Source organism: Anas platyrhynchos, chromosome 28 (assembly GCF_047663525.1).
Source record: "Anas platyrhynchos isolate ZD024472 breed Pekin duck chromosome 28, IASCAAS_PekinDuck_T2T, whole genome shotgun sequence".
Lineage (NCBI taxonomy): Eukaryota > Metazoa > Chordata > Aves > Anseriformes > Anatidae > Anas > Anas platyrhynchos.
In genome coordinates, this window is record NC_092614.1 from 5,352,511 (window position 1) to 5,421,726 (window position 69,216).

The 69,216-nt window shown below is 49.2% G+C and overlaps 4 protein-coding genes, 1 long non-coding RNA gene and 1 pseudogene across 7 annotated transcripts; all 6 read left to right on the top strand.

Moving 5' to 3' along the window:
• The first annotated feature begins 5,067 nt into the window (after window positions 1-5,067).
• LOC119714122 (feather keratin Cos1-1/Cos1-3/Cos2-1-like) lies at window positions 5,068-17,738 on the top strand. Of its 3 annotated transcripts, none has more exons than XM_072028826.1 (2): window positions 5,068-5,181; window positions 16,950-17,738. In XM_072028826.1, exons 1-2 carry the CDS (start codon window positions 5,083-5,085, stop codon window positions 17,274-17,276), a joined length of 426 nt encoding a protein of 141 aa, XP_071884927.1. In that variant the 5' UTR covers window positions 5,068-5,082; the 3' UTR covers window positions 17,277-17,738. The 3 variants fall into 3 exon arrangements, with proteins under 3 accessions (XP_071884927.1, XP_038024821.2, XP_071884928.1); XM_038168893.2 differs by lacking the exon at window positions 5,068-5,181 and adding an exon at window positions 16,577-16,725; XM_072028827.1 differs by lacking the exon at window positions 5,068-5,181 and adding an exon at window positions 16,799-16,840.
• LOC119714105 (feather keratin Cos2-3-like) lies at window positions 9,326-10,341 on the top strand. Its single transcript, XM_038168866.2, has 2 exons — window positions 9,326-9,481; window positions 9,864-10,341. Exons 1-2 carry the CDS (start codon window positions 9,403-9,405, stop codon window positions 10,187-10,189), a joined length of 405 nt encoding a protein of 134 aa, XP_038024794.1. The 5' UTR covers window positions 9,326-9,402; the 3' UTR covers window positions 10,190-10,341.
• Window positions 17,739-26,501: 8,763 nt separating the features above from the next.
• LOC119714115 (feather keratin Cos2-3-like) lies at window positions 26,502-27,499 on the top strand. The gene is made up of 2 exons (XM_038168883.2): window positions 26,502-26,657; window positions 27,040-27,499. The coding sequence occupies exons 1-2, from the start codon at window positions 26,579-26,581 to the stop codon at window positions 27,363-27,365; spliced, it is 405 nt and encodes a 134-aa protein (XP_038024811.2). The 5' UTR covers window positions 26,502-26,578; the 3' UTR covers window positions 27,366-27,499.
• A 4,998-nt stretch (window positions 27,500-32,497) lies between these two features.
• Window positions 32,498-33,660, top strand: LOC119714120 (feather keratin Cos1-1/Cos1-3/Cos2-1-like). The gene is made up of 2 exons (XM_038168891.2): window positions 32,498-32,647; window positions 32,872-33,660. The coding sequence occupies exons 1-2, from the start codon at window positions 32,549-32,551 to the stop codon at window positions 33,196-33,198; spliced, it is 426 nt and encodes a 141-aa protein (XP_038024819.1). The 5' UTR covers window positions 32,498-32,548; the 3' UTR covers window positions 33,199-33,660.
• A 4,395-nt stretch (window positions 33,661-38,055) lies between these two features.
• LOC139999678 (uncharacterized) lies at window positions 38,056-41,550 on the top strand. The gene is made up of 2 exons (XR_011805174.1): window positions 38,056-40,446; window positions 40,764-41,550. It is a non-coding gene; the product is annotated as an uncharacterized lncRNA (long non-coding RNA).
• Window positions 41,551-57,884: 16,334 nt separating this feature from the next.
• LOC139999685 (feather keratin Cos1-1/Cos1-3/Cos2-1-like) lies at window positions 57,885-59,043 on the top strand (annotated as a pseudogene).
• The last annotated feature ends 10,173 nt before the right edge of the window (window positions 59,044-69,216 follow it).

The following is a 69,216-nucleotide window of genomic DNA, read 5'->3' on the forward strand; positions in this document are numbered from 1 at the left end:
TTGGATGTAGAGCTTAGGGATATGGTTTAGTGGAGGACTGTTAGTGTTAGGTCAGAGGTTGCACTCAATGATCTTGAGGTCTCTTGCAACCTAGAAATTCTGTGATTCTGTGATAATGGCTTTGCCCTCGGTGGGTATAAGATGGGTGTTTATGGAGCCCCTTCCCCACTCCCAGAAGAATGTGTGGTTGCAACACACTGCAGAAGGTCTGCAGTGTGTTGGGCACTGACCCTTGGAGGGGAAGAAAACATCCATGGCTATCGCAGATTGGGAGAGATAGAGCAAGGAAGGGGAAGGGACAGGGGAGAGGACAGGAGTGGAGATTGGGGGGGGGAGGAGAAGGAGAGAAGGAAGGGAATGGGATGGGATGGGATGGGATGGGATGGGATGGGATGGGATGGGATGGGATGGGATGGGATGGGATGGGATGGGATGGGATGGGATGGGATGGGAGGCATTACACCACTGGAGAAGATGTATGCCACTTTTTTGAGGGAGACATTAGCAATGTGATTGGTACAGAGGAAGATGGGATGGCCCCAGGCACAATATAATCACAGTCAAGTATGACGGGTAGCAGTGTGACGGGTAGCAGGCCCCAGAAGAAGCTGTCAGTGACTGTGTAGTGCCAGTGCAGGGCAATGAAAGGCAGAGTGCCACTTCTGCCAAGGAGGGGAGCCCACAGGCCTCCCACGAGACAGGCACAGACCTTCCTTTTCATGGCACTGGAGTACTTCATTGGGTGGCAAATGGACACATATTGGTCATAGGCCATGATTGTGAAGAGTAGATCCCAGCATTTAGGCCCACTAGTAGAGGAAAAGGAGCCAGACCACACAGCTAGAGAATAAAATTATTCTCTCTGCAGAGAAGGCATCTAAAAGCATGAGAGGCATCCTGACCAAGACATGGCACATGTCAGTAAAGGGGAAGTTGCCAAAGACAAATTACATGAGATTTCAAGTGCTGGTGGGGCATCACTATTAGAAGTGTATTCCCAGTCTGGATAAAGAGGTAGATGACTGAGAAGAGGATGATAGAATTATAGAACCATAGAATGGCTTGGGTTTGAAGGAACCTTAAAGATCATCGAGTTCCAACCCCCCTGCCATAGGCAGGGATGCCACCCTGTGGTGCCATTGCCTGAAGTAACTAGGAAAATAAAACTAACATTCACATTTTAAACTAAATGTACAGCATTGAAGAGGCTTTCAGGGTAGGGCATAGCTGCATTACCTGAGTGTTCCCTAGGCTTAGATGCTATCGTGCTGGGGGAACTTGGTGTGCTAGCTCTAATGAGCATTATGGAGTGTAGAGTGAAGTGGAGACATCATGGCTAGGCTCTGTGACCAGGTGGGGACTCGATTGTTCTTGTGCACACCGAGACCTATAAGCTGCACTTTTTGCTACCCTGATCTAAGGACTCATCATGTTTTGACAAATGTTGTACCCTAGTATACTTTTACTCATTATAATATTATTATAATACCAAAACACACCTCCATCCCAAAAGTTACCCGCCTCCAAGGTGCAACCACCCCTCACTGAGCAAGTGCTCTGAATTTCTAAGAGCCTGTTACTTTAAACAGAGATGGGAGAACTTTTCACCAATCATAACTAAGATATGCTTGACTAGAGTCACTCAAGCTCCACCTAAAAGATAGAAAATAATATAAATTGGCCTAAGAGAGAGGGGATTGTTAGGGAAGATACCACCATCAGGGGAGATACCATCCCGAGGGAATACAACATCCTGAGGACCTCCTGACTCCTGGGACCAGTCGACGGGCTAAGCTTCTCTTCTCCCCCCATTGGCTTTTGGGTGAGATTTGAACACTTGGTTATAAATCTCTCTAGAGTCATTGATCCTTTTAACACGTTAATTTCTAGGCTGCACACCTGTAACACCTGTAACGCCTGTGTCACCTGTGTATTTCATGCATGCTAGCTTGCTTTTGCAGACAGTCACTATCGCTGGCAATCCAAAGAACCTGTGTACCTGTTGCTGTAATAAATCACACTTGATTGCATTGTTCCTGGTCGTGATAGCTCTCATTAACTGTGACTGTAGTAAGAGTGGTTATACGTTATTGGTGAATACGTGGCCATGATAGTTCAGTGCTTTGAATCTAACCAGACCCCTAACAGTTAATGCATTATTGGTGAATCTGTGATTGTGCTGGTTCAGTACCCTGAATCCGACCCGGCCAATAACAGTTAATACACCCCTTAATGCGACACACCCACTAGATCAGGTTGTCCAGGGCAATCTGGTCTTGAACACCTCCAGGGATTGGGCATACACACATTCTCTGTGCATGCTGTTCTAGTGCCTCAACAACCTCTGTGTTGCCTCCTAACATTTAATTTAAATCTCTCTTCTTTTAATTTAAAACCATTCCCCCTAGTCCTATCATTACCTGACTAAGTAAAAAGTTGCTCCCCATCTTTTTTATAAGCCCCCTTTAAGTATTAAAAAGCTGCAATGAGGTTTCCCCAGAGCCTTCTGTTCTGCAGACTGAACAGCTCTCTCAGACTTCCTTTGTAGGAGAAGTGCTCCAGCCATCCAATCATTTTGTGACTGTCGTCAGGACCTACTCTAACAGGTCCACATTCTTCTCGTGCTGGGGACCCCACACCTGGCTGTGGCACTCCAAGTGGGACCACACAAGGTCATAGCAGAGGGGGACAATCACCTCCATCGACCTGCTGGCCACTCCTCTTGATACATCCCAGGATGCAGTTGCCCTTCTAGGTTACAAGTACCCACTGCTGGCTCATGTTGTGCTTCTTGTCCACCAGAACCCCCAAGTCCTCCTCCACAGAGCTGTTCTTAATAAGTGCTTCACTCTGTCTGTACCCATGCCAGGGATTGCCCTGATTCAGGTGCAGCACCTTTCAGTTGGACTTGAACCTCATGTGATTCACATGGGCCCACTTCTCAAGCTTCTCCAGGTCCCTTTGGATGGCATCCCTTCCTTCTGTTTTATCAACTGCACCACTCAGTTTGGTGTCATCTGCAAACTTGCTGCACTCAATCCCATGCTCGATGTCATTGATAAAGATTTGAAAGAGTACCAGTCCCAAGACAGAACCCTGAGGGGCACCACTTGTCACCAGCCTCCACCTAGGCATAGAGCCATTGACCACCAGTCTCTCAGTGTAGCCTTCAAGCCAGTTCCTTATCCACTGCATGTTCCACCCTTCAAATCCTTCTCTCTGCAATTTGGAGCTCAGAATGCCATGTGAGACTGTGTCAAAGGCATTAAAGAAGTCCAGGCAGAAGACATTTGTCAGTCTTTGCCTGTCAACTGATGCATTCAATCCACAGAAGTGACTCATAGAAGGCTACCAGATTGTTCAGGCATGACTTGTGCTTGTTGAAGCCATACTGGCTGTTATGGATCACCTCCTTACCCTGCACAGTCTTTGACATTGCTTCCAGAAGGATCTGTTCCATGATGTTCCCAGGTAGATAGATGAGGCTCATCAATTTGTATTTCTCCAGGACCCCCTTTCAACCCTTTCTAAAAATGGAAGTGACACTTTTTCCACTCACCAGGGAATTCACCTGACTGCCTTGGCTTTCAGATTGGATGGAGAAAGGCTTGACTTTCTAGGTTTCAAAAGCTCGACTTTCAAGGCTTGACTTGACATCAGCCAGTTCCCTGAGGACCCTGGGATGCATGGCATTGGGCAACATAGATTTGTACCTGATCAGTTTTGTCCAGTGATCTCAAGCCTGCTCTTCCCTTAAAGTGGGAGGGACATTGCTCCCCCAGCCCTCACCTCAAGGTTCTGGGGTTTGAGAGATGTGGGAAGCTGAGTGGCAGAGAAGAGTAAGGCAAATAAGTTGAGTACCTCAGCCTTCTCCTTGTCTGTCCTTCAGTTCTCCCTTCTCATTTATTGTTGGGATTGCACTCTCCTTTCCTTTATTTTCTGGCCAATGCATCTATAGAATCCCATCTTGTTATTATTTGCATCCCTTGCCAGGCTCAGTTCCAGCTGTGTCTTGGCTTTCCTGATCCTAACCTTGCACATCCAGACAGCATCCCTGTACTCTTCCCAGGCCACATGTCCCTGATTCCACTGCCTGTGCATTTTCTTATTGTGCCTCAGTCTGACCAGCAAGCCCTTGCTCATCCACGCTGGTTTTCTGACTTCCCTGCTCGCTTTCTTACAAAGGGGATGGAGAGCTTTTGTGCTCTCAGAAAAGTGTCCTTAAAGAGTTGCCAGGTCTGTACACCTCCGTTACCCTAAGGACAGTGTTACAGGGGATCTCATCCACTAGGTCATTAAACAGCTGTAAGTTTGCTCATAGGAGGTTCAGAGTCCTGAATTTGCTCTCCAGCAGGCCCATGTTCCTAGAGATCAACCTCAACCAGGGTGTGTTCACTGCAGCCCACACTGCCTCAGATCTTAATCACTTTAATGAGCTCTTCTGCATTGGAGAACACCAGGTACAGTAACGCTTCTGTGGTTGGCACCAATATATGGAAGTGAAGAAGGAATTCTCTATGAACAGGATCTGCACTGTGTTTCAGATATGCACAGGGTTCCTGCACATGAAAGATATACTTTCGGTCTACATTCTTATTACTACTCCTTCTAAATAAAAGAGAAAATTTCCTGTTGAGCCTTTCTTTTAACAGCCAGAAAAGGTCCTGCACAACTTCTTCCCCCATACAGACATCCCTGGGTCAGAGCAGGAGGAGGCAAAACATGTCAGAAGATTTTCCCTGAGGGCAGCGTTTGGTGGGATAGGGTCACAACCTGGGAGCTGGGCCACCTCCGGACACAAGGGTCCCAAAGAGCCCCTAAGGAGTCACCCAGGCTGACATCACTTGCCTTTACTGGACCCTTCCAGCACATGAGCTGAGTCTTCTGCCCACACTAAAATGTGTTGCATGGAAATACTTCGGCCTCTCTACCAGCCACTCAAAAGTTGCCTTAATTGAGGAAAGGGCATAAAGCAGGAAATGAAAAACATCATCACAGGAAGGAAACACACAGCCCATATCATTAGCTGGGATGTTTTGTATTCAAGAGGAGCTTGTCAGAAAATAATCACAGCTTCAAGGGATGCCTCTGGACATGGGGCAGCTAAGGTCCACTATAAAAGCCAGCCCAGCCCCGTGCTCCCTCATCCACTTCTCTGGCCTTCTCCTCCTTAGGAACCAGGTGAGTGTGAAGCCCCTTCTTGTCCCTCTCATTCTCCACAAAGGAGTCTCAGCTCTATGGACCTCTTAGCTGCAATCAGCTCTGTTCCATATCAAATCTTGGGGCTGCTGGTAGTGGGAAAGGGAAGTGGGGAGAAGGTTTGCCATGGAGGGAGTCTGGGTGTGTACTACAATGGCTTCTTGGCTAGAACCTCAGCTGTAGCGAGATAGGCCCTGGTAGCTCTTCTTAGGCCCTGTCGGGATTAGGCCAAGAATCCCTCGCACATCCCTGCACAGCCTCCAGCTTCCAGCATGGCCTGTGCCTTGGTTTTGTTAGGGTGTGGTGACAGGCTGCTCCTCATGCATCCCCATGTTCTGCTTCCTCCCTGCCTTCTCTCCCAGGTGAACCTTCTGCTCCCAGATATGTCCTGCTACGACCAGTGCCGGCCATGCCAGCCCTGTGGCCCAACCCCGCTGGCCAGCAGCTGCAACGAGCCCTGCGTCAGGCAGTGCCAGAACTCTACCATCGTCATTGAGCCCTCTCCCGTGGTGGTGACCCTGCCCGGCCCCATCCTCAGCTCCTTCCCTCAGAACACCGTTGTGGGATCCTCCACCTCCGCTGCCGTTGGCAGCATCCTCAGCTGTGACGGAGTCCCCATCAACTCCGGGTGCTGTGACCTCTCTTGTATTGCCAGCCGCTACTGTTGCCGCCCCTGCTAAAGATGCCAGACCCTTCCCTAGACCAGGACCCCAGGAACTCACAACATGCTGCTGGACAGAAGAACAAACTTTTTGCTGTTGTTTTAAGAGAAGCTGACTATCTTTGCCTTGTCCTGTAAAGACAGACTGGACGGGGCCAGCCTGCGTTCTCTGACAACACAGCCAATGCCTACCTTTCCTGTTTTCCAGTTACTCACTCTTTTTCTCTTTTTTCCTTGTTACCCTCTGCTTTCTCTGAGGCCCCCATAAACCAGCCTGGATTGACCTGTATGCCTCTCTCCATTTGTGGGCCAGGTAGATGAATGTCCTGTGGCAAGTCTGCTATTGCAAATGCTAAATAGATTTTTGTCTGCTCCTGCTGCTCTGCACTCTCAGGGCCTCTTCTTGTAGTCACCTCTTTTCCCTCCTGAGATTCAATAAACTTTTGCAGCATCCCCGAGTGTGTCCCTGTCTGGTCTTTCTGTCTGCAAAGAGATGGCCAAGGGAGAAAGCCATTGCTTTGGTGGGAATTTTGGTATCCTTCAGGTGTCTGCCTACAGACTGGTTCTGTTTCATGACTTTTTATAACACCAAGCTGAGGGGTGTATTTGCTACAGCAGAAGGAAAGGATGCCATCCAAAGGGACCTGCACAGGCTTGAGAAGTTGGCCCATGTGAACCTCATGAGGTTCAACAAGTCCAACTGCAAGGTGCTGCATCAGGTTTGGGGCAATCCCAGGCATGGGCACAGAATGGATGAAGAACTCATTGAGAGCAGCCCTGCTGAGATGGACTTGGGGGTTCTTGTGAATGACAGACTCAACATGAACCAGCAGTTCACACTTGCAGCCCAGAATGGCAACTGCATCCTGGGCTTTATCAGAAGAGGAGTGGCAAGCAGTTCGAGAGAAGTGATTGTCTCCCTCTACTCTGTCCTTGTGAGGCCCCACATGGGGTACTGCATCCAGGTCTTGGGCCCTGAGCACAAGAAGGATGAGGATCTGTAAGAGTGAGTCCAGAGGAGGGCTACAAAAATTACCAGAGGGGTGGAGCCTTTCTCCTACAAAGAAAGGCTGAGAGAGCTGGGGTATTCGTCCTGGAGAAGAGAAGGCTCAGGAAGACTTCATTGCAGCTTTTCAATACTAAAAGGGGTCTTATGCCCTTAGATGGGGAGGGACTCTTTACTCAGGGAAATAATGACAGGGCAAGGGGAAAAGGTCTCAAACTAAAAGAGGGGAGATTTAGATTAGACTTTTGGAGGAAATTCTTCACTGTAAGGTTAAAGAGGAACTGAAGCAGGTTGAAGAGAAGTTGTGAATGCCCCATCCCTGAAGGTGTTCAAGGCCAGGCTGGATGGGACATTGGCCAACCTGATCTAGAGGGTGGCATACTATAGGTATGTCAGTGATAAAAGTAAGACTAGTGAAATTGTGGGCCCTCTCCTGGAGGAAACTGGATACCTGGTTATCAAAGTTATGCTAAAGGCTGAGTTACTCTATGACTTTTTTGCTTCAGTCTTCACCAGCAAGAGCTCTAGCCATTTAGCCCACAAGTCCCAGAAGGCAAAGGCAGGGACCAGGAGAATGAAGAAGTGCCTGCTCTAGGAGATGATCAAATTCAAGAACAGCTAAGGAACCTGAAGGTCCACAAGTATATGGGACCTGATGAGATTCATCTGCACGTCCTGAGGGAAGTGGTTGATGAAGTATCTAAGCCACTATTTGTCATAATTGAGAAGCTGTGGCAGAATGGTGAAGTTCCCACTGACTGTAAGAGGGGAAAAATAACTCCCCATTTTTAAAAAGGAAAACCGAAAGACTCGGAGAAGTACAGGCCAGTCAGCCTCACCTCTGTACCCAGCAAGACTATGGAGAAGATCCTCCTGGAAACTATGCTGAAGCACATTAGGAGATGACTGGTGACAGCCTGTATGGCTTCACTAAGGGCAGATTGTGCCCAGCAAATCTGGATGGCCTTCTATGATGGGACTAAAGAACTGGTGGATACAGAAAGCGCAACAGACATCATTACCTGGATTTGTGCAAAGCATTTGACGCTATTTCCCATTATATCCTTGTCTCTAAACTGGGGAGACAAAGATTTGACAGATGGACCACTCGGTGGATAAGGAATTGGCTGGATGGTCACACTCAGAGAGTGTGGTCAATGTCTCAATGTCCAAAATGAGATCAGTGATGAGTGGTATCCCTCAAGGGTCTGTACTGGGACCAGTATTAGTTAGTATCTTTCTTGGTGACATAGAGCCGTGCATATGACACATTGAAGGGAAGGAATGCCATCCAGAAGGACCTAGACAAGCTTGAGAAGTTGGCCCATGTGAGTCTCCTGACGTCCAGCAAGGCCAATGTAAGGTCATTTGCATGGATAAGGGCAATCCCAACCACACAGGCTGGACTGAGAATGGCTTGAGAGAAGCCCTGAAGAGAAGGACTTGGTGGAGGTGTTTGATGAAAAAATCAACATGAGCAATCAAAGTGAACTTACAGCCCAGAAAGTTAACCATAATCTCAGCTGCATTGAAAGAGGTGTGACCAGCATGTGGAGGGAGGTGCTTGTCCCCTTCATTGCTTCTATGTGACCCATCTGGAGTGCTGCATTCAGCTCTGGGGCCCCCAGCATAATAAAGCCATAGACCTGTTAGAGTGGGTCCGGAGGAGTGCCATGAAGATGATCAGAGAACTGGAGTATGTTAAGGGCTAATGGTTATAAACTAAAAGAGTATATATTTATATTAGGCATTAGGAAGAAATTGTTTACTATGTGGATAGTGATACAGAGGAACAGGCTGTCCAGAGAACTTGCGGATGCCCCGTCCCTGGAAATATTCAAGTTCACATTGGATGGGAATCTGGGAAGCCTGTTCCAATGGAAAGTAACCATACCCATGGCAGAGGATTTGAACTTGAAGATCTCTAAGGTCTCTTCCAACCAAAGACATTATATTATACTGCCATTCTGTGATTCTATGGTATTGTTTGTGAACTCGCAGATGGCACAGAGAAGGTCATAGTCGAAAAGGGAAAGAATATAAATTCTGGAAGGCAATGTAAATGGGGATGGGATCAAAAGCCAGTAGAACAAATCGCATACATGGGGAGGCGACTACGGACCAAGAAAGAGTTAAATACGGCAGGAAAGGGAAGGACGTGACACACCCTCATGCACAGAAGTCCTTCAGAAACCAACTGAAGCCTGTGGGAGCTTCCTCCTGAGTATGACACTTCAAACAGCCCCAACAAAGTGACCCAGACAGACATCATCTCACTGCTCAAGACACATCTATCACTTGAGTTTTCTGCCATCGCTAATGCATTCCTGCCCTAGAAATCCTTGGGCCTTTCATCCCAACACTCCAAAGAATCCTTAAATGGGGCACGGGCAAGACCTAAATCTGGAAATGAAAAGGCAGCAGTGTAGGAAACCAACACAGACCATACATATTATTAGTTGGGATAGTTTGCATTCAAGATGAGCTTGATAAAAAAATTATTAGCTTTGTTAAGGGTGTCTCATGGCCTACGGCAATGAAGGACCAGTATAAAGAGCAGTCCAGCTCCCTGCTCTCCCATCCAGTTCTCTCGCCTTGTCCTCCTTGGGAACCAGGTGAGTCTGAAGCCCTCTCTCCTCCTCTTCCAAAGTGGAAGGGATCTTGCATCAATAGACATCTCATCTGGTCGTGCTTCAGTGCTATGCTGGGCCTCAGAGTTTCTTGCCATGGGAGAGGGGTGGATACAGAAAGTCTGTGTAGACAGTGACTGGGACATGGGTCTGAGGCGGCTTTTGGTTTATGTACTATGTGAGAGCGTTCCTGGGCCAGACTGCTCTTTGAAGGGCCCTGTCAGGACAAAGCGATGAACACCATGTGTTTCCTGGCACAGCCTCCACCTCCACCCTCAGCTGTTGCCTTGGCCCTTTTGCGATGGGGTAACTGAGCTGGTAAGTCACCTATCCATGTGCTCTACTTCTTCTCTGCCCTCTCTCCCAGGTGCATCTCCTGCCCAAAACATGTCCTGCTACAACCAGTGCCTGCCATGCCGGCCCTGTGGCCCGACCCCGCTGGCCAGCAGCTGCAACGAGCCCTGTGTCAGGCAGTGCCAGAACTCCACCATCGTCATTGAGCCCTCTCCCGTGGTGGTGACCCTGCCCGGCCCCATCCTCAGCTCCTTCCCGCAGAACACCGTTGTGGGATCCTCCACCTCTGCTGCCGTTGGCAGCATCCTCAGCTGTGATGGAGTCCCCATCACCTCCGGCTGCTGTGACCTCTCTGGCATTTCCAGCCGCTACTGTGGCAGAAGGTGCCTGCCCTGCTAAAGAAGTCAGTGGCCATGGCCCTGGGGTTCTTCTCCCAGGAACTTCATATACGGTGCTACACAAAGGAGGAATCTTCAGGCCATTGCTTTCAGAATGTCTGACCTTTTCAGCTCCTCTGGCAAATGCTGGCAGGAAGGGGCCAGCCTGCGCTTTCTGAAAACATGGCTCATGCCTCTCCTTCCATCCCTTCACCTACCTCCTTCTCTCCCTTTTCTTTGTGCTCTTCTCAGAAGAGGGGTCTCAGTGACCTGCTTTTGCTCTGTACACTCATTAAAGAATTCTGCATCCCAGCCTTGGCTGTAGATGTTTCATCCCTCCGTGTATGCCCTCCTGAGCTGTTCTGGGAGAATGCAGTGTGCTCAGGTGGCCAAGAAGGCCAACGGCAAGGTTAGGGAAGTGATTGTCCCCCTGTACTCGGCTCTGGTGAGGCTGCACCTTGAGTACTGTGTTCAGTTTTGGGCTCCTCGCTACAAGAAGGACATCGAGGTGCTTGAGCGAGTCCAGAGAAGGGCGACAAAGCTGTTGAGGCATCTGGAGAACAAGTCGTACCAGGAGCGGCTGAGGGAGCTGGGCTTGTTCAGCCTGGAGAAAAGGGGGCTCAGGGGCGACCTTATTGCTCTCTACAGGTACCTTAAAGGAGGCTGTAGCAAGGTGGAGGTTCTCCCACATGCCTGGTGACAGGACAAGGGGGAATGGGCTAAAGTTGCGCCAGGGGAGTTTTAGGTTGGATGTTAGGAAGAACTTCTTTACCTAAAGGGTTGTTAGACATTGGAACAGGCTGCCCAGGGAAGCGGTGGAGTCACCATATCCTGGAGGTCTTTAAAAGACGTTTGGATGTAGAGCTTAGGGATATGGTTTAGTGGAGGACTGTTAGTGTTAGGTCAGAGGTTGCACTCAATGATCTTGAGGTCTCTTGCAACCTAGAAATTCTGTGATTCTGTGATAATGGCTTTGCCCTCGGTGGGTATAAGATGGGTGTTTATGGAGCCCCTTCCCCACTCCCAGAAGAATGTGTGGTTGCAACACACTGCAGAAGGTCTGCAGTGTGTTGGGCACTGACCCTTGGAGGGGAAGAAAACATCCATGGCTATCGCAGATTGGGAGAGATAGAGCAAGGAAGGGGAAGGGACAGGGGAGAGGACAGGAGTGGAGATTGGGGGGGGGAGGAGAAGGAGAGAAGGAAGGGAATGGGATGGGATGGGATGGGATGGGATGGGATGGGATGGGATGGGATGGGATGGGATGGGATGGGATGGGATGGGATGGGATGGGATGGGATGGGATGGGAGGCATCACACCACTGGAGAAAATGGATGCCACTTTTTTGAGGGAGATGTTAGCAATGTGATTGGTACAGAGGAGGAAGGATGGCCCCAGGCACAACATAACCGCAGTCAAGTGAGAGTGAGTGGAGAGCATCTTCTGTCTCCTGACATGTCGGCTTCTAGAAGGCAACAAGTAACACCCTCAGGAGCTGAAGGAGGACAGGAAGTGCGCTGGAAAACTGATGGTGCTGTTGTAATCAAGGAGCACAGCTGTGCAGAAGCTCTCAGCAGAGACTAGCAGTGTGACGGGTAGCAGGTCCCAGAAGAAGCTGTTGGTGACTGTGTAGTGCCAGTGCAGGGCAATCAAAAGGGGAGTGCCACTTCTGCCAAGGAGGGGAGCCCAAAAGTGGTTGCAACACACTGCAGATGGACCTCTCTTGGGCACTGGCCATTGGAGCTGAAGAAGACTGGCCTCTGGCAAGTGAACATCCACCCTTGTCTTACAGCGTCTCTGCCCACAGCTACCCACACCGGTCCAGCAAACAGGGAGCACAACATATACACCATATGGCCCAACCGCCTCCAGAACAGCACTTGGCAGGGCCCAGGTGTTGGCATACATGCAGGACAAACTCCCTTCACAACTCAGCATTGGTATTAGGCACACTGGGCCACACACGGTAATATCCAGTTTCTGAGGACCCAAAAACCCCTTGGGCAGGGGCAGCCCAAGGACAGCAAGCAATGCCCATGCATCCATGCTGCTCTGGGGTGCCCACTTGCCTGCAAGAATGGAGAAGCTTTCCTCAGACCCAGGACCTCTGAGGCCCCTCCAGTGTCAGGACCACATCTGCTCCAGGGAAGCTCTGTGCAAGAGTTGATCACCCTCTCCCCCTAGGGACATGGCCATGACAGTGTGACACCTGCACTCACAGGAAACTCCTCACACTTATTTCTGCTTTCCCAGACCCTTTTATTTATTTATTTTTTTCCTCCTTCTCAGGCAAGAAGTTTATCCTGTGTTCCTCCTTTTGCCTTTGTTGAGGGTATCTTCAGGATGTCTGCAGCTCTCTGGTGCCCAGATGCACTTTAAGGATGCCCATGATTTCAAGGCTCAGTTCTCAGGCTGGCAGACATTTCTCCTGTCAGTGCTCAGCTGCCACCTGATGTTGGCACTTTCCCATTACAGGCAGGTTACCTCTGCAACAGCTTCCATCAACAGGGTGTCATGTCCTTGCTCAATTACAGCACTGTTTCCTTATGGATCCACGTATGGCCCTGCTTGGTACAGTTTTGTCGTGTCCAGAAGGAATCAACTATGCAGGCAAGAGGGAGTATCCAAAGGTGTTCTGGGGTAAACTCTTTGCCTTTCCTGGTGTCGGAAGAATGCAGTCAGTCACAGCTACAAGAGAAAGCAACCAGTTTAGCCCAGGTGAAGGTCTGGCCCTGCCAGGGCTGAGGTGTGAGGTAGACCGCAAGAAAGAGACCCAGGCAGAGCTCTGACAAACATTTCTGGTTTGTTGGGATGGCCCATTGCCCTGGAATGGCTGGCCTGTGTTGCAATACTCTAACTGCTTGGCAGTTCCTGGGGACATAGGTTTCTTAATTGCCCTACTTTTTATTGCCTACTCTGAAAGCTCCAGGAGACTGTTAGCAGTATATAAACCTTGGGTGAAGTTCTGCGCACATGTCCTTGGCAAGTGGAGAAAACTGTGGATGGGAGCTGCTTCTGTGTTTGCAGAAGGGAGCTGAGCTTGGATGAAGCACCCACTAGGCTGAGCATCCCTCTTGCGCAACTGGAAATCACTTTGCTGGTTGCACTCTGAAACCCCTTTGCTCAGAAATCTCTCAGGTGAAGGAGTGACAGATATCCCCTTTGCCTTCAGGAGAACCAGCCTGAAATGGGCTGGATGGGAATCTGTCCCCTCTGCGATGCATTTCTGAGACAATGCTGGCAGGAGTCTATAGACAGGTGTGAGGAGATCAGCCTGGATCCAGCACTGACTCCCAGGAGGACCTGACATTGTCCAGGGGTGGAAATCCATGACTGACAGGCACTATCAGGAGCATCGCAGCAGTGTGATTCTCCTGTACATCCCAAGGCACAAAACAGAGGAGGCATGCATGGGGACTGAAAGAGATCTTTGGCAGGCTTAAAAGATCATAGAATCATAGAATCATAGAATATCCTGAGTTGGAAGGGACCCTTAAGGATCATCAAGTCCAACTCTTGACACCGCACAGGTCTACCCAAGTTCAGACCATGTGACTAAGTGCACAGTCCAATCTCTTCTTAAATTCAGACAGGCTCGGTGCAGTGACCACTTCCCTGGGGAGCCTGTTCCAGTGTGCAACCACCCTCGCCGTGAAGAACCCCCTCCTGATGTCAAGCCTAAACTTCCCCTGCCTCAGCTTAACTCCGTTCCCGCGGGTCCTGTCACTGGTGTTAATGGAGAAAAGGTCTCCTGCCTCTCGACACCCCCTTACGAGGAAGTTGTAGACTGCGATGAGGTCTCCCCTCAGCCTCCTCTTCTCCAGGCTGAACAGGCCCAGTGCCCTCAGCCGTTCCTTGTACGTCTTCCCCTCCAGGCCTTTCACCATCTTCGTAGCCCTCCTCTGGACACTCTCCAACAGTTTCATGTCCTTTTTATACTGTGGTGCCCAGAACTGCACACAGTACTCGAGGTGAGGCCGCACCAGCGCAGAGTAGAGCGGGACAATCACCTCCCTTGACCTACTAGCGATGCCGTGCTTGATGCACCCCAGGACACGGTTGGCCCTCCTGGCTGCCAGGGCACACTGCCGGCTCATATTCAACTTGTTGTCTACCACGACCCCCAGATCCCTCTCTTCTAGGCTGCTCTCCAGCGTCTCGTCGCCCAGTCTGTACGTGCAGCCAGGGTTTCCCCGTCCCAGGTGCAGGACCCGGCACTTGCTCTTATTGAACTTCATGCGGTTGGCGATCGCCCAGCTCTCCAATCTGTCCAGATCCCTCTGCAAGGCCTTTCCACCCTCATTCGAGTCCACAACTCCTCCAAGTTTGGTGTCATCAGCAAACTTGCTCAAAATGCCTTCTATTCCTACATCCAGATCGTTTATAAAAATATTGAAAAGTACCAGCCCTAAAATGGAGCCTTGAGGGACCCCACTGGTGACCGCCCGCCAGCCTGACGCAGCCCCATTTACCATAACCCTTTGGGACCTGCCCGTTAGCCAATTGCTCACCCATCGTATGATGTTTTTATTTAGCTGTATGGTGGACATTTTGTCCAGTAGGATCCTATGGGAAACCGTGTCAAAAGCCTTGCTGAAGTCCAAAAAAATCACATCAGCTGGTTTCCCTTGGTCCACCATACGGGTGATCTTATCATAAAAGGAAATCAGGTTAGTTAGGCAGGACCTACCCTTCACAAACCCATGCTGGCTGGGACCAATGACTGCATTGTCCCCCAGGTGCGCCTCAATACGTCCTTGAGGTTTCCACTGTGTCCCCCCTTCAAGCACAGGACAAACAAACATCTGTTGGCCATGTCACAGGTGTGGTTGATCGTACCTTGAATATGGCATGGTTGATTGTTCACACAAGGCAAAATCAGCTCAACATCCTCATCAAGAGGAGGATCGAGGCTGAGAGGAAGAGGCATAGGACTTGGGAGACACCCTGTAGGGGGGGGGGGGGGAAGCGCTGGACAAGAAAGGGGCACGCATGGAGTGAAAAGAAATTTCCTGAGCAGTTGAAGAAGCTGATTTGGATTCTGAAAGAAGGAGAGCCATTTCATGGTGTTGGTGATACTTTGGTTTTTCCTCACAGTAGTTGAGCTTCTGTGGAAATGGCTTCTGGTATGTAAGATGAGCCCTCAGTGATTGTGACAAAGAAGCAAAACAATATGCCTCAAGGTCCCTGGCTCTTTGAGATGTATTTGGTCATCTGTTAGCAGAAACCTGACACAGCTTTGAAGGCTTGGCAGGAAGAGTGGCAGTCTGAAGGGCCTGCAGGTTGTTCCTTCAGGCGTTCCTGAGAGTCAGAGCCTTCAGACTTCCCAAGAGGATGTCTGAACAGCCCAAACATAGTGCTGGCAGGCAGGTGCAGGCAAGGCAGGCAAGGAAAAGGGGAGGCAGTAGAGAAGGCACAGGTATCAAGGAAAGAGACTCACAAGTGTATGGCTGGCAGATATCGTTGTCCAATAAAAACACTGGATTCATTATGTGGTATGCAGTGAGCCAATCCACACACTAAGTCAAGGGATTGTTTATTTCAGAGTTGCACAAGTCTGGGTATGCAGTGGTTTCCCTCAAAAGCTGGCAAGTATAAGGCCTTTCCATGCCACTCTTTATACAACCCCTTTACAGTATATTTACATGTTTGTACAATCCCATAGCCTCTGATAGGTTACATAATTAGCATAGTGCTAACATGTCAAAGTCATTCAGCTTATCCTCAGAGACTGGTTGTGATAAGAGAAACCGCTGGAGTGCCCCATGCCCACCTGTTCTGCTGAGTGTCGTGACAAAAATAAGCTTCTTTCACATTAGGATCCTCTTCTTTTTCTATCTTACAAAAACAGACACTAAATTACCCGTGCGTCCTTGTGTTTTTGTTTTTGTTTGTTTGTTCTTTTTTGTTTGGTTGGTTGGTTGGTTGGTTTTGTTTTGCTTATTGTTTTGTGTTTTTTTTTTTGTATGTTTGTTTTGTTTTTGTTGTTGTTGTTGTTTTTCTTTGTTTTTTTTTTTTTTTTCGAGATCAGTAAAGGGCCATGCACAAACTTTACCCAAAAATGGGTATTCCCATATGAGAACAGGAGGAGGCAAAACATGTCAGAAGGTTTACCCTGAGAGCAGCATTTAGTGGGATAGGGTCACAACCTGGGAGCTGGGCCACCTCCGGACACAAGGGTCCCAAAGAGCCCCTAAGGAGTCACCCAGGCTGACATCACTTGCCTTTACTGGACCCTTCCAGCACATGAGCTGAGTCTTCTGCCCACACTAAAATGTGTTGCATGGAAATACTTCGGCCTCCCTACCTGCCACTCAAATGTTGCTTTAATTGAGGAAAGGGCATAAAGCAGGAAATGAAAAACAGCAGCACAGGAAGGAAACACACAGCCCATATCATTAGCTGGGATGTTTTGCATTCAAGAGGAGCTTGTCAGAAAATAATCACAGCTTCAAGGGATGCCTCTGGACATGGGGCAGCTAAGGTCCACTATAAAAGCCAGCCCAGCCCCGTGCTCCCTCATCCACTTCTCTAGCCTTCTCCTCCTTAGGAACCAGGTGAGTGTGAAGCCCCTTCTTGTCCCTCTCATTCTCCACAAAGGAGTCTCAGCTCTATGGATCTCTTAGCTGCAATCAGCTCTGTTCCATGACAAATCTTGGAGTTGCTGGTATTGTGAGTGGGAAGTGGGGAGAAGATTTGCTATGTAACGAGAGACAGGTGTGCTGACAGGCTGCTCCTCATGCATCCCCATGTTCTGCTTCCTCCCTGCGTTCTCTCCCAGGTGAACCTCCTGCCCCAAGACATGTCCTGCTACAACCAGTGCCAGCCCTGCCTGCCATGCCAGCCCTGCGGCCCGACCCCGCTGGCCAGCAGCTGCAATGAGCCCTGTGTCAGGCAGTGCCAGAACTCCACCGTCGTCATTGAGCCCTCTCCCGTGGTGGTGACCCTGCCCGGCCCCATCCTCAGCTCCTTCCCTCAGAACACCGTTGTGGGATCCTCCACCTCCGCTGCCGTTGGCAGCATCCTCAGCTGTGACGGAGTCCCCATCAACTCCGGGTGCTGTGACCTCTCTTGTATTGCCAGCCGCTACTGTTGCCGCCCCTGCTAAAGATGCCAGACCCTTTCCCAGACCAGGACCCCAGGAACTCACAACATGCTGCTGGACAGAAGAACAAACTTTTTGCTGTTGTTTTAAGAGAAGCTGACCATCTTTGCCTTGTCCTGTAAAGACAGACTGGACGGGGCCAGCCTGCGTTCTCTGACAACACAGCCAATGCCTACCTTTCCTGTTTTCCAGTTACTCACTCTTTTTCTTTTTTTCCCTTGTTACCCTCTTCTGAGGGTAACCTCTTCTGTGAGGCCCTATAAACCAGCCTGGATTGACCTGCATGCCTCTCTCCATTTGTGGGCCAGGAAGATGGATACCCTGTGGCAACTGTGCTATAGGAAAAGCTGAAAAACTTTTGTATGTTCATTCTGCTCTCTGCTCTCAGGGCCTCCTCACCTGATTTCCCTTCTCAGTCTTCTCATTTCCCTCCTGAGACTCAATAAATGTTTGCAGCATCCCAAAGTGTGTCACGGTGTGGTCTTTCCTTCTGCATAGAGATGGCCAAGAGAGAAAGCCATTGCTTTATTGGGAATTAGCTGTTGGCACTGCCTTACTCCTCTGTGCATCGGAGGGCGGGGCACACTGCAGCAAGTCATCTTTCAGTCACTGTCTCTTGAAGCTGAGGAAGACATCCCTAGTTCCTCCACACCCAATTGCCACCAGTCCTTCAGTTGTGACATTTCTACCTAGGCATGTTCCCTTGACCTTGAAGGTGCCATCTCTTGGGGAAGAGTGTTCATCTTGCTTTGGGTGGAGCTGTGCTGGGGATGAAGGCTTGGACAAAGATGTTCTGAAAGGATGGCTGAAACTGGGAATGAGTGATTGTCTTGAGGATGGCCCTCTGTCTCTACTCCACTTTTCCCTCTCTTCCACCACCTGATCATGAACAGAATTCCTGGGCATGAATAGCAGATTCAACTTGCCTGTGCAGCCCTATCACCCTTCAGCACAGAATCTGGCATGGCCCAGCTGTTGCCAAGATGCATAGTGCTGAGGGGACTCACAAGTTCGTGGTACTACTATATACAGGGGTGCACTCAATTTCATCATCTATGTCATTGAAGAAGATATTGAAAAGCACTGGCCACAAGACAGAGCCCTGATGGACACCACTCATCACCATTCTCCATCTGAATATAGAACCATTGACTACTACCCTCTTGGTGTGACCACCAAGACAATTCTTTATCAATCAGATGGTCTACTCTTCAAATACATATTTTTCCAATTTAGAGATTAGGATGTCATGTAGCACTGTGTCAAAGTCCTTACAGAAATACAAGGAGGTGACATCAGTCTTCCCATGTTGACTGATGCAGTTATTTCATCATAGAAGGCCACCCAATTGGTCAGGCACAAATTTACCCTTGCTGAAGCCATGGTGGCTATCCTGGATCACCTCCTTGTCCTGCATATACCTTAACATTGCCTGCGGAAGGATTCCATTTTACCACCAGTCAGAAGACTGAGGCAAAGTTAAGTACCTCTGCCTTCTACACATCTGTCATTACCAGTCTTCATTTGTCAGAGGCACTACTTACCTTAGTCTTTCTTTTGTGTCCAATGTACCTGCAGAACCTCTTCTTGTTATTATTTGCATCCCTTGTGAAATTTATTTCTGTCTTGGCTTTCCTCATCCCATCCCTGCACATCTGGACAGTGCTTGTATACTCTTCCCCGGGGACACGGTTCTGTTTCCACCGTCTGTGCATTTTCTTCTTTTGCCTGTTTGACCAGCACATCCTTATTCAACCATACTGGTTTCCTAACTTCTTGCTTGATTTATTACACATGGAAATAAAGGGCTCTTGCGCTCCAAGGAAAATATCCTTAAAGAGTTGCCAGTTCTGATCAGATCGTCTGTCCCTAAGGACTGTGTCCCATGGGATATCATCCACTAGGTCTTTTAACAGATGGAAGTTTTTTCTTCAGAGGTTCAGGGTCCTGACTTTGCTCTTTGCCAGGCCCGTATCCCTCAACATCACAAACTCAAATTGTGTGTGGTCACTGCAACCTAGGCTTCCTCCAATCTTAATCTCTTTTATGAGCTTTTCTACACTGGTGAGCACCAGGTCCAGTAATGCTTCTCCTTTGATTCATTTCTCTAGTACCTGGATGAGGGAGTTTTCCGCAATAGATTCCATGTGTCTCCTGGGTTGCTTACTGCCTGCCACATGGCTTTCCCAGCAAACATTCATGTGGTTGAAATCCCCCAGGAGGATGAGAGCCTGTGAGCATGATGTTTCCTGTAGCTAGGGCAAGAAGGGCTCTTCAACAGACTCTTCTTGATAAGACAGCCTGTAGTAGACCCCAACCACAAGATGCCCTTAGTTGGTCCAGTCCTTAATTTTTACTCACAGGCTCTCAACCTGCTCTTGGCTTTTTCTTAGGAGGAACTCTTCACTATCTTAACATACTCTTCACATTTCCTAACATAGAGGGCAACACCCCCACCCTTCCTTACCTGACTGTCTCTCCTGTAAAGCTTGTAGCCCTCCATTCCAATGTTCCAGCTGTGTGATTCACAGAATCACAGAATGTTAAGGATTGGAAGGGACCTTGAAAGATCATTTAGTTCAATTCCCCTGCCAGAGCAAAAACACCTAGATCACATTACAAAGGAATGTGTCCAGGTGGGTTTTGAATGTCTCCAGAGAAAGAGACTCCACAACCCCCCTGGGCAGCCTGTTCCAGTGTTCAATCAACCTCACCATGAAGAAGTTTCTTCTCGTATTTAAGTGGACCCACCTATGTTCCAGCTTGCACCCATTGCCCCTTCTCCTATCATTGGATGTCACTGAGAAGAGCCTGGCTCCATCCTCTTGACACTCACCCTTTACATATTTATAAACATTAGTAATGTCACCCCTCAGTCTCCTCTCCTCCAAGCTAGAGACACAGCTCCCTTAGCCTTTCCTCATAAGGGAGATGCTCCACTCCCTTAATCATCCTCATGGCTCTGTGCTAGACTCTCTCAAGCAGTTCCCTGTCCTGAGGGGGCCAGAACTGGATGCAATATTCCATATGTGGTCTCACCAAGGCAGAATAGATGGGGAGGAGAACCTCTCTCAGCCTACTAACCACACCCCTTCTAATATGCCCCAGGATGCCATTGGCCTTCTTGGCCACAAAGGCACAGTGCTGGCTCATGGTCATCCCACTGTTCATCAGGACCCCTAGGTCCCTTTGCCTTATGCTGCTCTCCAGCAAGTCAGTTCCCAATTTATACTGGTGCCTGGAGTTGTTCTTGCCCAGATACAGAACTCTATACTTGCCTTTGTTATATTTCACTAGATTTCTCCACGCTCAACTCTCCAGCATGTCTAGGTCCCACTGAATGGCAGCATAGACTTCCAGTGTGTCAGCCACTCTTCCCAGTTTAGTGTCATCAGCAAACTTGCTGACACTGAACTCTATTCCCTCATCCAAGTTGTTGATGAATATATTGAATAATACTGGTCCCGGTACTGACCCCTGAGAGACTCCACTAGATATAGGCCTCCAACTAGACTCTGTCCTATAGACCACAACTCTCTGGTTTCTTCCCTTCAGCCTGTTCACAGCTAACCTCACTACCCGATCATCCAGATCACACTTCCTTAGTTTAGCCATGAAGATGCTGTGGGAGACTGTCAAATGCTTTACAATCAAGACAGACCATGTCCACTGCTTCACCATCATCTATCCACCTGGTTATATCTTCATAAAAGTTATCAGGTTGGTCCAGCATTCCCCTTGCTGAAGCCATGTTGACTGCCCTTAATGACCCTTTTGTCCTTGATATGCCTAGAGATAACATGAAAGATAAATTGTTTCACCACCTTTTCAGGGGTGGAGGTGAGGCTGGCCAGTCTATAGTTACCTGGGTCCTCCTTCTAGACCTTTTTGAGGACTGGAGTGACATTTGCTTTCCTCCAGTCCTCAGGCACCTCTCCCATTACCCACAACTTACCAAAGATGATGGAGAGTGGCCTAGCAATGATTTCTACCAGCTTCCTCAGCACCTGCAGGTGCATCCCATCAGGACCCATGGATTTATGGATGTCCAGCTTGCTTAAACAGTCCTTAACCCAGTCCTCATCACCAAGGCAAACTCCTCCTTCATTCCGACTCCGGAATGGGCCTCCAGGGTACCCAGAAGAACAAAATATTTGAAGAAGCCCTTTCTGTTGTCCTTGACTCCTCTTGCAAGGTTTAATTCTAAGGAAGCCTTAGCCTTCCTAGTTGCCTCCCTACATCCTCTGACAACAGCATTATATGCCTCCCAGGTGGCCAGCCCCTCCTTCCATGATCTGTTAATTCTCCTCTTCAACTTGAGTTTGCCCAGCAGTTCCCTGTTTAACCATGCAGGTCTCCTGGCTCTCTTTCTTGACTTCCAACCTGTTGAGATGCTCTGATCTTGAGCTTGGAAATAGCAGTCCTTGAATTCTAACCAACTATCTTGGGCCCCTTTAAATTCAAGCACCCTGTCCCATGGGATTCCCTCTAGCAATTGCTTGGAAAGGCCAAAGTTGGCTCTACTGAAGTCCAGGGTTGCAATTCTGTTGGGTATTCTGTTCCTGATATATGATATCTTGAACTCCGCCATCTCATGGTTGCTGCTACCAAGCCTGCCCTCAACCTTCACCACTTCAACCAGCCCCTTTTTGTTAGTGAGGACAAGATCCAGCAGCCCTCCTCTCCTAGTTGGCACATCCACCATTTGCATCAGGAAGTTATCATCAATGCACTGGAGGAACTGCGGATGGCTGGCTGAGTAGGCCTTATAGCAAATGTCAGGGTAGGTGAAATCCCCCATGATAACCAGGGCCTGTAATTGAGAGGCTGCTCTCAGCTGCCTGTAGAAGGCCTTGTCAACTTCTTCATACTAATCTGGTGGCCTGTAATAGACACCGATAACAGTATCCGCCATGCCAGCCTGTCCCTTATTTCTCACCCACAGACTCTCAACTCACTCCTCATCCACCCTTGGACAGTACTCAATCTATTGTAGTTGCTCTCTCACATAAAGAGCTGCTCCAACACCTCGCCTTTCTGGTCTGTCTTTCCTGAGAAGGACATAACCATCCATGACCATGTTCCAGTCATGTGAGCTGTCCCACCATGTCTCTGTAATTCCCACCGGATCATAATCTCCTGACCGAACACGGATTTCTAACTCCTCCTGCTTATTCTCCATGCTGTGTTCATTGGTGTACAGGCATTTGAGGGTGCGAGCTGAGCATGTCAATTTAAACCAAGGAAGGTGAGAGGTTGCCTGATGCTTCCTCAATGCTATAATGCTGCCCCACTGGTGCAAGCCCAGATACAGCCCCATCCCCCTTCAAATCTAGTTTAAAGCTCTCCAAATAAGCTCTGCTAATTCCTGTCTCAGAACTCTCTTGTCTCTGAGATAAACCTTTCTTGCGTATTACTGTCAGGCCTGGTGTTTTATAAAACCAGCCATTGTAAAAGAACCCAAAGCCCTGCCTGTAGCACCAGTCACATAGCCAAGCATTTATGGACTGGATCCTTCTATTATGTTCTAAGTCATTACCCAAGAATGGAAGGAGAGAGGAGAAAACAGCTTGTGCTCTAGACTCCTTCAACAACCATCCCAAAGCCTTTAAGTCTTTCTTCATTCCCCTCATATTATGGGATGCAGCTTCCTCCCTACTTATATGGAATATCAGAAGCAGGTATTAGTCTGTTGACTACACCAGGCTGGGGAGTGTCCTGGCGATACCTGGGCTCCAGGTAGACTGTAGACTTCCCTATGATGAGGGTCAATGCTGCATATTGGGCCCTCTGCTCCTCTCAGAAAGGAATCTCCTACTACGGTTACCCTTCTTTTTTTCTTTTTGGAGTCAGTCTTGAGGCATGGTGTCAACTGCCTTTTTCTATGTGATCTCATAGGCAGGCCTTCTACCACATCCTTGCCTACCTCTCCTTCAAGATCCAGGCCATCAAACCTATTATGAAGGGGTACCTGGGGAAGATAGGGAGGGAGGGAAGGGGAGTGCCCACAAAGCCAAACTGGAACTTGCTTCCAACCCTCCTCTTCTTTTTGGTCCTTTCCCTTTGACCAATAGTGACAGGGCAGAGGCTCCACCACACTCTGGGTGGCATCCCCCTGGCGTCCTTCTCTCTGGCACACCAGGGAGTTACTCCACCAATCAATCTCCTGCTTACACTCCCTGACATTTCTTAGTCCCTCCACCTCCTCCTTGAGCTCAGCCACCATGGTGAGCAGACTTTCCCCCTGAGAACAGGCGGTTTCCCCGCTGCCCTCTCTTGGCAGCAGCAGGCTGAGGCACTCCCTGCAACCAGAGGCCTGAACCGCCACATCTCTAGGCAGGCCCTCCATCTGGGTTGCCACAGCCTTTTTGGAGTGAGCTCTCTGCCTAGTGGACACCATGGTAGGTTTGTAATCTTGCACACTGCTGATAGTTGGTGCAGAGCTCCTGCTCCTTGTCACAGCAGCTGCTCACCAGTGCGCATGTGCTGATGGCCACTCCCTCTTCATGGTGGGCAGCGAGGTGTCCCTGTCCTCCTGGAGGCTTTTTCTAGGCAGAGGGCGTGGGAGTAGTCACCGTTGTCCTGGCAATGCCCACTCCCTGTCAATCTCTCTCTCGAGAGATGGTGGTGCTGCCTGGTGTGCCGCTGTCCCGGGTCACCGCTGGTGAAGCAAGGGCCCAAAATCTCCCTGTAAATTGTAATTAGTTGCTGCAGCTGGGCCAGCTCCAAAGTGTCTGACCTTGATGACTGATGGCTAGTTCCTGTTTACAGCCAATTAAATCTCCCAACTTTGCACTGATTGCCCTGGTTCATCCCACCACATCTCTGTGATAACAATTAGATCATAGTTTTCTAATGGCACTGTGGCTTCCAGCTCCTCCTGCCTGTTTCCCATGCTACGTGCATTAGTATACAAGCATTTCAGGGACCTGATCTCCTTACTTCTCATGACTCATGTGTATGTTTAGGAAAATTCAGATGTATTTCATTCAACTTAGCCCCTTGTGGGGAAGACTAGGAGACCTTGTGGGGCCTCACTAGTATGCAGTTCATCAAAAATTGTCATGCTTATCACTGCTTATCCCTAGCTTATCACTGGTGGGCCTGCTTTTATCCCTTTCCCCCTTCAAATCTAGCTTAAACCCCTATCAATCAGCCCTGCTTACTCCATGACAAAAATCCTTCCCCTCCTCAGAGAAAGGTGTTCCCCACCAGGAGTTAGTAGGCCTGGTATCATGACACCAAGATGACGCTATAGGCCCTGGGACCAGCTGGACATATGCCTAGGGTCAGGTGAATTATGTGCACAATAGCACATCCCAAGAATGCATACATATTACACACACAGATCCATGGACACACGCAAACATGCATGTGCATGCATGCACACACAGTTCCATAGATGTTCTGACAAATGCACATGCTAATACTGTGTGCACAGGAACATGAGGCCATGCATGTGTGCCCGGTCTGCATGTGCAGACATCAGGTACATGCATGCACTCAGTACCACTGATGGGTTCACAAGGGCTCTGCCACACACATGTGCACATATTCGTGATGGGGTAGAGGCAGAGGCCAAGGGCAGCTGACAGAGGAGATGCTGGGGACCTTTCTGGAAGGGCACGACTGTGTGCTCTGAGCAGGACAAGGCTCTGGAGGAGAGGACAGCACAGTGTGGGGATGCACAGGGGCTGCCCAGAGAGAGGAGTCCAAGGAGGTCAACCCATTTCTCCAGAGGGCAGCTTTAATGGGAAGAGATTGGAAACCCCACAGTGGAGCCCACCTGTCTGGAAGCCCACCCCATAGGACTGTTGGAGCAAGGTGGGAGAGAGGGAAAGAGGAAGACGTGGCACATCCACATGCACATGCAGGAAAGCCCTCAGGTGACCAGGCAAGGATTGCAGGGCTGGGAACAGCTGGGCCCCTTCCTGTTACCACAGTTCATAACAACGCCACCACAGTGCCCCAGGCCATCATCACTTGTCTGTACTGGACCCATCTGGTGCTTGAGCCAAGTCCCTTGCCACCACTGACTCAGCCCTAGCCCAGAAATCCTGGGGCCTCTCCGTCCCAGAACTCTGAAGAAGCCTCTAAGAGGGAATGGGTGTGGCATAAGCCAGGAAATGAAAGGACAGTGTAAAGGGGAAACAGCCCCACAGCCCATGTCATTAACTGTGAAGTTTTCCATTCATCACGAGCACTCTAGAAAATTATCACTTCTGTGGAGGCTACGTCTGGGCCTGAAGCAGCAAAGGGTCACCAGAAAAGCCAGATGAGATCCTCGACTCCCTCATCTTCTTATTCTTGGGAACCCAGTGTATATGAAGCCCTTTCCCCATATCCTTTTCCAGTAATACCGATACATGTTGAGCTAGGTATTGGCGATGGTGGTCATGAGAGATCACAGTCAGGAAAGGTGTGACTCAGAGACCATGTGGGACCTGGCTGAGTAGAATTTCCATCTAAGAGAGAGGCAGCTTCCTTGTTGGTCCTGACCACTCTTTTCAGATCATGTCTGGATGAAGACATTTTACTCCTCACATATCCCTGCACTCTGCTTCCTCCCTGCCCTCTTTCCCAGTTTCACCTCCTGCCCCAACACTTGTCCTGCTACGACCAGTGCCTGCTCTGCCAAGCCCTGCAGCCCAATGCCACTGTCAGAAGCTGCAATGAGCCCTGCAGCAGGCAGTGCGAGTGTCATTCCAAAGTCATCATCCAATCTGTTTCTGTGATAGTGGCTCTGACAGGCTCCATCCTCAGCTCACAGACTGCACAGAGAAGGTCAGAGTCGAAAAGGGAAAGAATATAAATTCTGGAAGGCAATGTAAATGGGGATGGGATCAAAAGCCAGTAGAACAAATCGCATACCTGGGGAGGCAACTACGGACCAAGAAAGAGTTAAATACGGCAGGAAAGGGAAGGACGTGACACGCCCTCATGCACAGAAGTCCTTCAGAAACCAACTGAAGCTTGTGGGAGCTTCCTCCTGAGTATGACACTTCAAACAGCCCCAACAAAGTGACCCAGACAGACATCATCTCACTGCTCAGGACACATCTATCACTTGAGTTTTCTGCCATCGCTAATGCATTCCTGCCCTAGAAATCCTTGGGCCTTTCATCCCAACACTCCAAAGAATCCTTAAATGGGGCACGGGCAAGACCTAAATCTGGAAATGAAAAGGCAGCAGTGTAGGAAACCAACACAGACCATACATATTATTAGTTGGGATAGTTTGCATTCAAGATGAGCTTGATAAAAAAATTATTAGCTTTGTTAAGGGTGTCTCATGGCCTACGGCAATGAAGGACCAGTATAAAGAGCAGTCCAGCTCCCTGCTCTCCCATCCAGTTCTCTCGCCTTGTCCTCCTTGGGAACCAGGTGAGTCTGAAGCCCTCTCTCCTCCTCTTCCAAAGTGGAAGGGATCTTGCATCAATAGACATCTCATCTGGTCGTGCTTCAGTGCTATGCTGGGCCTCAGAGTTTCTTGCCATGGGAGAGGGGTGGATACAGAAAGTCTGTGTAGACAGTGACTGGGACATGGGTCTGAGGCGGCTTTTGGTTTATGTACTATGTGAGAGCGTTCCTGGGCCAGGCTGCTCTTTGAAGGGCCCTGTCAGGACAAAGCGATGAACACCATGTGCTTCCTGGCACAGCCTCCACCTCCACCCTCAGCTGTTGCCTTGGCCCTTTTGCGATGGGGTAACTGAGCTGGTAAGTCACTTATCCATGTGCTCTGCTTCTTCTCTGCCCTCTCTCCCAGGTGCATCTCCTGCCCAAGACATGTCCTGCTACAACCAGTGCCTGCCATGCCGGCCCTGTGGCCCGACCCCGCTGGCCAGCAGCTGCAACGAGCCCTGTGTCAGGCAGTGCCAGAACTCCACCATCGTCATTGAGCCCTCTCCCGTGGTGGTGACCCTTCCCGGCCCCATCCTCAGCTCCTTCCCGCAGAACACCGTTGTGGGATCCTCCACCTCTGCTGCCGTTGGCAGCATCCTCAGCTGTGACGGAGTCCCCATCACCTCCAGCTGCTGTGACCTCTCCGGCATTTCCAGCCGCTACTGTGGCAGAAGGTGCCTGCCCTGCTAAAGAAGCCAGTGGCCATGGCCCTGGGGTTCTTCTCCCAGGAACTTCATATACGGTGCTACACAAAGGAGGAATCTTCAGGCCATTGCTTTCAGAATGTCTGACCTTTTCAGCTCCTCTGGCAAATGCTGGCAGGAAGGGGCCAGCCTGCGCTTTCTGAAAACATGGCTCATGCCTCTCCTTCCATCCCTTCACCTACCTCCTTCTCTCCCTTTTCTTTGTGCTCTTCTCAGAAGAGGGGTCTCAGCTCAGAGTGACCTGCTTTTGCTCTGTACACTCATTAAAGAATTCTGTATCCCAGCCTTGGCTGTAGATGTTTCATCCCTCCGTGTATGCCCTCCTGAGCTGTTCTGGGAGAATGCAGTGTGCTCAGGTGGCCAAGAAGGCCAACGGCATCCTGGCTTGTATAAGAAGCAGTGTGGCCAGCAAGGTTAGGGAAGTGATTGTCCCCCTGTACTCGGCTCTGGTGAGGCTGCACCTTGAGTACTGTGTTCAGTTTTGGGCTCCTCGCTACAAGAAGGACATCGAGGTGCTTGAGTGAGTCCAGAGAAGGGCAACGAAGCTGTTGAGGCATCTGGAGAACAAGTCGTACCAGGAGCGGCTGAGGGAGCTGGGCTTGTTCAGCCTGGAGAAAAGGGGGCTCAGGGGCGACCTTATTGCTCTCTACAGGTACCTTAAAGGAGGCTGTAGCAAGGTGGAGGTTCTCCCACATGCCTGGTGACAGGACAAGGGGGAATGGGCTAAAGTTGCACCAGGGGAGTTTTAGGTTGGATGTTAGGAAGAACTTCTTTACCTAAAGGGTTATTAGACATTGGAACAGGCTGCCCAGGGAAGCGGTGGAGTCACCATCCCTGGAGGTCTTTAAAAGACGTTTAGATGTAGAGCTTAGGGATATGGTTTAGTGGAGGACTGTTAGTGTTAGGTCAGAGGTTGCACTCAATGATCTTGAGGTCTCTTGCAACCTAGAAATTCTGTGATTCTGTGATAATGGCTTTGCCCTCGGTGGGTATAAGACGGGTGTTTATGGAGCCCCTTCCCCACTCCCAGAAGAATGTGAGGTTGCAACACACTGCAGAGGGTCTGCAGTGTGTTGGGCACTGACCCTTGGAGGGGAAGAAAACATCCATGGCTATCGCAGATTGGGAGAGATAGAGCAAGGAAGGGGAAGGGACAGGGGAGAGGATGGGAGTGGAGATTGGGGGGGGTGGGGAGGAGAAGGAGAGAAGGAAGGGAATGGGATGGGATGGGATGGGATGGGATGGGATGGGATGGGATGGGATGGGATGGGATGGGATGGGATGGGATGGGATGGGATGGGATGGGATGGGAGGCATCACACCACTGGAGAAGATGTATGCCACTTTTTTGAGGGAGACATTAGCAATGTGATTGGTACAGAGGAGGGAGGATGGCCCCAGGCACAACATAACCGCAGTCAAGTGAGAGTGAGTGGAGAGCATCTTCTGTCTCCTGACATGTCTGCTTCTAGAAGGCAACAAGTAACACCCTCAGGAGCTGAAGGAGGACAGGAAGTGCGCTGGAAAACTGATGGTGCTGTTGTAATCAAGGAGCACAGCTGTGCAGAAGCTCTCAGCAGAGACTAGCAGTGTGACGGGTAGCAGGTCCCAGAAGAAGCTGTTGGTGACTGTGTAGTGCCAGTGCAGGGCAATCAAAAGGGGAGTGCCACTTCTGCCAAGGAGGGGAGCCCAAAAGTGGTTGCAACACACTGCAGATGGACCTCTCTTGGGCACTGGCCATTGGAGCTGAAGAAGACTGGCCTCTGGCAAGTGAACATCCACCCTTGTCTTACAGCGTCTCTGCCCACAGCTACCCACACCGGTCCAGCAAACAGGGAGCACAACATATACACCATATGGCCCAACCGCCTCCAGAACAGCACTTGGCAGGGCCCAGGTGTTGGCATACATGCAGGACAAACTCCCTTCACAACTCAGCATTGGTATTAGGCACACTGGGCCACACACGGTAATATCCAGTTTCTGAGGACCCAAAAACCCCTTGGGCAGGGGCAGCCCAAGGACAGCAAGCAATGCCCATGCATCCATGCTGCTCTGGGGTGCCCACTTGCCTGCAAGAATGGAGAAGCTTTCCTCAGACCCAGGACCTCTGAGGCCCCTCCAGTGTCAGGACCACATCTGCTCTAGGGAAGCTCTGTGCAAGAGTTGATCACCCTCTCCCCCTAGGGACATGGCCATGACAGTGTGACACCTGCACTCACAGGAAACTCCTCACACTTATTTCTGCTTTCCCAGACCCTTTTATTTATTTATTTTTTTCCTCCTTCTCGGGCAAGAAGTTTATCCTGTGTTCCTCCTTTTGCCTTTGTTGAGGGTATCTTCAGGATGTCTGCAGCTCTCTGGTGCCCAGATGCACTTTAAGGATGCCCATGATTTCAAGGCTCAGTTCTCAGGCTGGCAGACATTTCTCCTGTCAGTGCTCAGCTGCCACCTGATGTTGGCACTTTCCCATTACAGGCAGGTTACCTCTGCAACAGCTTCCATCAACAGGGTGTCATGTCCTTGCTCAATTACAGCGCTGTTTCCTTATGGATCCACGTATGGCCCTGCTTGGTACAGTTTTGTCGTGTCCAGAAGGAATCAACTATGCAGGCAAGAGGGAGTATCCAAAGGTGTTCTGGGGTAAACTCTTTGCCTTTCCTGGTGTCGGAAGAATGCAGTCAGTCACAGCTACAAGAGAAAGTAACCAGTTTAGCCCAGGTGAAGGTCTGGCCCTGCCAGGGCTGAGGTGTGAGGTAGACCGCAAGAAAGAGACCCAGGCAGAGCTCTGACAAACATTTCTGGTTTGTTGGGATGGCCCATTGCCCTGGAATGGCTGGCCTGTGTTGCAATACTCTAACTGCTTGGCAGTTCCTGGGGACATAGGTTTCTTAATTGCCCTACTTTTTATTGCCTACTCTGAAAGCTCCAGGAGACTGTTAGCAGTATATAAACCTTGGGTGAAGTTCTGCGCACATGTCCTTGGCAAGTGGAGAAAACTGTGGATGGGAGCTGCTTCTGTGTTTGCAGAAGGGAGCTGAGCTTGGATGAAGCACCCACTAGGCTGAGCATCCCTCTTGCGCAACTGGAAATCACTTTGCTGGTTGCACTCTGAAACCCCTTTGCTCAGAAATCTCTCAGGTGAAGGAGTGACAGATATCCCCTTTGCCTTCAGGAGAACCAGCCTGAAATGGGCTGGATGGGAATCTGTCCCCTCTGCGATGCATTTCTGAGACAATGCTGGCAGGAGTCTATAGACAGGTGTGAGGAGATCAGCCTGGATCCAGCACTGACTCCCAGGAGGACCTGACATTGTCCAGGGGTGGAAATCCATGACTGACAGGCACTATCAGGAGCATCGCAGCAGTGTGATTCTCCTGTACATCCCAAGGCACAAAACAGAGGAGGCATGCATGGGGACTGAAAGAGATCTTTGGCAGGCTTAAAAGATCCTTGAGGTTTCCACTGTGTCCCCCCTTCAAGCACAGGACAAACAAACATCTGTTGGCCATGTCACAGGTGTGGTTGATCGTACCTTGAATATGGCATGGTTGAATGTTCACACAAGGCAAAATCAGCTCAACATCCTCATCAGGAGGAGGATCGAGGCTGAGAGGAAGAGGCATAGGACTTGGGAGACACCCTGTAGCGGGGGGGGAGGGAAAGCGCTGGACAAGAAAGGGGCACGCATGGAGTGAAAAGAAATTTCCTGAGCAGTTGAAGAAGCTGATTTGGATTCTGAAAGAAGGAGAGCTATTTCATGGTGTTGGTGATACTTTGGTTTTTCCTCACAGTAGTTGAGCTTCTGTGGAAATGGCTTCTGGTATGTAAGATGAGCCCTCAGTGATTGTGACAAAGAAGCAAAACAATATGCCTCAAGGTCCCTGGCTCTTTGAGATGTATTTGGTCATCTGTTAGCAGAAACCTGACACAGCTTTGAAGGCTTGGCAGGAAGAGTGGCAGTCTGAAGGGCCTGCAGGGTTGTTCCTTCAGGCGTTCCTGAGAGTCAGAGCCTTCAGACTTCCCAAGAGGATGTCTGAACAGCCCAAACATAGTGCTGGCAGGCAGGTGCAGGCAAGGCAGGCAAGGAAAAGGGGAGGCAGTAGAGAAGGCACAGGTATCAAGGAAAGAGACTCACAAGTGTATGGCTGGCAGATATCGTTGTCCAATAAAAACACTGGATTCATTATGTGGTATGCAGTGAGCCAATCCACACACTAAGTCAAGGGATTGTTTATTTCAGAGTTGCACAAGTCTGGGTATGCAGTGGTTTCCCTCAAAAGCTGGCAAGTATAAGGCCTTTCCATGCCACTCTTTATACAATCCCTTTGCAGTATATTTACATGTTTGTACAATCCCATAGCCTCTGAGAGGTTACATAATTAGCATAGTGCTAACATGTCAAAGTCATTCAGCTTATCCTCAGAGACTGGTTGTGATAAGAGAAACCGCTGGAGTGCCCCATGCCCACCTGTTCTGCTGAGTGTCGTGACAAAAATAAGCTTCTTTCACATTAGGATCCTCTTCTTTTTCTATCTTACAAAAACAGACACTAAATTACCCGTGCGTCCTTGTGTTTTTGTTTTTGTTTTTGTTTGTTTGTTCTGTTTTGTTTGTTTGTTTGGTTGGTTGGTTTTGTTTTGCTTATTGTTTTGTGTTTTTTTTTTTGTATGTTTGTTTTGTTGTTGTTGTTGTTGTTGCTTTTCTTTGTTTGTTTGTTTGTTTGTTTTTTTTGAGATCAGTAAAGGGCCATGCACAAACTTTACCCAAAAATGGGTATTCCCATATGAGAACAGAAGGAGGAAAAACATGTCAGAAGGTTTACCCTGAGAGCAGCATTTAGTGGGATAGTGTCACAACCTGGGAGCTGGGCCACCTCTGGACAAAAGGGTCCCAAAGAGCCCCTAAGGAGTCACCCAGGCTGACATCATCTGCCTTTACTGGACCCTTCCAGCACATGAGCTGAATCTTCTGCCCACACTAAAATGTGTTGCATGGAAATACTTGGGCCTCTCTACCTGCCACTCAAAAGTTGCTTTAATTGAGGAAAGGGCATAAAGCAGGAAATGAAAAACAGCAGCACAGGAAGGAAACACACAGCCCATATCATTAGCTGGGATGTTTTGCATTCAAGAGGAGCTTGTCAGAAAATAATCACAGCTTCAAGGGATGCCTCTGGACATGGCGCAGCTAAGGTCCACTATAAAAGCCAGCCCAGCCCCGTGCTCCCTCATCCACTTCTCTGGCCTTCTCCTCCTTAGGAACCAGGTGAGTGTGAAGCCCCTTCTTGTCCCTCTCATTCTCCACAAAGGAGTCTCAGCTCTATGGACCTCTTAGCTGCAATCAGCTCTGTTCCATGACAAATCTTGGAGTTGCTGGTATTGTGAGTGGGAAGTGGGGAGAAGATTTGCTATGTAACGAGTGACAGGTGTGCTGACAGGCTGCTCCTCATGCATCCCCATGTTCTGCTTCCTCCCTGCCTTCTCTCCCAGGTGAACCTCCTGCCCCAAGACATGTCCTGCTACAACCAGTGCCAGCCCTGCCTGCCATGCCAGCCCTGCGGCCCGACCCCGCTGGCCAGCAGCTGCAATGAGCCCTGTGTCAGGCAGTGCCAGAACTCCACCGTCGTCATTGAGCCCTCTCCCGTGGTGGTGACCCTGCCCGGCCCCATCCTCAGCTCCTTCCCTCAGAACACCGTTGTGGGATCCTCCACCTCTGCTGCCGTTGGCAGCATCCTCAGCTGTGATGGAGTCCCCATCAACTCCGGGTGCTGTGACCTCTCTTGTATTGCCAGCCGCTACTGTTGCCGCCCCTGCTAAAGATGCCAGACCCTTTCCCAGACCAGGACCCCAGGAACTCACAACATGCTGCTGGACAGAAGAACAAACTTTTTGCTGTTGTTTTAAGAGAAGCTGACTATCTTTGCCTTGTCCTGTAAAGACAGACTGGACGGGGCCAGCCTGCGTTCTCTGACAACACAGCCAATACCTACCTTTCCTGTTCTCCAGTTACTCACTCTTTTTCTTTTTTTCCCTTGTTACCCTCTTCTGAGGGTAACCTCTTCTGTGAGGCCCTATAAACCAGCCTGGATTGACCTGCATGCCTCTCTCCATTTGTGGGCCAGGAAGATGGATACCCTGTGGCAACTGTGCTATAGGAAAAGCTGAAAAACTTTTGTATGTTCATTCTGCTCTCTGCTCTCAGGGCCTCCTCACCTGATTTCCCTTCTCAGTCTTCTCATTTCCCTCCTGAGACTCAATAAATGTTTGCAGCATCCCAAAGTGTGTCCCTGTGTGGTCTTTCCTTCTGCATAGAGATGGCCAAGAGAGAAAGCCATTGCTTTAGTGGGAATTAGCTGTTGGCACTGCCTTACTCCTCTGTGCATCGGAGGGCGGGGCACACTGCAGCAAGTCATCTTTCAGTCACTGTCTCTCGAAGCTGAGGAAGACATCCCTAGTTCCTCCACACCCAATTGCCACCAGTCCTTCAGTTGTGACATTTCTACCTAGGCATGTTCCCTTGACCTTGAAGGTGCCATCTCTTGGGGAAGAGTGTTCATCTTGCTTTGGGTGGAGCTGTGCTGGGGATGAAGGCATGTGGGAGAACCTCCACCTTGCTACAGCCTCCTTTAAGGTACCTGTAGAGAGCAATAAGGTCGCCCCTGAGCCTCCTCTTCTCCAGGCTGAACAAGCCCAGCTCCTTCAGCCGCTCCTCGTAGGACTTGTTCTCCAGATGCCTCAACAGCTTCGTCGCCCTTCTCTGGACCCACTCAAGCACCTCGATGTCCTTCTTATAGCAAGGGGCCCAAAACTGAACACAGTACTCGAGGTGCGGCCTCACCAGAGCCGAGTACAAGGGGACGATCACCTCCCTAGCCCTGCTGGATCTTCATGATCCTCCTCTGTACCCATTCTAACAGATTAACATCCTTCTTGTTCTGGGGACCCCAGACTTGGATACAGTACTCCAAGTGGGGCCTAACAAGGGCAAAAGGAAAAGAAAGGGCAGAGGGGCAGAAGGGAAAAATTCCCTCCTTTGACTTACTGGCCACTCCTCTTTTGATGCAGACCAGAATGCAGTTGGCCTTGCGGGCTGCAAGTGCACACTGACACCTCATGTTAAGCTTTGCATCCACCAGATCCCCCCTTCTCTGCAGGGCTGTTCTTACTAAGTTCTTCTCCTGTCTGTACTCCTGTCTGGGATTGCCCTGGCCCAGGTACAACACCTTGCACTTAGACTTGTTGAACCTCATACGGTTTACATGGGCCTACTTCTCAAGCTTGTCCAGGTCCCTTTGGATGGCATCCTTTCCTTCTATTGTATAAACCACGGCACTCAGCTTGGTGACATCTGCAAATTTGCTGAGGGTGCACTAAATTACACTTCTGTCTCCTCCTCTAGAAGTGACCTTGTTTGTTTCGTCAGAGTCATTAAATTTTTCTGCATCCCACCTACACTCTCCACATGATGCTTCTTATGGTGGTCTTATGTTGCCAGGGAGGAAAGATATTGCCTTAGTTGGCAGGGTATGTGGTGAGCACAGGAGGGGGCCTTTCATCATTGCCAGAGGAATGTGACAGAAGGACACATAGCAACGGGTCCCTTTCAGACAGGGTCCCTTGGAGTGGCAGAAAAAGTCAGAGGAATATGTGTAATGCACAAGAAAACCATGGATCATCTCCTGTGCTCCTCCTCACTTGGGATCCCCTGTTTCTTGGGGCCTGGGGGAATCTGGTTCTTGCTGAAGTTGTGTGCCTGCACTGTAATGTGCTCTAGAAATGCCCACTCGGGGACAGTCCACCCTGACAGAACTTTGGGAAAAAGACAGAGGACAAAGAAGCTTTTTGAATGGTAGTGCCAGGCTCAGGTGAGTCTCTAACCAGTTGCTTCCAGCTTTTAGTGCACAACAGAGCCCATAGATCAGAATGGACCACAAGCTTTTTGCACATCAAATGGCAAAATCTGCCTTGTCCAGGGGTATATGGGGAGAACAGTTGCAGGACAGAAGCATTTTCATCTTCTCCTTCCTCTCACACCAGTCCCTTTGGGAAAGAGGATCTGACTGATCTATCATTCATTCTCCCAATACTTCAAGAACATCTCTGCAATGCTTAGACTGTGGTTTCCTCAGAAAGGCAGTGAGGACAAGATACCTGAGGTGGATACTGAGATCAAACCTCCTGTATGTGTGAGAAACTCAGAAATAACACGTTCCCACCAAGAGACTCAAGAAAACAGACCTGCAGGAAGTGACTTGGGCAAGAGGAACAAAGAAGGGAATGGGGAGGAGAAAATTCTTGTTCTAAGCATGCCTGAGGTACCCCTGCTTGGGGTTTTCCCTCCTCCAGTAGTGATATGTGTTGCTTCTGCAGAAAACAACTTCACAGCTGGGAATAAATGTCTGCACTTCTGCACACTCTTGATGATCTAGGGTTTATGAGGTTTTACATCATATCCTATGGTCCCAGTTCTCTGGTGATGATTCTGTTTCTTCTGGGAACAGATAGCTCCTTCTGTTTCTACCATCTCTCCCCTTTCCTTCTTCTACTACCCAGTAACAATGCCTCCTCTTCAGGTCCCCAGAAATGGGTGAAGAACCTTGCAGTGAAGCAACCCCAGGTGTGTGGCTGTGTCCTGCTGGGGTGGAATGACATGCAACCCCAGGGAAGAACTAACTAGGTTCCAACAAGAACTTGAAAGTCAAAAACAGCTTTCATCAAATCTCTGCATAATAATGCTAATTATAATAACAAAAGCAGAAATAACAAAATAATAATATTATGTGTTCTTCAGTTTCCTGAGAGCTGAAGAACATTAGCTCATTAGCTGAAGAACATGGGAGCATTAAGGCCATCAGGACATTTCATATAATCATAGAACCTTCATCCCATGGAATGCATCATGTGCAACCTCAGCATAAAAAGGGAATCCCAGGAGACATGGCTAGTCCAAAGGCACACACAGATTCACCCAGAAAAGGCAGTTCTCCTGTAGGAGTCCTCCAGGAGGTCATCACCCCAAAGCTGTCCTCCCATGTACCCAGGCTGGACAGGAAAGTGCCTTAAAGCTTTCTCATCCTAGGTTGTACAGCAGAGGAAAAGCAAATTCCGAAAAATTAAGACTTCTGCCTTTTCAATGTAAGGAGTGAAAGGAGGGTTGGCCTACAACTGGTGACAGACCTCTCTGACACATCCTCCTGTGCAAACATCATGGGAGTCTATCCTGCCTCGATGTCTGTGCCTCCTCTCTCACCAAACTCAAGGCTTCGCCTAGTCGATGTCTCCTGGCTCCTGCATGGTATCTAGAGCAAACTCCTCTCAGCATACCTCAGGGCTGCAGGTCTCACAAACACGATGGTGGACACTCCCAAACCCTGCAGACCCTATGTGACCCTGTCAGGCCTCCCAGGCAGGCACTGTGCACTTTCTCCCTTTATCCTACAAGGTAGCTCCTGACCCAATACATGAAGTTTAGTACCACACTGTCACATCCCATCTCTATTCTTAGTCTTCCATAACTAGTCTTACTAGTTCCTTAGAATCAAAGTCTAGTTTAGGTTGGACAAGACCTCTGAAGATCATCCATTCAGATTCTCTGCTCGGAAAATGTCTCATTAGATGAGGTTGAACAGGACTGTACCCAGTCAAGGCTTGAAATTTTTCGAGGCTGGAGACAACCTGTGGACAACCTACTTGATAATTTTCAGGAAAAAAAAAAAAAAAAAAGTTTATAATATCTAAATAGAACTTGCCCAGTTCTAAATGGTGTCTGCGTGTCTGTCATCTCTCATCCTATCACTGTGCACTCTTGAGAAGAGCCTAGTTACATCTCTTCCAGATCCTCCAAGCATGTCGTGTTAGACACACACAAGGTAGCTACAATTTGACCTTTGTTATTCCTAAGGCCCCATTCCTTCAGCCTCTCTTAATCTGTCCACAAAGCCTTCCAACTGTCTTGGTGGTTTTTAATGGACCTCCTCCCACAGATCAGTAGCTTTCCTAGACCAAGGAGCCCCAGACTGAACACACAATCCATTGCAGTCTCATGAGTGCCAAATAGAGGAGAAATATCACTTCTCTGGGTCTGCTGGCTACACTTCTGCTGACACAGCACAGAGTGCATTTGGTCACCTCTGCCGCAAGGAGACACTGCTGATTCATCTTCAGCCATTGGTCACCAGACATCTGCTGTCTGACCTCTGCCTACATCACTGTCAGACCTACATCAAGAATCAAGAAGGTGCCTGTTCCCAGAGGAACTTCTGTCTCTTTAGTCATGTCTTCAGAGGATAATCCTGTGATGAGCAGTCTCACAATTCCTTTGAAAACCCGTGTTAAGGAAACTTTAGCTATTGGCAACTGGCCAGCATTTTTCACTGCTGATCTGGCAGTGCTGATTCATGGCATGAGACTGTGGCAGAAGTCATGCTTATGGGCACATGAAGAACTCTTCTCTGAATTGCCCCCAGCCAGAATATGTTTCCAGCTCTCCAGACCCAAGAGCAGAACACCTGTAGAACAGAAACTGCAAGCACGTTACCCAAGCAGGTTGTTTTTTTTTGTCTTCTGCCCACACTTCTCCATGATTGCTCAGCCATTGAACGGTCTCCCTCCAAAATCTACAGTAGTACTAAGGCATTGCTTTCTTTTTTACAGGACATTATAAAGGAACAGGGAATGATTAACACAACTAACAGTCCTTATCACTGGGACTTTTAATAGAAGGAGAGTTTGAGACATATAAAATACCATTTTGCTGTGTATTAGTAGTGCCCATACATTCCAGTCTATTTACTGTTGAAGTCACTTTTCTTGTAAAACCCTGAATCCTGATGTCTTTGGGCACTTCTCAAGCATGAGGAGAGAACCAAATTCAACCTCCTGCTGAGATGCAAAAGATCAGTTTCTCACCTTGTCTACATTCTCATCATCCACAGGCACAGGCCCTCTTTTTTTTTTTTTTTTTATTCCAGTGCTTCATTCTCTTTGCCTACTTCTGTTTCTTGCTGTCTAGTTTGTTCTTCTGACATTTCCACCTGACAATCACCACAATCCTTGGTGTAAAAGGTTGTCCTTTGTGTATCACATCAGAAGGCCTCACTGTAAATGCCTTCACATTTACTCCCACACAGAACAAAAAATTCAGGGGCCATGGCTTGTTTTCTCAGCTTCCACCACAGCTGCTCTCCAGAGTGAGCTTTTTGGTTCCCAATGCAGGCATTGTAACCCAAGAGTTATATGTACAGAAAACTAGGAAACAGTCCCCAAGGCAGCCAGCTACAGAGATGGAGGAGAGATGTTAAAAGCAGTGGGACAGCTCAAGGGGCTGGACAGGGAATCTCCTCTGTTCTTTGGCTTATGGGTCATAAATCCTCTGCTGAGGATTTATTTGATCTTCATATGCAGGTCTAGGAAGAGATTTTCCCTCCTTGGGCTACACTGGGCAGGATGGAAAACACAAAAGCAGACATATCTCCTATGAAGAGCCCTCTTCTCAAGCACTAGCCATCAGTGGTTTCCCTGAAATAGGTCTTCTTTTGAACACGTCAGTTTTGCTGGACCATTTGGCTTATTTCCCAAGGCTTCAGGTCTGGTTTCAGCTGTAAAAGTCACCCAGCATGTTCTTAATGATAACTCTCCCTACTGCACAGACTGGAGAGGCAGAGACCCAGACTCACCAGATCTACATCCAAACAATGGCAGAGAACTAACCACTCCCCAGGGCACCCCTCGTGCCTTTCTGTGCAGTGCTGCAGGCAGTAGTGTAGGTTCAGCATACAGAGACAGACAGTATTAGCCTGGGGCTTGGTATGCCATACAGGAAGAAGCAACAGGGAGTTCTCTGCAGACTATGCAGAGAAGAACTTCCATGAATCCACCTAGGGTACTGATCATGTATCAGAAGATGTAGAAATCAGAGTTGCTGGTGGAGAAATTATATTACACCTTAATGCAGTCTCACACCATGATGGGTGTTTCTGTTAAGAACTGGAACTTCTGTGCATGACCTGGGAAGCCAGAAACTCATTTTTACACTGCTTGACTCTATATCTGTCCTACTATCACTTTATCAGCTCCTCCCTCTCCCCACTGTCTGTCTCACTTTTTATAATCTAGAAAATGTTGATCCATTAATCTGGATCTTTATACTGCAGCCTTATACTGCAGGCTCATGTCAAAACCCATACAACAGTCTGCCAGTACATACTGCTTTAGGAAGTATCTCACCAGGCATTAACTCCATCAGTTGTCTCTATAGCTGCTACTGGCATGTAGTAACAGTCAGTTTCTCATTTGACAGGGGAGTGGCAAGTTTTCCTGTTTCTTCTTCTGTTTACACTTCTCACCAAATATTTTCTCCTTAGTTCATGCCACATGATCTGCTCATACCTGGTCCTCCTGCAGCTTTTAACTTAATTTTGCTTTAACCTAATCTTCTTTGTGTGGCTTTAAGGGCTTTGTCCCTTCCTACATAGGTAGACCTCATTTTATTCAATAATTCTGGGAATGAAGGTCTGCATGGAGTATGGTCTCTTCCACAGAAGTTGTCTCTTTCTCTAAACATTTATGTAAAAAATAATATATGTAAAGCTATTTGCAAACAAAAGAAATGTGCAGAGTATTATTCCTCTTTTTATGGCCATAAGTGACCAAATGAGGATTTCAGGGCTGGGCCTCTTCCCCTTAAGAGCATAGCAAACAGCCCCACCAGAGAGCCCTAGACTGACATCTCTGGACCCCTCTAGTGTTTAATCCATGTATTCTGTGCACACTGAAGCATTCTTACCCCGGAAATCCCGGGACTTCTCATCACAGCACTCAAAAGAAGCGTCCATGAAGGAATGGGCATGACATAAACCAGGAAATGCAAAAGCAGCAAAGAGGAGCACAGCTGCACATCCCATGTCATTAGCTGAGATGTTTTCCGTTCATTATGAGCATGTTAGAAAAATGTCACTTATGCAAAAATTGTCTTAGGGCCTGAGGCAGTGCAGGGTCAGTATAAAAGCCAGCCCAACTTCTCTCTCTCTCAACCACTTCTCTCACCTTCTTCTCCTTGGGAACCAGGTAAGTTGGAATCCCCTTTTTTTTCTCCACCTCTCTTCTAGCCTTCAAGGACATCTTAGCTAATACTTATTCCTTGGTCTTATGTTAGTGCTCTGAGATTCTGTTCATGGGAGAGAGCAGAAGACACATGGTCTCTCATGGGAAAAGGTTGAATCTTTGAGTACAGGCTAGGCAGGAACATCCCTGGGTCTGTTTGAAGGACTGTGGTGGACTCAAAGAGGCCCATACCGCCCACACAGACTCCAGCTCCACACTCCAGCAGGTGTGGGTTGTAGGCTGTGTCCCTCTGCTTTGCTTCCTCCCTGCCTCTTCCCCAGGTGTACCTTCAGCCCCAGAACATGTCCTGCTCTGATAAATGCCAGCCATGCCAGCCATGCTCACCATGTGGACCCTGTGGCCCGAGCCCTCTGGCCAGCAGCTGCAACGAGCCCTGCGTCAGGCAGTGCCAGGCTTCCACTGTTGCCATTGAGCCACCTACTGTGGTGGTGATTCTTCCTGGCCCCATCCTCAGCTCCTTCCCGCAGAACACCGTTGTGGGATCCTCCACCTCTGCTGCCATTGGCAACATCCTCAGCTGTGATGGAGTCCCCATCAACTCTGGGTGCTGTGATCTCTCTTGTATTACCGGCTGCTACTGTGGAAGAAGGTGCCCCCCTTGCTAAAGCCATGGGTGACAGCCCAAAAGAGGACACCTCATAACCAGGAACCCACAAGCTGACGCCAGACTGATGATGGAGATCTTTCTTGGTCATTGCTTTCAAGAGGGACTGAGCACCCCCTGCTCATCCTGCAAAGGGTGGTAGCCCGTTGGAAGGGACTAGCCTGGTCTCTCTGAAAACATGGTCAATGCCTCTCTTTCCCTTTCTCCACTCTCTCCTTTCCCTCCTTTTTCTTTGTTATTTTCTTCTCCCCTGGTCCATGAAACCCCCCAAAGCCAGCATAGGGGGCAACTGGTGGCCACTCTCCTTCAGCAGGAACTGTGGGAACTGCCCCTTGGCCATGGAGAACTGATTCTCTGCTGCCCGTGGTGATCCTTTCTCTGGGGCTCCTCTTGGAGCCATCTTGTTTTCTTCTTTAGACACATTAAAGTCTTCTGCATCTCGTCTTGTGACTCTGTGTGGTCTTTTCTTCTGTAGGCACCCTCCAAAAGCTGTCCAGGGAGAAAGGATTTATTTTGGGAGGGATAAAACAGGGACACAAGAGTATCCTTTCATCATTCCTAGAGGAAAAGGGTGGTGGGACTCACTGCACTCAATCCCTTTCAGGTACTGTCCCTTAGAACTGAGGAGGACACTTCAGGCTACTTCATAGTCCACCATCAGCTTTTCCTTGCAGCATCTCTGTCCAGAAATATTCCCCTGGATTCAGAGCATATCTTGCAGGAGAGTACAATTTCTGCTACCCTCAGGTGAGGAGTCCAGTGTTACAGGAGGCCCTGGGCAGTCAGCAGATCCATAAGCTCCCTAGGGCACATAGTCTGGGTACTTAGGCAGGGGGTGAAGGGCCTGAAGTCATCTAGCAGCCTGGGGAAGACAGAACCAGAGCAGAGATCACATCCAAAGATCTGCAGGGACCCTTGTCCTTCTATCCTGACAGGGTCACCCAGCCCTTTTTACGGCCATGTGTGAACAGGCTGGGACAAATAGATCAGCAGGAAATCACTGCGAAGAATCCCCCAGCATGTCTGAGGATGTTTTCCTCATGATCCAATTGGTATACCTTTTATATAGACCTCTTGCTGGGACTTCCAGAGTCTGAGTTCATCTTCTCTTTCTGTTCTAATCAAGTAGTTGGAGAAGCCAAGAGCTACCCTGAGCCTCTCCCCTCCTCTCCTCTCCTCTCCTCTCCTCTCCTCTCCTCTCCTCTCCTCTCCTCTCCTCTCCTCTCCTCTCCTCTCCTCTCCTCTCCTCTCCTCTCCTCTCCTCTCCTCTCCTCTCCTCTCCTCTCCTCTCCTCTCCTCTCCTCTCCTCTCCTCTCCTCTCCTCTCCTCTCCTCTCCTCTCCTCTCCTCTCCTCTCTTTTTTCTCTTCTCTCTTCTCTCCCTAAGGTGAGAAGGCCCTGTTCTTTTAGCCTGTCTTTGCATGCCAAGTTCTCCTCAGTATGCTGTTTGCCTTCTCTGCTACAAGGGTACATTCCTCACTCTAGTTCAATTTATCTAGTAGGACCCAACATATTTTTCTGCCGAACTGCTTCCTAGATAGTTAGCCCTCAGCCAGTACTTGTACGTGAGGTTCTTATTCCCAAGATGCAAGAGCTTAACCCTGTTCCTGTTGAACTTTTTGAAGATTTCATCAGCACATTACTCCAGCCTGTTCAGGTTCCTCTGACTAGCAGAAATGACGTGCAGAAAATGTCACTGTACTGCTCCCATGCAGCCTGTTTCTCATTCCACCTTCTCTTACACATTCTGTGTCCTTCCTTTGGGTGTGTTACCCACAACAAGACCTCACCCACACCAAAACCCCACACCAAAGCTGTGGTTTGTTAAATCTATTTCTGTTGCTGCCAGAGGGACAAAACCAGCCCCTTCTTCAAATTAAGATAACCCCACATGGTAGACCAGAGCAGAGAGCCTGGCAAACCTCTGACAAATGTTTCTGGTTTGCTGGAACTGACCGCTGCCATGAAATGCCTGACTCTCATTGCAACTATCTATCTAGTAATTCCTGGATGCACAGCTTTCTCAACTGCGTTGTTTCTAATTGCCTGTTTTGAATACCCAGGGTGCCAGTAATGGAGATTGTGGGTGGAAATCTAAATATTTGTGTAGGTCAAAGGAGCAGTGTGCAGGGATGATCCTGAGAGAAGAGGCCAAGTGATGCCCCCATGTGGAATAGAGACGGTTCCAGACAGCTCAGAAAGGTACCTGCTGCTGGCCAAACTGAGCCACTGAGTGATGTTTGCACCTCTGTGAGAGCATACTTAAGAAGGGATGAACAATGCTACATAGTAACAGTGAGAGAGAGGAATGAGAAAATGTAAGAGAAGCAACACTGCAGACACCAAGGTCAGTGCAGAAGGAGGGCAGGAGGTGCTCCAGGCACAGAGTAGACGTTCCCCTGCACCCTGTAGAGAGGCCCATGGTGGAGCAGGCTGTGTCCCCCTGCAGCCCATGGGTTCCTATGCTGGAGAAGTTAATGAAGAACTGTATCCTATGTGAGGGACTCCATGCTTGAGCCAGGACAGAGGAAGAAGGAGCAGTAGAGACAAAGCATAATGAACTGACTGCAGCCCCGATTCTCCATCCCCCCATATCACCTGAAGCAAGAGGGGGGGAGGTAGAAGAATCAGGACTGAATTTGAGCTAGGGAAGAAAGGGAGTGGATGGGAAATTATTTTAAATCTGTTTTAGTTTTCTTTCAGTTCTCACTGTTCTACTCTGTTAACAGTTGGCTTATTGCTATATATTAAATAAGTATAATTATATTGTATTGTTATTATATTAAATTATGATTGTTGCCATTATTAAATTAATCTTCCCCAAGTTGAGTCTGTTTTCCCCACGATGGTAATTGGTGAGTGATTTGTCCTTAATCAATGAGTTTTTTTTATCGTATTTTCTTCCTCTGTCCTGCTGATGAAGGGGTGTCTAAGAATGACTTGGTGGGCACCTGGTGTCCAGCCAAGGTCAATTCACCACATCTCTCTTAAAAACAAGACACCGACACATGATGAAGAAACGGGGCTGCTCTTTAAGGGTTATGCAACAATGAGGTAAACCTGTGGCAGAAAGCCAAGGAAAGGATTTGCCAGGGGCATGGCAGCTATTCTGCAGACAGGGGAAGACACCAGGAATGCCCCAAGCTGTCAGGTACACAGAATTGTGCTCTGGATACAGAGCACTTGAGAGCGTTGTTCTAGCTGTGCATTACAGCCAAAGAGGTATTGCCTGGAGAAAGCCTCCAGATCTCCTTTGGTCTTCTAAGTCAATAGCCCAATGCCCAGCAGACAGCTGCTGTGTTCATATGGTAGCTGTGATTGGGATGTTCAGAGCAGCCAGACAGCTCCAGAATTACTAAGACAGTGATTCTTAGATCAGTGATCAATCCCACTCTGAAGACCTCCATTGTGCCCACCTGGCAGCACACCCTGCCCAGTTCTTGTGACCAGGATGAATCAACATGGAACTAATTGAACTAACTAGGAATGACTCAAACACCTCTGAAGTACTTTCCTTCCTTCTACAAATGGAGACAGGCATCCCATCATAACCTTGACACTGACCCTGTCACTGCCTTGTCCCTGTAGCTGTCATAGATTTGGCCTACAATCACTCAAAGGAGCTTTTCTTTCTGTTGTGGGAGGAATCTTAGCAGAGAGCCTTAGGGATGGAAGGAGTGGGGATGGTGGGAGAAATTGTATTGCTTACAGCCCAGAGCCTTCTCCTCCCCTTCCCACCCATTTCTAGAATCAGGAGGCATATCATCGCGTGTAAGGGCCAGGATAGGTAGGGCAAGTCCCCTATTCTTCTGTCACACCTGTAGAGTGCCTTATGAAGCTCCCTGGTTACACAGATTTGCAGAGCTGAGGTGTCTCACAGATTGCATGTCCCCAACTCCAATCAGACAGAGCAGCTCCAGAAGAGCGACTATCGTCCAAATCCCTGTGATTCCGATGTGTTGAGTGGCTTTCCCCTCAGCATGAATTTGCTTTCCCCCTAGCCCCTCTCCTGACAGATGCTAATGCCTATGACTGCTTGGAATTTTTCTTGTCCCATTGTGCTTCTACTTAGAGCCATGGAGATTCATCCCATTGCAAATGAATAGGGTAGGGATGGGGGAAGGCTAGGAACAAGAACAGGAGAAGGTCTCCGAGTGTAAGAGGATAACCTAACAAACAGCATGCAACAAGAAGTATGAGAGAGCAGAAATACATCACAACTTCCTCCGTTGCCCATCATTTCAGTCTCCAATGGGCCTCTGGTAAGCATCATTTTGTTAAGTGATGTACAGAGTGTGCAGACCTGCTCCAGCTACATCCCTGCTTGAACGAGAGACTGCAGTCACGGCAAACAAGTCCAGGGTGCTGAGCACTGATCCCCTGGCTGTGGCCAACACTGCTGCAGCTGTGGAAAGCCAGCAGCAGGAGAATGTCAAGTGCCGGGGGACGGGGGTATTGTGCCCCAACAGCACCCTGAGCCCTGGGCCCCGCCGGTTGGTGCTACCCATGGATCTGGCATTGCCAGTGAAGGGTCCTGTGAAAGGCAGGCAGTGATGGCTGGCATGGCAGCTCAGAATCACAGAGCAAGCAGGAGCCTCCACTCAGACCCAGGGCCTGAGGGCGGCTCCATGGGAAGGAACAGCAGGAGCCAAGACACCTGCAGCAACACCAGGTGTGCAGGAGTGCAGGCAGAAGCTTTCCCTGGCGTGGGCACCTAAGCTGAGGGGCCACTTGGGCCCTGCAAGCAGCCCACGGGGAAGGGAGAGGCAAAACAGCAGGCTTGGAAGCAAGCTAAGTGGAAGGAACTAGTTATAAGGATTTTCATTTTTTTATTATCAGATCTTAACCACTTTAATACACAACCCCCTGGGACCTCTTAGACCTCCCAGGGCATTTTCCCATAGGATTCTGTCCAGCAGGTCCCTGAAAGGGTGTAAATCTGCTCTCATGGAGTGGAGGGCTGTAATTCTGCTTTCTGGTTTGCACAGTCGCTGCACAGTCCAATCATGACATCTATTGCAGCTTATCTCCAAATCCCCAATAAGATCACAAGCCTGCAAGTGTGTGTATGCCGATTCTTGTCTCACATATTTCTGTTATTAAGCTTGAAAAGCAAGTCAGTGAGTCAGTCAAGGTCAGGATGAGGTCTTGTGACAGGCTGGCACAGTCACACAAAGTCCAGTGATCACCAGTTGTGTTCATAGGGAAGAGGCGGGTCTCAGGTCAAGCTGGGAAGTCATCCACATGTCAAAGTCGAATCTGAGGTAAGTGGGGTCCATGGCCAGATACAGGCACAGATGTGTCACAGCTGGAGCTGTAACTCAGGTTAGGGTCAACCTCTAGAACTTCAACTTTAAAGGTGCTCCCAAAAGAAGGGGACTCAGCCCTGACTGAAGCCCTTACAAACTACCTGCAGCCCCTGTTGGAAAGGACTTTGCCTGACACCCCTCTTGGAATTGCAGCAGGCTTTGTGTGTATGTTCCTGCCTTCCCAGACACAGTTTCTGGGCACTCAGACTCAGATTTTAATGGGGGACGTGGATGGCCTGGTGAGTGAAAACCAAAGGAGGCTTCACTTGTTTGGCTCTCCCTGTGCAACCCACGGTGGCTGTCCTACATCTCACAATGGAGCAATATTTAGACCTCTGCTCCTCTAATTCAATACCCATTTGGCCCAAGAGTCCCAGTCCCAGACTCATTCAGCTCTCAGTGGATGAGCTGGAGAGGTGCATTTGGCATTGGCAAGGACACAAGGAGACTGTGCCCCATCCCAGCCACCAGCAACACTGCATCATCAGGGGGTGCACTCACAGATGTGGCTTAAATGAGGTGGGCATGATTTGTTGGCCTTTCTGTATATAAAGCAAGACAGGGACTACATTTCAGTGCTAGTCCTCCGGACACTTCTCAACCAGGTTGAAGCTATCACCATTCAGCTACAAATGGGCTCTGTCTGGAAAAGGGGAAATGATACTCTGTGGTACTCATGCATACATCAGGGAGGGAGTCCCTCTTGCTATGACCTGCACATGGCTTCATGATGAGGGGTCACACAAGTACAGACATACCTGTGGACATGAACATATGCATGCAATCATGGAAAAATCTCACATGCTTGCAAAAATCTCATGCTTATGTAAAGCCAGCATGCAGTCAAGCACACAAACAAAAATTATGTACAGGTAAACATCAGCAATTCTGCAACTATGGACTCTGCTGAGGAGATGCAGTGGACCACACTGGCAGAACATGACTAAAGGACTCCAGTGAAGGACCAGGCCCCAGACATGCTTTTGATATTATCTGAAGACCCTCAAAGACTGCACAGAGAGGGAGTGATGCAAAAGATCCCAGTGACATTTTCCTGAAGGCACTGTTAGTTGGGATATGGTCAAACCCCATGGCAGAAGCCCACCTGCATGCAACAAGAAGTGTCCGTCAGAGAGGTGGAGTGAGCAAGATAAAAGAATGTGGCACATCCTCAAGGGAGCCCAAGTCACACGGGATTCCTTGGTAATCCAGCCAAGAAGTTCAAGAACATTGCCCCTTTCCACGTCCACATCACCTGTCTGTATGGACCCCTCCAGCACTTGATCTGAGTCTTCCATCTGCGCTGATGTGTTTCTGCCCCAGAAGTCCTTGGGCCTTTTATATGGCACTTAAAGCAGACCTCTTACGGGAATCACATGGGGTAAGACAGGAAATGAAAAGGCAAGAATGCAGGAAATCAGAACACAGCCCATATCATTAGCTGAGATGTTTTGCATTTGACACGAGACTGTCAGAAAATTATTACCTTCACAATGAGCGCCTCTGGTCCTGGGGCAATGCAGAGCTACTATAAAAGCTCACACAACTCTCTGCTCTCTAATCCACTTCTCTTACCTCCTCCTCATTGGGAATTAGGTGTGTATGATGCCTCTTCTCCTTCTTCAAGATCAGCTCTCTCCTCAATGAATGTCTGACTTGATACCAATTGTCCTAGCCTGGGAATGGCAGCTTCTTCTTATAGGAGAAAGAAGGGGAGAGTAAGCCTTCTACAGAGTGAGGATGGGGCTTGGTTGAGGTGGATCCTAGGCTTTGAGCTAGGCAGTGAATGTTAGACCAGTAGGAGTCTTGACTCAACCCTTGACTTGGCGCAGTTCTGCTCCTCATATGCCACTGTATTTGCTTCCTCCTGTCCTCTCTCCCATGTGCATCTGCAGCACAGACACATGTCCTGCTCAGACAAGTGCCAATGATCCCAGCTGTGACAGCTGTGCTGTGACCTCTCCTATTTCAGCAGCTGCTACTGTAGCAGACTACTAAAACTGTTAAAGCTGCTGCAGGCAATCCCAGAGAAGGAATCCAAAAGATGGTTCTGGACAGGAAACAGAGCTTTAGCGCCTTGTATTTAGAACAGCTGTTCGTTGCTGGCTTCTCAAAAAAAAATAAAAAAATAAAAAAAAATAAAAAAGTGGCAAAAAAGAACCAGTCTGTTTTTTCAGTCTGTTTTTTGCTCCACCTAAGGACTTCAAGGACTTGCATGCCAAGGGCACTCAGCACCGTGGGACAAGGTCATACCTAGAAATGGGAGAGAACAGATGTTTTCTATCAGAAGGAGAAACCACCAGGGCTCAGGGACTCCTTCCAGCATTGGTGATTCCCATGAGCTGGAGGAGAGACATGAAAAGCAGTAGAACAACTTGTGGCATATATAGGAGTTGAGATGAACAGAACTTTTCACTCAGTCCCAGGCTAATGTTTGTGGTGTGTTTTTTTCACATGCTGATGGTTTGGCTTATGCCCAGATGCAGGGCTAAGAAGGAAGTTTTCTTCTTCAGGCTATTCTGGCTAAGAGGTAAAACCACAAGAGCAGCCCAACAAGGGCTCCCTTTTGCCATGGTGTTCATCAGAGGAGGCTGAGAGAATAAGAGTAAAAGAAGCTGGTCCAGTCACTCTTTGAATCCATGACAGTTTTGCTGACAGCTTTGCTGGACTGTTTTGCTCTTTTCTCAAGATTCTGGATCTGAAAAAAAAAAATAATAAAAAAAAATCACACCAGCTTGCTCTTAATGGCATTTGTTTCTTTTGCAAAGTCTGGGATGTTCTCACCATAGAATCATAGAATTATAAAATGGCTTTGGTTAGAAGGGACCTCAAAGACCATCTAGTTCCAATCCCCCTGCCATAGGCAGGGATGCCACCAACTACATGAGGTTGCTCAGGGCCTCATCTAACCTGGTCTTGAACACCTCCATGGATGGGACATCCACAGTCTCTCTGGGCAACATGTTCCAGTGCCTCACGACCCTCTGAGTGAAAAATTTCCTTCTAACCTCTAATCTAAATCTCCTCTCTTTTAGTTTAAAAACATTCCCCCTCATTCTGTCAATATCTGATTGAGCAAAGAGTTTCTCTCCATCTTTTTTATAAGCCCCCTTCAAGTAGTGAAAGGTTGCAATGAGGTCATCCCAGAGCCTTCTCTTCTGTAGGCTGAACAGCGCCATCTCTCTCAGCCTGTCTTCGTAGGAGAGGTACTCCAGCCTCCTTTTCATCCAAATCATCTTTGTGGCCCCCCTCTGGACCCACTCCAACAGATCAATATCCTTCTTGTGCTGGGGGCTCCAGACCTGGACACAGCAATCCCAGTGGAGAGGAGAGAGGGACAATCACTTTTCTTGACCTGCTGGCCACTTCTCTTTTGGTGCAGCCCAGGATACAGTTGGCCTTCTGGGCTTCGAGCATGCACTGCCAACTTATATTGAGCTTTTCATCCACCAGAACCCCCATGTCCTTCTCAGCAGGGCTTCTCTCAAGTAGTTCTTCTCCTACTCTGTGGTCATACCCAGGATTGCCTCAAACTAAGTACAGCACACTGTGTTTAGACTTGTTGAACCTCATTAGGTTCATGTGGTCATTAGGCTCATTAGGTCCACTTCTCAAGCCTGTCCAGGTCCCATTGGATGGCATCCCTTCCATCATATCAATCACACCACTTAGCTTGGTGTCATCTGCAAATTTGCTGACGGTGCACTTGATCCCACTGTCTATGTCGTTGATGAAGATATTAAAGAGCACCAGTCTGAGAACAGACCCCTGATGTACACCACTTGTCACTGGCCTCCACTCGGACATAGATCGTAGACCACCATGCCCTGGGTGAGACCTTCAAGCTAGTTCCTTATCCTCTGAATGGTCCATCCATCAAATCCATATCTCTCCAAGATGTCACGTGGCACTGTGACAAAGGCCTTGCAGAAGTCCAGCTAGATGACATTGGTCAGTCTTCCTCTACCAACTGATGCAGTCACTCCATTGTAGAAAGCCACCAGGTCAGCCACAATTTACCCTTGGTGAAGCCATACTGGCAGTCTTGGATCACCTTTTTGTCTTGCATGTGTCTTAACATTGCTTCCAGGAGGATTTTTTCCATGATCTTGCCAGGCACAGAGGTGAGGCTTATTGGTCTGTAGTTTCCTAGGTCCTCCTTTCTACCCTTTTTAAAAATGGAAGTGATGTTTCCCTTTTTTCAGTCATCAGGGTCTTCGTCTGACTGCCAGGACTTTTCAAATAAGATGGATAGAGCTTTGGCAACTACATCAGCCAATTCCTTCAGGACCTTGGAATGGACGTCATCAGGCACCATAGACCTGTATGTGTTTAATTTCACTAGGTGGTCTCAAACTTGCTCTTCACTTACAGTGGGTGGGACTTTTCTGCCCTAGCCTCTATCTATGGGTTCAGGGAAACAAAATACTTGGGAAGTCTGACTATCAGTGAAGACTGAGGCAAAGAAGTTGTTGAGTACCTCAGCCTTCTCCATGTCTATCATTACCAGTTCTCCCTTCTCATCCATCAGAAGAGGGACACTCTTCCTTGGCATTTTTTTTTCTGAGCAACGCATCTATAGAATCCCTTCCTGTTGTTCTTTGCATCCCTTGCCAAGCTCAGTTCCACCTGTGCCTTGGCTTTCCTCATCCCATCCCTGCACATCCAGACCAAACCCCTGTACTCTTCACCGGCAACACGTCCCTGTTTCCACTGCCTGTGCATTTCCTTCTCATGCCTCAGTTTGACCTGCAGGTACCTTGCTCAGCCATCCCAGTTGTCTGTCCTCCATGGTCACTGTTTTATTCAGGGGGGATGGAGAGTTCTTGTGCTGTAAGGAAAACATCCTTAAAGAGCCGCCAGCTCTGCTCAGCTCCTTTGTCCCTAAGGACCATGTTCTACGGGATCTCATTCTATGAAGTCTTTAAACAGCTGGAATTTTGTTCTTTGGAAGTTCAGGGTCCTGACTTTGCTCTTTGCTAAGCCTGTACTCCTCAAGATCACAAACTCAGCTAGGACATGGTTGATGCAGCCCAGACTGCCTCCAGTCTTGACGTCTTTAATGATCTTCCACGTTAATGAGCATGAGGTCAAGTAACACTTCTCATTTGGCTGGTTTGTCTAGTACCTGGACCAGGATGCACTCTATGAATCTTCTAGATTGCTTACAGCATGCTGTGTAGTTTTCCCAACAAACATCTGGGTGGTTGAAGACCCCAACAGGATGAAAGCGTGTGAGTGTGACGCTTCTTGTAGTTGAAGCAAGAATGCCTCATCCAGACTCCCTTGATCGGGCAGCCTGTAGTAGACCCCAACCACAAGCTGTTCTTTATTGGTGCAGTCTTTAACTCTCACCCATAAGCTCTTAACCTTTCTGTGGTTGTTTCTCAAAGGCAACTCTTCACAATCAATTCCTTCCCTAATGTAGAGGGCAACACCCTTTCCCTTCATTTCCTGTCTATCCCTTCTGAAGAATTTATAGTCCTCTATTCCAATATTCCAATTATGTTATCCAACCCACCACATTTCCATGATAGCAATCAGTTCACATTTGTCTAATTGCACCACAGTTTCCAATTCCTCTTGCTTGTTTCCCATGCTGCATACTTTGGTGTAGAGGCATTTCAGCTGGGCAATGTCATATTGCATTTCTAGAACCCTTCCTTGATTGCACTGGGACAGTTCCCAAGTATTTCCCTGCCGTTACTTAGGGTGATGGTGTTCTCATATATGCTTTCTTCACTCAGAGGAGCACCCCCTTCCCCCACCACATCTAGTTAAAGCCCTCACGATAAGCCCAACCAGCTTACTGCTGAGAACACTCTTACCCCACCTGGACAGCTCCGCCCCATCTGGTGTCAGCATGCCCAGTCCCTCAAAAACACTTCCAAGGTTGCATTGCTGGACATTAGCTCATACCTACACGCAAATAGTGCTGAAAGTGGGAGGGGGAACAGCTCCACATGGCATGTGCACACACACACACGCACACTCTTTCTGTGTAATGCTGAATTCTGAGGGCAACAATGTGCTATCTTGGAACAAAACATCCCACACACAGAAAATCCTATAGGAGCTCTCCAAGGCAGACGTTCAGCCATTTCCAGGAAAGCAGGGCTCATTATGCATAATGGTTACTTGGAAGACAAATGCCGTAACTCCAAACGTCCTCCACTCCTCCTTCTTTCCTCCTTGCTTTTATTGCTGAGCATGACATCATACAGTAGAGAATACCCCTTTGGTCAGTATGGGCCAGCTGTCCTGGCTGTGTCCCCTCCCAACTTCTCTGGGGGATGGTTGGACCAGTTGATCTTGGAGGTCTTTTCCGACCTTAATGGTTCTATTATTCTGTGATTCTTGTTCATCCCCAGCCTCATCTTCAGAAGGGCAGCATGAGAAGCAGAAAAGATCTCGACTCTGTGCAAGCAATGTTCAGCAACAACTGAAAAATTGGTGAATCTACATTACTCTTATCACAAATCCAAAACACAGCTTTATTCAAGCCTATACGAAGAAAATTAAATCAATCCCAGCCAAAACTAGGCCACTCAGGTGCAGAGAAAAACACACAGAATCTACCAAAGGTCTGTACTTATTCACCCACAGCAGCATCTGAGAGGCCCAGTGCTCATTGTGAGGAAAGGAATGAAGCTACAATCTTTGCTATGCCATAAATTTCCTAGGGCTAAGGACAGGTATTTCAACACCAAGAAATTCTTACTTGCACAGTGAGGCCACATCCAGGCTTCTCACAACCCTCCAAGTCAGATGGTACTTGAGCATCCTCTGGCAGACTTGCCCTGCTGTAGAACCACTGCCTCTAAACTCCAGGTAAGATTGCCAAAGGGGTCATGGGCACCTGAAAGTTAATGTAGTAGATTAAGAGATCATCCAGTCAACTGTCCAGCAATAGGAGACTGCTGGATGCCTTCCAGCATCTAGTGTGTTATGGTAAGTTCAACCAGCCTATCCATTCCTCATTAAGGGAGGTATTCAGGATGTCTTTCTCTGGCCATATAGCACCCAGCTGGACATGGGATCTGTATCCTATGAGTAGGTAAGATTCCCCCTTTTAGCACACTCATGTCCACCTCTTCTATAGGTACTGACTAGATGAAGGTAGGACCAGGCAGAAAGGTTCCCCAGGGTCTAGCTGGACCAAGGACTTTCCTCCCAGTGGTCTCTTTCCAGTTTTAATAAAACTCAGAAATTCAACGCCTTTTCTCAGGTTAAAAATGTAGTAATTCACTCCTGAGGCATGAACTTAGCCCTCAAACGTCTATTTACAAGTGTTTGTAGCAGATGTTCATCCAATCTCAAGGACCTTGTGTCAAAAATAAAGAGTCGTGTTTGGGTTTGAGGAAGGTCGTGGACAATAAGAGCTTGGTCTCAAAACTAGCCACTGTGAGAAATCCTTGAAGGTGTTGGTAAACTATACTTCCCTTTCTCATGACTGAGGTGAGCTTGAACTCCTAACATTTTGAGACCTCGGACTGGCCAGTGCCAGGTGGGCAGGCAGGGAAACCATCACTTCCACTCCTCCCAGCAGGCCCAGCAGGGGCTGTGCCCCTACCACACCCACCCAGCCCCACCCACCTTGGTTCTTGCCCAGCCGCAGTACCAGGTGCTCTCCCCATGTCTCTCAGGGCACAGCAATACACTGCCGTGTCCCTGCGCTGCAGCTGGTCAAGCCACAGAGTGCTGAACCAGTGGTCTGCTGCCACCGACAGCTGCCCCACTGGGTCCACCACCAGTACAGAGCTTTTGTGAGTGCTCACAAAGAATGGAGGGCCTTGGCCTGGGAGCTGAAGGTACCAGTGAACGTAGTTACAGGTCTAGATGTCAGGGTGTGAGCAGTTAATGTTGATGCCAGTGCCCTCTCTGCCCACAGTTTCTGCTGCACCAAGGCTTGGCCAGCAGACAGTTCACTGAAAGCAGAAGGCAAGGCAAGAGAGCATCAGCAATCCCTGAGCTCTGATGTCACTTTTCCTAGAGAAACACTAAGGAACATTAGCAGTTAGGCAGAACAGGCTGCAATGCATGGAGAAATGTGCCGTGGGTACAAGCAGCAAGGAAGGAGGGTGATGTCACTGTGTGTGTGTGGAGTGCATGCAGTAGGCTGGGAGTGAATCTGAGACAGATGTCATGAGAGAGGGGGTTAAAGTCAGATGGATGGACATTTAGAGGAAGAGCAGGATGAGAGTTAGGGGTGGTAGAGTGAAGGACAGTGAGCTGAGCTGAGAACAATAATAACTGCTGAATGCACAGGGTGCCGAAGAGTACATGTATAGGAAAGAGAATGGGACAGTAGCCTCATACTGGACAGAGCCAATGGAGGCAATACAAGAATCCCAAGTGAGGACTCAGAGAGCTGGGAAAGGCAGAGGAGAGATGGCTGAGAGGCAGGGAGAAGGAAAGGCCCTGAAGAACAAGAAGGAAGAGTTGGCACCGGGTCCTCTGGGAAGTAGCCCGACCCCAGCCCAGGCCCCTGCAGCCCCCAGCCTTGACACATCCTGCTGCTCCGCTGCCCATGCCATGCTGCCCCCACCAGCCCAGTCTCTCTGCTCTGGCCACAGTGCCTCCTCCCCACCATGGCACCTCCACCCTGCCAAGGCCACCCAGTTTGCCTTGTGGCTGTGCCCAGTGCTGTCACAATTTAGGGGCTGGCCTGGGCTGCAAGTGCTGGGCGTCTCTATGTGGGCAGGCACTGGGACCTTGTCCACTCCAGTTGCTGGCACCACAAATCCAGTAATGCCTTCACCCCAGTCTGATTCCACTTGCTGGGTCTGTTCAGCCTGGAGAAAAGAAGACCGAGAGGGGATCTCATCAATGTGTATAAATGCCTGAGGTGTTGGAGACAGGGATTTGTCCAACCCCTTTTTAGTGCTTTGTGGGGACAGGGCAAGTAACGGTCACAAGATAGAGCACAGGAAGTTCCGTACCAACATGCAAAATAACTTATTCATGGTGAGGGTGATGGAGCACTGGAACAAGCTGCCCAGCGAGGTTGTGGAGTCTTCTCTGGAGATATTTAAGGCCTGTCTGGATGCCTACCTGGGCAGCCTGCTCTAAGGAACCTGTTTTGGCAGGGGTGTTGGACCCGATGATCTTTCAATGTCCCTTCCAACCCCTTCAGTTCTGTGATTCTGTGATTCATTGCACCCTTCCTTTGGGTATTTGTACAACTGTTCACATTTTTCTTTGGCTGGGGCTCCTAACATCGAGTCATCAACATATTGCATTAAGGCCCCTTTATTCTTGCTCTACCAGTTATTTAAATCTGCTCCCAAAGCAGTCCAAAATACATCGGGACTAAATAGCAAGCTGCTAGTCTACACATTGATGAGATAACCTCTGAGCTTCCTCTTCTCCAGAGGTGTTCCAATCCTCTGATCATCTTGGTGGCCCTACATTGGATTTCTTTCAATATGTCAATGTCTTTCTTGTATTGAGGGCCCCAGAACTGGACATGGTGCTCTGGGTGTGGCCTCACCAAAGCTGAGTGGAGAGGAAGGATTGCTTCTCTCTACCTGCTGGCAATATTTTGCTAGTTCAGCCAAGAATACCTTTAGCCTTCTTATCAGCAAGAGCACATTCCTGACTCAACTTCAACTTAGTATACACCAGGAGTTCTAGTTCCTTTTCTACAGAGCTGCCTTCCAGCTGGATGACCCCCATGGCTTGTTCCGCCCCATGTGCAGGACTCCACAGTTCTCTTTATTGAACTCCATGCAATTCTTCTCATCTGAACTATCCCATCTCTCAAGGTTCCCTTGGATGTCTGCACAGCGCTCTGGTAAATCAGCCACACAACCCACTTTTGTGTAATCTGGTATTTTATTAATGGTTAACTCTACTCCATCAACTAGATTGTTGATGAAGATCTTAAACAGGACAAGACCAGGATCAACTGTTTGAGAAGTGTGCTGAGTGATCCTGAACACTGTGGTATCAGAGCATGATTTTGGGAGAGGCAAGAAAAGGAGGACTCAGGAGGCAAAGGCTGCATTTTAGAGACAGATCTAAGGACAGCTCTTCCTCCTTCTTGGGCTCTCACAATCAGCTGAAATCAGAGCGCTCCTGGCCCAATGAAACCGCAGGCCCATGTCTCCACAACATGGGTTCTGGAGAGTGCTACACTATGACCTGCCTATCCCCTCATCATGAGAGGAGAGACATTCAGACACACACACCTGCTCATGCACACCCCTTGAATTGAAACAAATCCAGTATGCACACAGGCTTGTCTAAAGGAGGACCTCCTCCCTACTTCCAGTAGGCCAGAAAAAGAAAATACGTGATCTCTGGAAACAAGTCTCCTATCTGGCCTCCTCTTGGATACTGTGTGTGGTTATGGGCTCCAAAATATAAAAAGGATACTAAGAGACCCAAATGCATCCAGAGGAGGGCAAGAAAACTGATAAGAAGGATGGAAGACATGTCCTGAAGTGGTCAGGCAACAGGACATGAAGATGTTTGTAGGCCCCTTCCATTGGAACTGTTCTATTCTAAATTTCATGCCGCATGGTCAAAGGGGAGCTGCAGGCCTGAGGAGACAGGTAGGAACCGCCTGCCCATTCCCAGACTGGAACTGCAGTGCTCAGGAGGCAAAGGAGGTGGCCAGGGACACAACCTTCACAGCCATCCCCAGCAGGGTAAAAGGGTCCCCGGTGGTCTTCTCCTGCCATGCAACATAAAGCCGGAGACAGGACAGTACCTGTGTCACAGCACACATTCCTGCAGAGCAGGGCTGGTTTTCTGCTGCATAATGACACCAGTCCCTAGCCCTCTCCATCTAGCACTTCTCTGGATATTTAGGGGGTCGTCATTAGAGACAGCCCAGGCAGATTCTAGGGTACACAGGAGCAGTTGCAGAATCACCTGAGGACACACCAGGAACTCCTCTGGTTGAGCAGGGGAGCAACCTGGGGCTGGCCGAGGCACCAGACACACTGATGGTTTTGCTAGGGAATCCTCATCAGTGACAGCCCAGGCAGATGTGGTGGCCCAACATGTGCACCAAGGCCTCACCAGAGCTGCATTATGGGAATGAGAGTCAAAAGCAGCAAGGCACACCACCTGCCTGTGAAGGCCACATTCAAGCACCAACAGAGAGAACCTGGAGGGTGAACAAGAGGGGGACGTGCCACATCCTCCCACACAGGAGCCCCATGGCGTCCAAGTGGGGATCGCAGGCCTGGGCGCAGCTGGGCTCTTCCTGCCCCTGAGGCTGTAAACAACCCCATATGGCTGCCCCATGTCAATGTCCCCCGCCTGCACGTGACCCCTCCAGCACTCAAGACTCATCTCCTGATGGCACGAATGCACTGCTATCCCAGAAATCCTTGGGCCTCCCACCTCAAGCCTTCAAGGCGCCGCAGGTCCAGCTAAACAAGGTAACAAAAAGGCATCAGTGCAGGAAATCAAAACACAGTCCCCATATCATTAGCTGGGATGTTTTGCATTTCAGATGAGCTTCTCGGAAAATTATTACTTCCCCAGAGGATTCCTCTGGACCTGGGGCAGTGCAGGACCAATATAAAAGGCAGACCAACTCTTGGCTCTCTCGTCTGCTTCACTGCCCTTCTTCTCCTTTGGAAACAAGTGAGTTGGAAGCTCGGTCCTGAGGGCGGTCTTGGGGCTGCCTGTCATGGGAGGGAAAGCGGAGAGAAGGTCTGGCATGGGGGGAGTCCGGGGCTGGGCTGAGGGTACTCAAGGTCTCTGGGATGGGAAAGAGCTTTCTTGGGGCTGGTTCTCTTTGCCCAGTGTCTTGGGGAACAGACCAAGAGTCCCATGGGCTTCCCTGGACACCCTCTACCCAGCACATGCCTTGGCATCATCACGGTGGCCTGGCAGGCTGCTCCTCCCTCACCCCCATTCTCCTCCGGGCCCTCTCTCCCACCAGGTGCACGTCCTGCCCCAAGACATGTCCTGTTACAACCAGTGCCTGCCGTGCCTGCCTTGCCAGCCCTGCGGTCCAACCCCACTGGCCAACAGCTGCAATGAGCCCTGCGTCAGGCAGTGCCAGAACTCCTCCGTTGTCATTGAGCCCTCTCCCGTGGTGGTGACCCTGCCTGGCCCCATCCTCAGCTCCTTCCCACAGAACACCGTTGTGGGATCCTCCACCTCCGCTGCTGTTGGAAGTATCCTCAGCTGTGACGGAGTCCCCATCAACTCCGGATGCTGTGACCTCTCCTGCCTGGGCAGCCGCTACTGCGGCAGAACCTGCCTCCCCTGCTAAAGCTGCTGCAGTTGGCCTCCACCAACACAGAATATGGTAATGGACTGACCACCAAGATGGCTCCACCTGCAAAGGCAGGTGGCTAGAACCTCTCCTGGACTCCTGAAAATGTGGCCCATGCCTAACTTTCCGAATTTTCACTCTCTTCTTTCTTCCCCTTTTCTCTGTTGCCTTCTGCTCTCCTGGACTGTTGACGCCTGCAAAGCCAGTCTGGAAAGGGCCTGCTTCTCCTCTCCCTCTGTGGGGCACACAGACAGACACCCAGTGCAAAGTCCACCCTGGCCAAGGCGCAGAGACTCCTAGCTCCTCCACGTCTCTCCAAACCATGGCCCCCACTCAGAGGTCCTCCCTCCCCTCTTTCAAATCATTAAAGTTCTGCTGCATCCCAGCCTGGGGCTCTGCGTGGTCCTTCCCTCTCTAGACACTCTCCCAGGCTGCTGGGGAGAAAGCTGATGCTCTGAGGAGATCTTGCAGACACAAAGGAAACCCATGCCCATTCCCAGCAGGTGAGAAACAGCCAGGGAGCTCCTGTCAGACATTGTGCCTTGCAGCTGAGAAAGAAGCCTCTAGGACCTGCCATGTTTCACCTCTGCACAGAAATGTCCTCCTTGTCCTTTAAACACATCCTGTGGATGGAGAGCCTAACCAGTACCTGACTGAGGACGTGACCTCCCTGACCACAGGGGGCAGTGGCAGTGGCACTGGGGCATGCTTCTGCCTCCAGCATCTGTGAGCCCTCCTTGGCAGGCGGCTCCTGCATCTGGAGGACCCCTTTCCCTCTTCCAGGTGTCTGTGGGAGGGAGGGTGGTAGCCTTTCCAGCGCTCCTTGCCTTGGCTTAGCCTTCTTTGTGGGTCCTTCAGGTGTTTTGTCTATCCCTGGTCGTTTCATGCCAGCATTTCCCCCAGCATGCCTAGAGGAGGTGCAGTTTCTAAATGGAGAATTGCTCCACCTGCTGATAGCAGACTCCCTGTCTCTAGGTACACCTGTGTAAACAGTGCATGCGGGGCTACATCTTATCTCTGAGGAGCCCTGAAGAGTCTTGTTCGCCCATTGCTTACGACAAGCCTCAAGCTGCCATGTGCAGCACCTGCTCTTCCTACAGGAAATCTCCTGGTTTTGCCAGCAGGTCAGGCCTCCTCTCTTCCCTCTCCAGCACTGGCAGGACACCCACTGCCCTGTACCTCCCCAGCCAGGCAGCTGAGTCTCAACAGAGTCTGCCAGACCCACCAGGACCCACTGGAAAACCTCAACTGTGTCATGCTCTCCACACAACAAGGTGCCCAGGCAGCTCCTGGAGAAGCTTGCAAGCTCATGGGTTCTCCTCCCTCTGACAGCTCCAAGCCACCTCCAAACCTCAGAACAAAGGGTGGAGCAAAATGCTCTGTGGGCTGCCTAGGATCCCACATCTCTGCCTCAGGGAGCCTTTCTGCACACATCACCTCACAGTGAACATGCTTGCTCAGCCAAAGGAAGAGAGTCAAGCTGCCACCTCAGCTGGGCCCCAGGCTCCCCAGGGCCAGGTCCAGGTTTTTGAGCACTGGCAGCTTCCAGCTGGCGCAGCCATACCACAGTTCAGCCTTTCCAAATCCTCTTGGGCACAAAGGCTCTGAACTGCCTTGAAGGTGCTCACACCCCCTTGTAAAACAGCTGCCTCTAAGGGCCTACTCAGAGATGTGACAGCAGGTGCCTGTCTTTGCCATAATGGTCATGAAATAGCTGAGCTCAAAAGATTTAGCACAAGAAAAAGTGCACTGCAGAGTTGCCCTACCCCCTCCCCCACTCCTACCCCCCCCCTGCAAATTTTAAGAGATCAACTCTAAGCTACTCAGGGAGCTAGTGAGCAGCGTCCCCTGGCAGTCTGCTCTAGAGGGCTTGGAGTTCCCTGAGAGACAGCCAGTTTCCAAGAACCACCTTTAAAAGACCCAGGAGGAGGCAATCCTATCATGTCGCAAGTCAAGAAAGGGCGAGCAGAAGAACGGCTTGTCTAAAGGAGGACCTCCTCCCTACTTCCAGTAGGCCAGAAAAAGAAAATACGTGATCTCTGGAAACAAGTCTCCTATCTGGCCTCCTCTTGGATACTGTGTGTGGTTATGGGCTCCAAAATATAAAAAGGATACTAAGAGACCCAAATGCATCCAGAGGAGGGCAAGAAAACTGATAAGAAGGATGGAAGACATGTCCTGAAGTGGTCAGGCAACAGGACATGAAGATGTTTGTAGGCCCCTTCCATTGGAACTGTTCTATTCTAAATTTCATGCCGCATGGTCAAAGGGGAGCTGCAGGCCTGAGGAGACAGGTAGGAACCGCCTGCCCATTCCCAGACTGGAACTGCAGTGCTCAGGAGGCAAAGGAGGTGGCCAGGGACACAACCTTCACAGCCATCCCCAGCAGGGTAAAAGGGTCCCCGGTGGTCTTCTCCTGCCATGCAACATAAAGCCGGAGACAGGACAGTACCTGTGTCACAGCACACATTCCTGCAGAGCAGGGCTGGTTTTCTGCTGCATAATGACACCAGTCCCTAGCCCTCTCCATCCAGCACTTCTCTGGATATTTAGAGCAATTTCCATCCTCCCATGGTGTTCTTGCTCATTTGGAAAGTTTGTCTTTATCACCCGACAGAAGAACACTGGCCTGAACTCACCATCCATGGCACCAACTACACTTTGTATGGAGGAGGGGAAGGCAGAAATTTCATCAATGTTGTCCCACAGGTGACAACTTTCCATGCCGCACAATTGATCAGCCACAGGTTTTAGTGTGAATCCGCCAGCAGGATTCCTACTGCTCTTCTTGATCTTTCCATGCCTTTCCATCTCATAACAACACAGATGCTGTCCCAACAAAGTTAAAGGAGATATCGTTGAACATTCAGAACAAATACCAGAAATTCTGACCAAAGAGGCCTGTCTCTGTACAGAAGCTGGCAAGCATCTTAATAGCTCTCTTCCCTTGTGCAAAGTGCTCTCTACTGAGATGGACTTTGCTCACCCAGTGTCCCCACTGAGTGTTGTGTAAGGTGGCCACAGAACCCCTCCACTGACAACCAAGTCCCAGGGAAGCACAAGCTGCATTGTACCTCCTCAATTCTTTAAGGCAACTGTCTCTTCACCACAGTAGAAATGCACATCACGATCAAGCCAATAGCACATACTGCATGCAAATTGCTTCTGACATCAGAGTACTTCCACATACTACTCTTATGCACGAGTATTGTGTCATGAAAAGACAAGCGAACCATGCTAATGGAGAACAGCTCATGTAAAAAAACAAAGTTCTCTATGTCCTTTTTCCTTGCCTTGCCTTTCTTTCCCTTGCCTTGCCTTTCTTTCCGTTGGCTTGCCTTGTCTTGTCTTGCCTTGCTTTCCCTTCTCCATCATGACAAATCTGTAGCAGAATACCAGCATCATCCAGATAGACGTACAGCCATGCACAAGTGCTAATGCACTCCCCTTGCAATGAAACAAATCCAGTATGTACACAGGAGCAATTAAGCACGCACACCTGCACCTGAAACCCCACCTAGAGCACAACATTCAGCTTTGGAATTCCAAACAGAAGAAGGACAAGGACCTATCGGAGCAAGCAGAAAGCAGGCCAAAAGGATGCTGAGAGACCTGGAACACCCCTCCTATGAAGACAGGCTAAGCAGTTGGGGTTGTTCAACCTAAAGGAGGGAAGTCTCTGGGAACAGGTTAGAGAAGCCTTCCAATACATAAAGGAGCCCTACAAGAAACCTGGAGAATCAGGCTTTATGACGGAGTGCAGTGATAGCATGCTGGCTTTTAACTAAGAAGGGTAGAATTCCATTAGATAATAAGAAGAAATTCTTCACTGTGACAATAATGAGGCATTAGACCAGGTTACCCAGAGAAGTTCTGAATGCCCCAAGCCTAGAAGTGGTCAAGGCCAGGTTGGTTGGGGCTTTGAGCAACCTGGTCTAGCTGTAGGTGTCCCTGCCCTTGGCAGGCAGTGTGGAAGTACATGATCTCATATGGTCCCTTCCAACCACAATGAAACTAGAATTCTAGGGTACACAGGAGCAGTTGCGGAATCACCTGAGGACATACCAGGAACCCCTCTGGCTGGGCAGGTCAATGCTTGAGCAACCTGGGGCTGGCCGAGGCACCAGACACACTGATGGTTTTGCTAGGGGGTCAACATCAGAGACAGCCCAAGCAGATGAGGTGGCCCAACAGGTCACGCCACAGCTGCATTATGGGAATGAGAGTCAAAAGCAGCAAGGCAGACCACCTGCCTGTGAAGGCCACATTCAAGCACCATCAGAGAGATCTTGGAAGACTCTGGAACTCATCTCCTGATGGCACGAATGCACTGCTATCCCAGAAATCCTTGGGCCTCCCACCTCAAGCCTTCAAGGCGCCACAGGTCCAGCTAAACAAGGTAACAAAAAGGCATCAGTGCAGGAAATCAAAACACAGTCCCCATATCATTAGCTGGGATGTTTTGCATTTCAGATGAGCTTCTCGGAAAATTATTACTTCCCCAGAGGATTCCTCTGGACCTGGGGCAGTGCAGGACCAATATAAAAGGCAGACCAACTCTTGGCCCTCTCGTCTGCTTCACTGCCCTTCTTCTCCTTTGGAAACAAGTGAGTTGGAAGCTCGGTCCTGAGGGCGGTCTTGGGGCTGCCTGTCATGGGAGGGAAAGCGGAGAGAAGGTCTGGCATGGGGGGAGTCCGGGGCTGGGCTGAGGGTACTCAAGGTCTCTGGGATGGGAAAGAGCTTTCTTGGGGCTGGTTCTCTTTGCCCAGTGTCTTGGGGAACAGACCAAGAGTCCCATGGGCCTCCCTGGACACCCTCTGCCCAGCATGTGCCTTGGCACCAGATGGGCCAACTGAACTTTGTATGGAGGAGGGGAAGGCTCGAATTTCATTAACGAGCTCTTTAAAATCATGAAAGTTCTGCTGCTTCCCAGCCTGGGGCTCTGCGTGGTCTTTCTTCTGTCCTTCTTTCTTCACCACCCTTTCTTTTCAGTTGGAAAGATATGATTTTGAAACTCCGTCTTAGACTAGGTTTGGGGTTTTTAGAACCCTGTAGAGTTTTGTTCCCCCTTTGATATCTACTGCTTAAGATGTGTCTCATGTTGTCATGTGCAGCGCCTGTAGGAAAGCTCCCAGTTTTGTCAGAGGGTCAGGCCTTCCTTCTTCCCCTACCAGCACTGGCAGGACTCCCACTGCCCTTCTCCACTCAGCCAAGCAGTTCTGTCTCATCAGTGTCCGATAGTCCTGCTAGTGCTGCTAGGTAAATCTTTACTATGTCATGCTCTCTACTGAGTAAGTTTTCTTACATGAACTGTTCTCCATCAGCAAGGAACAGTTGTTTTTTCATGATGCAATACTCATGCATAACAGCTGTCTATGGAATTACTCTGACAGAAGAAGTAATTTGCATGTCATACATGTGAATATTTTGGTCATGATGTACACTTCTTCTCTGGTGAAGGCTGAGCATTGTGTCAACCTGCAGAAGACAATACCTAAAGGGAGAGTGCAATGAAGATGGAGCCAGGCTCTTTTCAGTGTTGTAATGTGTCAGGACAAGTGGCAATTGGCACAAACTGGAAAACAAGAAGTTCTATCTAAACATCAGGAAGCACTTCTTTACCATGTATGTGATGGAGCACTGGCACAGGTTGCACGAAGACGTTGTGGAACCTACCTTCTTGGAGACCTTCAAAATCTGCCTAGACAACATCCAGGGCAACCTGCTCTGGATATCCCTGCTTGAGCAGGAGGGTTGGATCAGATGACCTCCAAACTCCTTTCCAACCTTAATCATTCTGTGATTATATGTGTCCTAGCCAACTATTGTATCTCCTTTGGCCTGAGTACTGCAGTTTCAGACTGGAAACTGTCGGTAGGTTCCGTCCTGCCACCTCAGGCATGCAGCTCTCCTTTTCCAATCTAACCTGAAGTTTAGACTGGCTTTGTGCCATTCCAACATATCCTAGCACTGGTTACTGGTTACATCCCCACCTCAGGATGTTGTAGAGGGCAATGAGGTCACCTCTTAGCTGTCTCTTTTCCAAACTAGACAAACAAGGCACAGAGGTGAGGCACAGAACAGAGTGGGTCCAAAGGAAGTCTGCCTAAGCAGCAGGAAGAGAGTTTTGTGTGCCCCTTTGGGATGAAGTTTGGAGAGTGCTTTGAGCTGACTGGTAGAGAAGATGGGAACTCTCAAGCTCCAGTTCCTCTTTCTGCAAGCTGCCACGCACCCTCTGAAGGCAAAAGTGGGATATAGTCCTGTTGTTTTTTTTCTGGCAACCTTGAAAGGAACGGCAGAATTTGGTGAGGCATGGGCAGGCAGCCCTAACTACACCCAGCCTGATTTTTTTCTGAAATTTTTCACAGGTTAAGGTCTGAACCTCTATTAGAGGAAAAGCAGGTTGTAGATCAGCATAAAGAAGACTGGGCCAAGCTTTGCCTGTTAGCTAGGGTTAGCTTTGCCACAAGACATTAGGCTCAATTTGCAGCTAAAAGTCTGGTAATCCCTTAGTCAATTTCTTTTGAAGTAGTCTTGTTGTCTACCTCCTTGAAGCATGAATAATCACCACAGTTTCTTGGGATGAATAAATAATGCATTCCTGTGGTGTCTTTTAGCTGTAATGCAAATCTTCTGATTGAGATCTCAGAATGTTTGCATGAGATGAGGGAATACTGGACAATAGCTGCCAATGTGTTTGCACAGAAGAGCTAAGCTGTAATGAGAAATCTGCTAAACTGAGCATTACTCAGGAGTATTTGTAGTCACTTCATCAGAGACGAAGGGACATCCATTTGCCCTGTCCCCAGCTTGGTGTGGGCTGGCTTCTGGTGCTTGTGGGACAAGAATCACAGAATCACAGAATGTTAGGGATTGGAAGGGACCTTGAAAGATCATCTAGTCTAGTTCCCCTGCCAAAGCAGGAACACCTAGATCAGGTCACACAGGAATGCATCCACGCAGGTTTTGAATGTCTCCAGAGAAGGAAACCCCTCTGGGTAGCCTGTTCCAGTGTTCTGTCACCCTCACTGTGAAAAAGTTTCATCTGGTATTTAAGTGGAACCAGTTTGCACCCACTGCCCCTTGTCCTATCATCATATGTCATTGAGTAGAGCCTGGCTCCTGACACTCACCCTTTACATATTCAGAAACATTAATAATGTCACCCCTCAGTCTCCTCTCTTCCAAGCTAGAGACCCAGCTCCCTCAGCCTTTCCTTGTAAGGGAGATGCTCCACTCCCTTAATCATCTTCATACCTCTGCACTGGACTCTCTCAAGCAGTTTTATGTCCTTCTTGAACTGAGGGGCCCAGAACTGGATGCAATATTCCAAACGTGGTCTCACTAGAGCGGAGGGGGGGGGGGAAGGGAAGGGAAGGGAAGGGAAGGGAAGGGAAGGGAAGGGAAGGGAAGGGAAGGGAAGGGAAGGGAAGGGAAGGGAAGGGAAGGGAAGGGAAGGGAAGGGAAGGGAAGGGAAGGGAAGGGAAGGGAAGGGAAGGGAAGGGAAGGGAAGGGAAGGGAAGGGAAGGGAAGGGAAGGGAAGGGAAGAGACAAAGGAGAGACAAAGGAGAGACAAAGGAGGCCCACAAAAAGGGCTGGAGCACCTATTCTATGAAGAAAGGCTGAGGGAGCTAGGGATGTCCTTTGTCTTTGTCTTTGTTCTCCCCTCCCTCCCTTCCCTTCCCTTCCCTTCCCTTCCCTTCCCTTCCCTTCCCTTCCCTTCCCTTCCCTTCCCTTCCCTTCCCTTCCCTTCCCTTCCCTTCCCCCTGGGTGCTGAGGGAGATGATGCAAGTAATTGCTAGGCCACTCTCCGTCATCTTTGGTAAGTCATGGGGAACAGGAGAGGTGCCTGAGGACTAGAGGAAAGCAATCGTCACTCCGGTCTTCAAAAGGGGCAAGATGGAGGACCTGGGTAACTATAGACAGGTCATCCAGAACTCCATCCCTGAAAAGGTGATGGAACAACTTATCCTTCATGTTGTCTCTAGGCATATCGAGGATAAGATGGTCATTAGGGGCAGTCAACATGGCTTCACCAAAAGGAAGTCATGCTTGACCAACCTGAAAACCTTTTATGAAGACATAACCAGGTAGATAGATGATGGTAAAGCAGTGGACATGGTCTATCTTGATTTCAGTAAGCCTTTGACACCGTCTCCTACACCATCCTCACAGCTAGACTGAGGAAGTGTGGTCTGGATGATCGGGTAGTGAGGTGGACTGTGAACTGACTGAAGAAAAAAAAGCCAGAGAGTTGTGGTCAGTGATACAGAGTCTAGTTGGAGGCCTGTATCTAGTGGAGTCCCTCAAGGGTTGTTACTGGGAGCAGCATTATTCAATATATTTATCAATGTCTTGGATGAAGGAATTGAGTGCACTGTCAGTTTGCTCCTATCTGTCTGTAGGGGGCCTCATTTACTTGGTCTGTTTCACCAAGTAGTCTGTAGCAGACACCACTATAAGGTTACCTAACTCTTTCATCTGTTTAATCCTAACCAATAAAGTCTCAGTCAGCTCCTCATTCATCCCCAGGCAGAGCTTCATGTATTCCAACTGGTCTCTGACATAGAGGGCAATGCCCACTCCTTGTCTCCATAGCCTGTCCTTCCTAAACAGCCTTTATCCTTCCACTGCAACATTTCAGGCATGGAAGCCATTCCACCATGTCTCCATAATCCCAGTAAGACCATAGGTCTAGAACTATGTACCCATCTCAAACTCATTTATTCCCCATACTGTACGCATTAGCTTACAGACACTTAAGAGGGGCACATCAGCATGTTGGATTCCTATGGATAGTTTAGGACATATCTCCATAAGGCTGCACAGTAGGAACCATTGCTAATCTGCAACTGCTGGAGGTGATCCTGCTTAAACTCCATTTTGTTGATTTTGTGATCTGTTCCTATCACATCACTCCATGACCTTTATTCAGCAACCCTATCCATCATTCTCACAAGGCTGCTGGTTACACTGCTCCTGTCCCTATTTATGACTTTAAAAGAGTTTCTTTCCTTTTGAAGTCAGACATTCTGTTGGCAAAAAAAGTCTTTGCCACACTTAGTAAGGAGCTTCCCATCTCTCACAAAAATACACTGATCATCAAACAAGGTCCTATGATCATAGAGCAAAAAACTGTCACTGACATCAGTTCAGCAGCCAATTATTGACCTGTACTGTCCATGTTAATTGTCTCACATCCTTTCAATACCCCAGCAGAATTAAGGAGATCACCTGAGTCCCCATGACCTTCACTACATATCCATAACCTCTATAGAAAGTTTTGATACTGTCTTGGTTTGACTAAATAAACCTCTTCTACATCCCAACCCCACAAAATAAGCATAGGAAGCTTCCTATGGCACTTCTCCCACAGTAGGGAGGGGAGATGGAAAGTTGGCAGTATGACCACCATGGCCACACAGCCCTAAGTAAGCAGATATTTGGAATCCAGAGGGTGATCTTACACATGAAGAATAATAATGAATGGAAGCCTGTGTTAACAATCACTAAACACCCAAACACCCACAAGGTATTAAGCATCACCAAACACCTAATCCCAGAAAAAACAATGAGCATCACCTCTCTCCACAGGCATCCTGCAAGAGCTGCTGCAAGGGAAGGACAACTCAGAGGCACAGGGTGAGATGCAGAAAACTTTAATATTAGAGTCAAAAGAGGGAAACAAGGTCACTCTGAAAGGGGGTCCCAGTGCAGGAAGCATGATGGGAAGAAGAGAGCCTGTGCTTGAAGGCCATGACAGGCATCCTGCCAGCTGTCCATGTGCCCACTCCACTGACGGAGAAGGACCAGAAGATCCTCTCTAGGCTGATGTTGATGGATTCAGAGCTCAGTGGAGTAGGTCTGAGCAAAAAGGACACAGGTGGGAAAGGAAAGAGTGCAGAACAAGAAAGGTAGACATGGGCCGTGCTTTCCAAGAGCCCAGGATGGCCCCATTCTCTTGCAAGATGTGCTGGGGTAGTTTGATCCCCCCCCCCCCCCCCCCCCGAACAGAAGAAGCTGATGCTCTGTGCTCAGTCTACTAACTTGTGCTCACTACAAACTTCTGGGTCCTTGTGTGTCTTTCTCCAGAGCCATTGCCAGCACCTTTAGCAGGGGAAGCACCTCCTGCCACAGTAGCCGCTGCCCAAGCCAGAGAGGCCAAAGCCCCCGGAGGAGATGGGCACTCCCTGAGAGCTGAGGATGCTGCCAACAGCAGCAGAGGTGGAGGATCCCACGGCGGTGTTCTGCGGGAAGGAGCTGAGGATGGGGCCAGGCAGGGTCACCACCACGGGAGAGGGCTGGATGACGACAGTGGAGTCCTGGCACTGCTGGACACAAGGCTCATTGCAGCTGTTGGCCAGCGGGGTCGGGCCACAGGGTCCGCATGGCAGGCACGGCAGGCACTGGTTGTAGCAGGACATGTCTCGGAGCAGGACGTGCACCTGGTGGGAGAGAGGGACAGGAGGAACATGGCAGTGATTGCTGAGCAGCATCCAACCCACCACTGGATAGCAACAGCACATGCTGTCTGGGGACCTGTCAGCTGTGTAAGGAA

Coding starts and splice junctions, on each gene's coding strand:
- LOC119714105 (XM_038168866.2), top strand. CDS start 9,403: ATGAAGGACCAGTATAAAGAGCAGTCCAGCTCCCTGCTCTCCCATCCA. Junction 9,482..9,863: donor TTGTCCTCCTTGGGAACCAG/GTGAGTCTGAAG, acceptor CCTCTCTCCCAG/GTGCATCTCCTGCCCAAAAC.
- LOC119714115 (XM_038168883.2), top strand. CDS start 26,579: ATGAAGGACCAGTATAAAGAGCAGTCCAGCTCCCTGCTCTCCCATCCA. Junction 26,658..27,039: donor TTGTCCTCCTTGGGAACCAG/GTGAGTCTGAAG, acceptor CCTCTCTCCCAG/GTGCATCTCCTGCCCAAGAC.
- LOC119714122 (XM_072028826.1), top strand. CDS start 5,083: ATGCCTCTGGACATGGGGCAGCTAAGGTCCACTATAAAAGCCAGCCCA. Junction 5,182..16,949: donor TTCTCCTCCTTAGGAACCAG/GTGAGTGTGAAG, acceptor GTTCTCTCCCAG/GTGAACCTCCTGCCCCAAGA.
- LOC119714120 (XM_038168891.2), top strand. CDS start 32,549: ATGCCTCTGGACATGGCGCAGCTAAGGTCCACTATAAAAGCCAGCCCA. Junction 32,648..32,871: donor TTCTCCTCCTTAGGAACCAG/GTGAGTGTGAAG, acceptor CTTCTCTCCCAG/GTGAACCTCCTGCCCCAAGA.